The sequence below is a fragment of the Canis aureus genome, chromosome 21 (genome assembly GCF_053574225.1).
Source record: "Canis aureus isolate CA01 chromosome 21, VMU_Caureus_v.1.0, whole genome shotgun sequence".
Classification (NCBI taxonomy): domain Eukaryota; kingdom Metazoa; phylum Chordata; class Mammalia; order Carnivora; family Canidae; genus Canis; species Canis aureus.
In genome coordinates, this window is record NC_135631.1 from 15,789,622 (window position 1) to 15,861,710 (window position 72,089).

At 34.4% G+C, this 72,089-nt stretch overlaps 6 protein-coding genes across 6 annotated transcripts; 4 read left to right on the top strand and 2 right to left on the bottom strand.

Moving 5' to 3' along the window:
• Positions 1 to 6,822: 6,822 nt before the first annotated feature.
• On the top strand, positions 6,823 to 7,752 carry LOC144293305 (olfactory receptor 4P4). Its single transcript, XM_077864388.1, has one exon. It carries the CDS (start codon positions 6,823 to 6,825, stop codon positions 7,750 to 7,752), a length of 930 nt encoding a protein of 309 aa, XP_077720514.1.
• A 10,677-nt stretch (positions 7,753 to 18,429) lies between these two features.
• Positions 18,430 to 19,365, top strand: LOC144293306 (olfactory receptor 4P4-like). The gene has a single exon (XM_077864389.1). It carries the CDS (start codon positions 18,430 to 18,432, stop codon positions 19,363 to 19,365), a length of 936 nt encoding a protein of 311 aa, XP_077720515.1.
• Positions 19,366 to 30,096: 10,731 nt separating this feature from the next.
• Positions 30,097 to 31,080, top strand: LOC144293162 (olfactory receptor 4P4-like). The gene has a single exon (XM_077864284.1). It carries the CDS (start codon positions 30,097 to 30,099, stop codon positions 31,078 to 31,080), a length of 984 nt encoding a protein of 327 aa, XP_077720410.1.
• A 12,322-nt stretch (positions 31,081 to 43,402) lies between these two features.
• Positions 43,403 to 44,344, top strand: LOC144293307 (olfactory receptor 4P4-like). The gene has a single exon (XM_077864390.1). The coding sequence runs from the start codon at positions 43,403 to 43,405 to the stop codon at positions 44,342 to 44,344; it is 942 nt and encodes a 313-aa protein (XP_077720516.1).
• A 3,467-nt stretch (positions 44,345 to 47,811) lies between these two features.
• LOC144293163 (olfactory receptor 4P4-like) lies at positions 47,812 to 48,750 on the bottom strand. Its single transcript, XM_077864285.1, has one exon. It carries the CDS (start codon positions 48,748 to 48,750, stop codon positions 47,812 to 47,814), a length of 939 nt encoding a protein of 312 aa, XP_077720411.1.
• Positions 48,751 to 63,254: 14,504 nt separating this feature from the next.
• LOC144293308 (olfactory receptor 4P4-like) lies at positions 63,255 to 64,187 on the bottom strand. The gene has a single exon (XM_077864391.1). The coding sequence runs from the start codon at positions 64,185 to 64,187 to the stop codon at positions 63,255 to 63,257; it is 933 nt and encodes a 310-aa protein (XP_077720517.1).
• Between the last annotated feature and the right edge of the window lie 7,902 nt (positions 64,188 to 72,089).

The window sequence follows — 72,089 nt, forward strand, 5'->3', positions numbered from 1 at the left end:
CGAGTCACCCACAAGGTAAACTCTTTAAAGAGGAGTAACAAAGTAACAAAGTAGGGGCCCTTCCTTGCAAGAATATTAATTCCTCCATATTCTTTCCATCTGGCCCAGCTTTCCTGTGAATTAATTTATATCACTTATCAAAATGTGTTTGAGTTGGATGCTAATCCAGGCCAAATGCTGATTTGATGCAAAGAGATGTTTCTAAATTGTTCTTATTTCAGCATTTATGTTACATTGGGATTCTCAGTGGGGAGGACCAGGTTCTTCCAGCTTCACTTACAGGGCAAACTGCAGACCTACCCAGTGTGGAAAACCACTTTCTCAGACATGGCTGTGCACTGTGTTGAAGCTTGATGTCTTTAGATTCTCAGCATGACTTAGAGAGCACATATAACCTAAATGAATGCTTATTCTTGCCACAGTTATAATTATCATCCAAATCACAGGCAGGCCTCATTTGCTTGGCTGGAAAGTTTAGGGGCAAGAGGCAGAAAGCAAGTGTCTTCAGGTGTTTCTATCATAATTGTTGCTTTTGTATTACCTGATGGAGATTCAGCAGATTTATACCTAAAAGAATTCAATAAAAAAAGATAAGTGACAACAATAATTGCTTATATATTTGAAATACCTTGTTAAGGAATATACATGAATTTCTTATCTCTAAAGGTAGGAGACTGAATTTGGGAGGTTGGAAATTCCGTACAGATCTACTCACCTGCATGCAGTAGAGCTAAGATTCAAACTCAAGTTTGAACATCACTGGTTTGCCAGAACTCTCTATCTTTTTTTTTTTTTTTAAGATCTTAGTTATTTATTCACAAGAGACACAGAAAGGCAGAGACATAGACAAAGGGAGAATCAGGCTCCTCACAGGGAGTCCAATGCGGGGCTTGATCCCAGGACTCTAGGATCACGCCCTGACTGAAGGCAGAACTCTTATGTGTGATGCTATACTACCTCTAACTGTTGAATAATAAAAGAGATAATTAAGTTTGCTGTAATAGAATGCTTAGTGAAGTGTCATTTCTCTTGTAAATGAAGACAATAATATTGGTTAGTGTTTACTATAGGTAGCTTAATAGTGATTGGAAGCTTGCTCTAGTGGTATATGCTGTGTAATGCATGAGATTCTTATTTTCTTTTGCATCCTAATGGTAACTTTAAAAAGTAGATGTAATCTCCATTTTACAGAATTGAAAGCTGAGGTCTGAAGAAGTGACTTCCTCAATATCACTTACAGTTTGCTGCAGAGCAGGGCTTTGAATCCCGACCTACCTAATATCATAAATTCTCGTCCTTTTGGCTAAGATCAAGTGTGAACCCAGACGTATTTGCCTATCTGGCTCATCTCTGCTCTTTTCACTGTGCCATGCTGCCATGAGGTAGTAGATTAATATGAAAGCACGTGGTGTTACATTTTTTCATTAAAAAATACAAATGTATTTATATACATTTACATTACATTACATATACATTAAATACAAATATAAATAATATTTTTGATAATAATAGAGCTCTATTTATAAAAAATACCATAAGAAGTGAAAATGAAAAACCATTATTTCTCATGAACACAGACATAACAATTTTTAACAAAACATTATTAGATCAATAACAGCAATAAATCACAACCAAGTGGAGTTCATCCAAACCACGTAAGTCTTGTTCAACAATGGAAAAACAATCAACATAATTCACTATATTAATAGACTGAAGAAAGAGAACCATAAGATCATATCAATAGATGCAGAAAAAGTTTTCAACAGAATTCAACATCTTTTTATGATCAAAAACTTCAGCAACCTATGAACTTCATTAGCCTAATAAAAATATCTATGAATAACTTCATTAGCCTAATAAAAATATCTATGAATAACCAATAGCTAATATAAAACTTAATGGTAGGAGACTAACTTATTTTCCTGTATAATCTAGAACAAGGCAAAGATGTCTTTTTCTACTACTAATTATCCAAAATTGTTTTAAAAGCCCTAGCTAATGTAATAGACTCCCAAAAAAGTCATAGAAAGTAGAACAAGTGAAACTGCCCTTATTTCTATGCAACACAACTACCTATGTTAAAATCCCAAATAATCTACAAATACCTCTTGAAACTAATAAGTGAGTTTAGCAAGTTCATAGGATACACTGTCCACATGTATAATAGAGCCAGCAATCAAAAACTGAAATCTAAAATTTTAAAAAATTATAATAAAATCTATTTGTATATAAATTTAGTGAAGTATAAGCAAGAGCTATATGCAGAAAATTACAAAACAACAATGAAATAAATCAAAGACTAAGCAAATAGTATATACTATTAATTAAAAGACTCAATGATGTTAAGGTGTCAATTTCTCCAATTCAGCAAATTTTTTTGTTTTTTGTTGTTTTTTTTTTTTTTTAGATATAAGCAAGATGATTCTCAAACTCATTTGAATAGGCAAAGCAACTAGAATAGCCAAAATAATTTTTAAAAAATGCTACAATGTTGTAGGACTCATATTATAAAATTAGACTTACTGTAGAGTAATCAAGATTGTGTGCTATTACTGGTCAGTGTGGTATTGGTAAAAAGCATACACATAAAGATCAATGGAACGAAAAGAAAAAGGTAATTTGATGGAGAAAAGATGGTGTTTTTAACAAACAGTGCTAGAGCAACTGGATGTCCATATACAGAAAATGAACTTAGACTATGACACAGTTTACACAAAATAGCTTAAAATGAATCATAGATATAAAGTACTTAAAGGATCTCAGAAGATACACTTCAATCCTTTTACTAAGGAGGAGGAGAATCCATTGAGTAGATGAGCTTTTTGGATAAACAAGTATAGCTAGAAGGAATGGGACAGTGAAGAAACAGATAAGAGAAGAGGAACATAGGGGATCCCATGGAGAAAAGTCTAAGATCTGAAGGAGATGCAAAAACACCTACTAAATCAAGATTGAGGGAGACACGTAACAGCAAGAGAAAAAAGTTGGGGGGAAAAAGTTTATTTGGATTGTAGGGAATAGACTGATCATAAGATCTCCCAGAATCCCTGGGTAATTTGTATTTTAGAAGCAAAGAAAACTAACAAGTTGCGCACATTTTCAAAGGCTATGATGCTTGGCTATTTTTATAATTTTTAACCATTAAATAAGACACCCAAATAATCATTAATATACAGAATAATGAATGATTATAAACCCATTAACTCTCACTCAGGACAAAAAAAAAAATCGCATCTCTATCCTTCCACAGACTCATGCTCTTTCACCCCAGAAGTGTCACCTCCATTTCATAAGAATCACTGTCACTTTACAATGCCACAGTTCTTTCATTTGTGAAATAAGATTGGTGATATTATCTATTGTATAGAGTTGTTGTAAAGAGAAATGAGCTAAACTCCATCAGTGGTTCAGGTCTGACATAGAGCACAGTTTACTAAATATTTGCTATTAGTGGAACTCAGAGGGCAAAGCAGAATCAGGTATTAGTTTTGAATAGAAATGTAAAAAGAGGAACAGTTATTGAAAATGACCTAAGACTAGAGCAAAATTACAAAACCTTCAAATCTCCTCTTGATAAAGTATTTTAATGAGCATTTTGTAAACCTAAAAATATACAAAAGAAAGATCTATATGTCTGTAAATTTCCTTAGAATTTACCTTAATAACAATTAATTTACCTCAAGTGGAGATTTACCTTAATGGAGATACACCATTACAAATTTTATTGTAAATGGAAATTAGAAGATTTACCTTAAGTGAAATACATTAAAGAACATGTACATCCTTTCCCCCAGAGAATGATAAAAACACTATGTGGGAATGGATAGATATTGTTTCTTTTTTTTAAGATTTTATTTATTTATTCACGAGAGACAGAGAGAGAGAGAAGCAGAGACATAGAGAAGCAGGCTCCCTGCAAGGAGCCTGATGTGGGACTTGATCCCAAGACCCCAGGATCAAGCCCTGAGCCTAAGGCAGAAGGTCAACTGCTGAGACACCCAGGTGCCCTGGGATATCATTTCTTAACATAAGGACCAGGACTATAGTTTGATCCGCAGATTAATAGCAAAGGGAAAAAGCAATTCAAATTGCATAAACAGAGATCTCAGTCACCAAGGACTTTTTAATGAGTGAGATTCTAACAACACACTGAAGAATTACCTTTTGTGTAGGGCATTTGTAATCCAGCTGTAGAGCTGTTGTGGGTACTTGGATCTGAGAGGATACTAACTGGTCAATTGATTATTTGGGGACAGAAAATAATTAACTCGAACTAAATAAGCAACACCTTGGGAGAAAACAAATATACTTTTAGGATATAAACTTTACCTAAAATTTTACTTAGCATTTGAGCTTTGAAAACCTCAGGAATAATGTGGTGGCACAAATAGAGTATAAAATAATGATTTGATTAATTTTCGAAAAAAAGGCCTCTTCTTGCCTTAAGACTTTTTTTTTTTTCCGCTATGGGGTAAACTCCTATCGTTTATTTGAACTGAAATTGTGACAAGTGACAGTAGTTACAAAAAATGTATGAATTTTGTAATTTTTAAAGTATACCTTGGGGGAAGTTAGAAAGTGAAACTCATCAGTAGCATTCGCTAAGCTGAGAACAATTTTCAAGTCAGAAAGTTAAAGAAAATCATTCAAATAGTTAAAGAATGCCTGTGATTTCAATGAAGAATGGGATAAAAGATTATAAAAGAAGAAATCATTCAAAATAAGCGCAGAGGAAAATATGTGAGTAATTTTTTACCATTATTTTGCATAAATCTCTAATAATACCTTTTGAAAAAAAATAGTACCTGCTATGTTAGGAAAATATATTAATTAGCAGCTAATTTTAAAGTAGATTTTACTGTGAATTCTGCAGTCTAAGACTTTTTGGTTTAAGAGAAGACTAAATTCAAATACGTGTTAGTTATCTACTGAGGGTAGGATGACATATTCTAGAAAAATAAGATCAAGGTTGTGTTTTAATTCTACCTACTTTATTAGATGTCTGTACATAAAAAAGGATCAATAATTACAACTTTAGAGAGATGGTCAGCAAAACATTGACCAAGAATAAAGTATTTTTAATTATGTGAAAGACATCATGATTTTATCCGGATAGTTGAAGCTAGTGCCTTTATTCTACAGATAGGAAATTTATATGCCAAGAGTATACCAGGTTCCTAATGTAAGGTGTGGTAGTATTAGGGCTTCCACCCAAATTGTCTTCTCCTACCCATTTTTTTCACTTGGCCAATAGCTGAGGTTGTAATATCACTACTCATACTTGAGAAGTGAGAAATATATTGCTTTCTAGAAGCACATGAGCTGCACGTTTGTTTCTTTCTAGAACTGGCTTGCTTATTTGTAGCTTTTCATGGAGACTTGAGTCTGTCTTATAATCCTGTGTTTCCTTTTACACATTTTCCATTTCAATTTGAGAAGCTAACATGGGACAATGATCCATTCAGGGAGGATCCTGGTTTTGTCTGGAAGATTCAGAAAGGTATATAAATTTCAGATTTGGGACAGCCAGGGTTTATGTTAAATTTATATTTTTGCTTCAATATTTCCCTTTTTAGAGGGTATATAGAGATCTATGATCTATAATCATGATCAAAGTTGATCTATGATCAAGGTTGAGTCTCAGAGATAGTCTGAATTATATAGAACAGGATATATTTTTCTAGGTTTCAAATGAAGAAAAAACTTAAAGAAATTAACTGACATGCAAAAAGTTATATATGAAGTTAGCAGCTGACTTAAGACATATAACCAGGGATTCCCCCCAAATTATTATGAATGATCAGATTATACACATGATTTTTTTAAAGACATTAAAATATGTGGCAATTAATCATAGTAGCCCTATATCTGCAAGGATTTGAACTCAGGACTGCCAGACAGGACATTAAATATACCTGGAGCCTTCTAAGCCAAGATAACTAGAAATTCAAGTAATATTTTTAGCATACTGCTAATAAGTGCAGACAGATGGATGAAATGGTTTTGACTGGGAACATTCCAAGACTTACTTTACTTAGAGACTTAAAATTATACAGAAAGCCTTTATACTTGTGCAGGGATAAGGAACATATTTCAGGTATGTTTAATCAATAATTCAAGCCAGTAGTATATCCACTTTTATAATTTTATTCAAATTAAAATAGCCTCTTTAACTTCTTGGCTAATATCACTATAATCTAATTTGGGGAATCATCAAAAGTTATTTTTCAATAACTTGTCCTTAAACTAATTCAAGTTCTTAAAACTCCACTGTGGAAATGAGTATTTTTGCTTTAAAATTCCATTTCTATTACAGTGGGATTATTCATTGTATGGGTGACCATGTTAGCTTAGTAATAGAGAGAGTTGAAGAGGAAATTTAAATAGAAATTGAGAAGTCATGTATAAGGTTAGTGCTGAAAAAAATATGGAAGTGCAAACATCATGAAAATACAAGACAGGATTGAGCCTAAAATTATAAAACTATTGGATTACATATATTATTATGCAATCAGTGCCATGTTTTTAGCGGCATCCAAGACTCATTTGTGGATGATCAAAGGCCTTTAGGTTGACTAAAGCAGACATTGATCACAATTTGCTGGCAGATTTAATGAAAATCTTATGGTCCCCCGGAGTTTTCTTAGAGGGTCACTTTAACTGAATATTTGATTTTTATCCTCTGAGACATTTGAATGAAGCATATTCAACCCAGTAAATTCATCGAATAGGATCTGATCATCACTCTATTCCAGAAACTTTTAAATAGACCTCATGGATTCTGTATTTCAGGTGATTCATGTATTCTATCTATGCTGGACCATGGATCAAAGCAATAACGTCACTGTATTCATTCTCTTGGGACTTTCCAAAAACAAGAACATTGAAATCCTTTGTTTTGTATTATTTTTATTCTGCTACCTTGCTATTTGGATAGGAAACCTGCTTATAATGATTTCTATCATGTGCAGTCAGCTAATTGAGCAACCCATGTATTTCTTCCTTAATTACCTCTCCGTCTCCGACCTTTGTTACACATCCACTGTGACACCCAAGCTAATGACTGACTTATTGGCAGAAAGGAAGACCATTTCCTACAGTAACTGCATGACACAACTCTTTACCACACATTTATTTGGAGGCATCGAGATCTTCATTCTCACAGGGATGGCCTATGACCGCTATGTGGCCATCTGCAAACCCCTGCACTACACCATCATCATGAGCAGACAGAGATGTAATGCAATCATCGCAGCCTGCTGTACGGGGGCGTTTATACATTCCACCAGTCAGTTCCTTCTCACCATCTTCCTGCCGTTCTGTGGCCCCAATGAGATAGATCACTACTTCTGTGATGTGTATCCTTTACTGAAGCTGGCCTGTTCTAATACACACGCCATAGGTCTCTTAGTCATTGCTAATTCAGGCCTAATTGCTTTGGTGACCTTTGCTGTGCTGACGCTGTCTTATTGTTTTATACTGTGCAGCATCAGGGCATATTCTGCACAGAGTCGCAGCAAAGCTCTTGCCACCTGCACTTCTCACCTCACAGTCGTGGTTCTATTTTTTGCACCTGCACTGTTCATTTACCTTCGCCCAGCCACAACTTTCCCAGAAGACAAAGTGTTGGCTCTTTTCTACACCATCATTGCCCCCATGTTCAATCCTCTGATCTACACGCTGAGAAACACGGAGATGAAGAATGCCTTGAGGAAAGTGTGGTGTCATCATGCACTCCTAGAAGGAAAGTAATTTTGCAGAAGCTTGTCTGATTCTCATGCTGTGGTTCTGAAGCCCATGACTGTGAATAAGATCCGCTCTTATCATCTGACCTCACTGCTGGAAGAGATAAGTGGGCAAGCAGAAAGCACATCCCCTCTGTTTTAGGCTTCAACCTTAAACCTCATTAATAAATTGAGTATAATTATTATTCACATGTTCCTCCTCAGGATGTAGCCATTAAGAATTGTGCTTACATGCTATGAGATGACCAGATGATATCTTAAAAATAAAATATTATATTACCTATTGGCTCTTGTGTTGAAAAAAAAGTTAAAACAGGCTGGGCATTTTTTTCACACCTTAAAATGCAAAAAGAGTGAATAAAATAATTCCTTTAATTTTCAACTTGATACTCAGCTATAAATACAGAAAATTGCACATATTGTTTACGTACAGTTCATTCATTACCACACATGGAGCAATATCCTGTAATTAGCAACCAGATTAAGAGTTAGAGATTATCAGTGCACCTAAAGTCCTCCCCATTTTTCTTTAATCATTAACCTTTTAAAGGTGATTGCAATATAATTTGTGGTTTGTATGATACAGATCATACTCTTAGTGTCTGCCCATTATGATTGTGAGATTCATTCATGTTTTGTGAATTTTCTATTTTCATTGATCTATAGTATTTTATTGTTAGAGTATGTAACAACTGATTTATCTCTTCTGTTGCTAGACATTTGAGTAGTTTCCCATTTAGGCCATTATGAGTAGCACTGCTTTCAACATTCTTGAACATTTATTTTGGTGAATTTAAATCTTCTATTGTTTCTTTAACATACTCTATATTGTAATTAAGATAAATTTTAAGATAGTGGTTGTATGCCTGTTAATATTCTTTCCTAATCCATTACTGACATAAAATAAAAAATTATATTAAATAAAAATTATTATCAATAGAAAAACACTAGGGTGAGTGCAATAAATGGTTTAGAAATGTGAAACTTCTAGCACATCTAGGATCCATGCAATGTGGTATTTAATATGTTAATTAATGCAAATAAACCTGTCTGTTATAGATATACAGTTCTTAGAAAGAAGAGAGCTCTTGGAAAGATAGTCCATATAACATAACTCAGAAAAAATTCTGAGAATAGAGCATTAAGTTATGTTTGTAAGATTAGCACAAGTGATCACAATTGAGAAATTGTAATACATAGGATATTTACTAGAGCATATGAAGTATATGAAATTGTCATAATGTCATAAGCAAAACTAGGAAAATTCTTTGTATAAATATATTTTGATAGGTTTCTTTTTTTTTTTAATTTTTATTTATTTATGATAGTCACACACAGAGAGAGAGAGAGGCAGAGACATAGGCAGAAGGAGAAGCAGGCTCCATGCACCGGGAGCCCGACGTGGGATTCGATCCCGGGTCTCCAGGATCGCGCCCTGGGCCAAAGGCAGGCGCCAAACCGCTGCGCCACCCAGGGATCCCTATTTTGATAGGTTTCAAATAGGGCAGTGGTTCTAGGGGAAGAAGGTATGCTCTACATACATGCTAACATTGGATTGCCATACATCAACATACATGTGCAGAAATACATAGGATAGAAAATACATCTTCCAGGGGTGTCTATCTCTGTCATAATTGGAATAAACAGGCTTGAGAAGAAAACAAAATATGAGACAGAAATATTTATTTTTTGTGCAAAGCATAAGATCACAAAGCAAAAAAATACTGATAAAGGAGGAAGTTATGTTGAAAATAGCTGTAGTAGAACATGTCATACAATGATAGCTTTTATTGCAGTTCTCATATACAACTAAAATACGTTATTATATAAAAATAAAAAATAATATTAAAATCATGATATAGGGGTGTCTAGGTGGCTCAGTCAGTTAAGTATCTGTCTTCAGCTCAAGTCATGATCCTGGAGTCCTGGGATCAAGGCCCATATCATTCCCCCCACATCCCCTGCCTGTCTTGCACTTTCTCTCACTATCTCTTTCTCTAAAACATATAAATAAAATCTTTAAAGGAATAAATAAAAGCATGATATAGGAACAAGAATCTCAAAACTGTCCAGAGTGTTATAAGAAATAAAAAATAAATATTTGAATTAGAAACTTGATGGATAAAACAGAGTAGCTATATCTTAAGAAAGACTCAGAGAATGGAATTTTAGATATTAACAAAATACCAGAATACAGAATTAGAGAGAAGAGGTGATAGGAAAAATAGATATATTAAGAGACATTATGAGTGAAATAAGAGAAAGCAACATGTATCTATCAGACTCCAGGGTTTGGATAATAGGGGAAAAAACATTTAAAAACATAATTATTGCTAATTTTTAAGAACTAATGCAAATAATCTTTACAAAATATTCACAGGAAAGAAAAATACTCACTCTTAAGAAGAATCATAGAAAACACTATTCCCAGTCAATAATAATTTAAATCATAGTAAGAGTAGAAAACAGAAAAAAAAATGGAATTGCATAATGACAGCACTAAAAGAAGAATGTTACCCTTGACTTATGCATTTTTTTCAAGAAAAGTAAAATGAAGATTTTTCAGTACCATAAAACAACAGTGAAAAATAATCAAGAGTTGACTACAAACCTAGGCTTACTAAAAGAAGTTGTGAAGAATGTTTTCATTAAAAAGGGAGGAAGTCTGAGAAGGAAGATAGATTCGAGGAGGAATGGAAAATGAGGGAAGTTATAGACTTATTTGGAAAACTGGAAATTGTATTAAAAATGGCAATCTTGTCTAATATGTAAGAAAGCATAGAAGAGACCAAAGATCCTGCCCCACAAATCATGTGAGTTGGGAGAAAACTATCAGAAAGAAAGGGTTGTAAGTACCATGTATGGTTCAGCAAGAGGGTAAATGCTGTCAGATTCAGACACTTGTGAACATCAATGTACAGACAATGGTATCTTATGGCTAAAGTAATAGGAAATAGATAAACAGGTAGAAAGGCAGGTAGGGAGCTTCATAAACACCCAGATAACAAAAATGCAGAGAGGGAAGAAAAGGAGCCCAATCCAATTAAAAAGCAAGAAAAGAGGGAGAAAATAGAAAAATTGGGAAAAGTAGAAAAAAAAGAAAGAAAAAAAAGAAGAAAATGGAAAGTCATAGAAAGAAGTTCAAAAATTTTAGTAAAACAAAATCAATGCAATGAACTAAACTCTCCAGTAGGAAAACAAAGATTATCATAATGAATTTAAATATAGTATGGTGATTTACAAGAGATTATTGGGCATGAATATTGAAACTAAACTGAAAAGATGAAAAGGATACAGCAGGCAAATGCTTAGCACTTGACCCTCCTGACCCTCCAGAGACAGACATGTGCACCCTGTGCCTTGAACCTCCCAGTTCACAAGGCCGGACTATATCTGAGCACTCCTCACTTAGCATCTGCCAGGCTACATCCAAGAAAGTATGTTTGCTAGGCTCTTCTGTAAGAGGCTAACACACACCCCAAGCCTCGCGCAGTCCAGCATTTAGCTGATTCTTTGCACTCAACCTATGCATAGCTTCCCGCGAGCCTGCACTGCCCTGCTTTCCGGGGTACTTCCCACCTGCTGGGTGGTATTGGGTACTTCCCACAATGGCCATTCTTTACCATGCCTATAACCTCACCTTTTCCACTGACATCTGAATCCCAACTTTGAGGAGGGTTCTCTTCTTCCAAGTTCATTCTTTGGGTATTCTTCCTCAGTCCTAGTTTACTTTTAATCCCTTATTGAAGTATAATTGACATACAATAAACTGCACATATTTAAAATGTACAATCTAATTAAGTTGTGACTGTGAATCCATCACCACAATCAAGATAATGAGAGTATTCATCTCTCTGAAAAGTTTTCCCTGGAAAATAGTGATTTGTTTTGTGTCTTTATAGATTAGATTAGTTTGTAGTCTCCAGATTTTATATACAGTAAAATCACACATTGTATATTCTATGTTCTAATTATTTTGAGACTAATCCATATTGTTGCACACATCAATTGTACATTCCCTTTTTTAAAGATTTTATTTATTTTTTTATTTATTTTTAAGATTTATTTATTTATTCATGAGAGACACAGAGAGAGAGAGGCAGAGACACAGTCAGAGGGAGAAGCCCGCTCCTCCCAGGGAGCCCAATGTGGGACTTGATCCTGGATCCTGGGATCACGCCTTGAGCTGAAGGCTGACACCCAACCGCTGAGGCACCCAGGTATCCTGTGCATTCCCTTTTTATTGTCAAGTGGTATTCCACTCTTCAAATTCTACACTTCTGCTCTTCAGCATTTAGGTTGTTTCCACTTTTTGGCTATTACAAATACAGCTGCTGTAGGCATTCATGCACAAGTTTATGTGTGAACCATATGCTTTCAGTTCTGCTAGGTAAATCCTTAGGTGTGGAATGGTTAGTCATATCTAGATGTAAGTTTCACATTTTAAGAAACCACCAAACCATCTTTTCAAAGTTACATACCCATGGGAAGTTTATGAGTTTTCCAATTTTTCTTCCACTCTTTACATACCATTTTTCTTAATTTCAGCCCTTCTACAAGATGTGAACTGGTGTTTCATTGCAGCTTTAATTTGCATTTCATAAATAACTAAAGACATCGAGCAGATTTTCATGCACTTACTTGACATGGTGACAATAGTGTGATGTCTTTTGGTGAAATGTCTTTTTAAAGTCTTTTGCCCATCTTAAAGATTTTCATCTAAGTTGTTGAATTTTTAGACATAGATTTGTTTATATTAGTCTTTTCAATATTTTCAAAATTTGTAGTGATGTCAATCCTCTCATTCTTGAAACTGATAATTTGTGTCTACTTTCCTTTGCTCCTGATCAATCTGGCCAGAGGTTTATCAACTTTATTGAATTTCTCAAATAGATTTTTTGCTTTCAACTTTCCCTATTGCTTTTCTGTTTTGTTTTTCATGGATTTTAACTTTGATTTTTATTATTTCCTTCTTCTGACTTTATTGAATTTCTCAAATAGATTTTTTGCTTTCAACTTTCCCTATTGCTTTTCTGTTTTGTTTTTCATGGATTTTAACTTTGATTTTTATTATTTCCTTCTTCTGACTGGCTTAACTTGCTCTTCTTTTTCTAATTTTAAGCTGGACACTGAGGACTTTAAGTTGAAACCTTTCTTCTTTTCCAGTATAGATGTTTAGTGCAATTAATTTCCCTCCAAGTCCTGCATTTGGCAGGATCCCATAAACTCTGATATGTTTTGTTTTTGTTTTCACTCAAATAAAGCTATTTTAATTTCCCTTTTTATTTCTTCTTGACCCATGAGGTTACTTAGAAGTACATTATATAATTTTCAGATGTCTGGAGATTTCCTAGATTTCTTTCTAATATTTCTAATTTGACTCTTCTACAAAGAATATACTTTGAAAGACTGGAGTCCTTTTATTGAGACTTACTTGATGGCGCAGAAAATTATGTATCATTATAAATATTCTGAGCATACCTGACAAGAATATGTATCCTGCTAGAATCAGATGAAGTATTTCAGAGATAATGACGTCAAGCCAGTCAATAGTTTTACTCAAGTTTACTATTTCTTTGTTGATTTTTTTGTCTACTTGTTCCATTAATTATTGACAAATGTGTTGTGAAATATTCAACTATATTGTGCATTTGCCTACTTTTCCTTAAGATTCTGTAAATTCTGTTTTATGAATTTTAGAGCCCTGTTATTAGGGTCATAAACATTTAGGGAGTTATGTCTTCTTGATTAGTTGACCCCTTTATCATATAACATGATTTTTTTTTTTTTTTTACCTATGGTGATATTTTTTACTCTTAAATGGTCTTTGATAATTGAAAAGCCTTTCCATCTTTCTTTGGTGTTAGCATTATTTATCTTTCCCATCCTTTTACCTCTAATCTATTATTTGTATCTTCATATATAAAGTATATTATTTTCTGTTTCCAGAGTATAGTTTGTGAGATTTGTTTATTTGTTTGTTTTTGTTTTTGTTTTGCTTGGCCTTTTAATTTTATTGCTTGGATCATTTCCATGTAATGTTATTATTGATAAGGTTTAGTATAAGTCTATCATCTTGTAATACCATCTATTAGTTCTATTTGTAATCTTTTTGTCTTCCTGTGAATCAATTGAGCATTCTTTTTTAAAAAAATATTTTATTTATTTGAGAGAGAGAGAGAGCAAGAGACCAGCAGAGGGAGAGGAGGAAGCAGGCTCTCCACTGAGCAGGGAGCCTGATATGATGTGAGGCTCAATCCCAGGACTCCAGGATAATAACCCAAGATAAAGGCAGATGCTTAACTGACTGAGCCACCCAGGTGCCCCTCAAATGAGCATTCTTATGATATCACTTTATGTATAGTATAATAGCTTTACAATAATATCCTTCCATTTATCTCCTTCTAATCTTTATGGAATGTTGTTATACATTTCACTTCTACAAAAGTCTTGAAAACTTGTTATTACAACAAAATTATTGTTGCTATTATTATTATTTTGTTAATAATAACAATAACTATTGTTATTATTTTGGAAATCAGCACTGTTATCTTGAGCAAGCTATTTAATCTCTGGAAGATTCCTTTATCTTTCTTTTTTGCTTTAGGAAATAGGGGCAATAATTGGCACAAAAATGATGTTTTTAAAGAATTAAATCAGATAATGCACTTGAAATACTGTTTTTTTCACTTGAAATACTTAATACAGTGACTGACATGCGATAATTTAAAAATTCGTATAAATATTTTGATTAGTCTACTAAGTGAATTGCTCTGATCTAGATGGGATGCCATAAAACATTGATTTTCTGAAGTCACATGAATATGTATGTATATAGATTTTCTGTTCAAGAACATCTCCTGGACACCTGAATTTCAGTGCACGTGATTCTGAGTCTATATACCTTGCAGCACTGCAACCACACAAAGGTAAGTGTCTGGTAGTAATTAGAATAGAGCTGTATATATTTTCTTGGTTCCTAACTTCATTATCTGCTCCAATATTTTTCAACAAATCTAAGAATCCTTTTCCAACCTACCAGTAGGAGTGGAAAATTTGTTTTAATTTTTAATTTATTTTGCTAATTTTTTTTTCTTTTTCACAATCTAACCCTTCATTGCATCAAGGACAATTAATTATTATTGGGTGTGGTTTCTGGTCCAGGAGAATAGTGGGGTGACAGGTCAATGACTTGTTAACTAGCTGTTATGCATCTTACATTTCTTTGGTTAATGATTTTTGTTGGGACTCTGAATATCCCTCTCTCTGATTTCCTTGCACCTTATCCTCTCTAGAGATAGAGATTTCCTCCCAAACAAACCATTGTTCCCTCAGGGTTACCAAGTTTCCCTCTTGCTTTTCAGAGGAAGAAATTCTCTGGCAAAATTTCTTTAGCTACTCTGGATCTGAATAACAATAGTGGCCTCTAGAGGCAGAGTGCCCAGAGCTTGGCTAATGCAAAAGTGGAAAATAAATGTAAAGCCTGTTAATTCTTAGGAGGCTAGGGAATATCAACTTGGACAACTGATTAATGTTACTTGCTAAGGATATTTTGAGAAATACTTCTGGGAAAAACAATTTAACTTTTGAATTAAAAAATTCTTACGATCTCCTCTCACTTTATGTTTGGTTCATGGAGAGAGAGTTTCCTGCAGGCATAGACCTGAAAGACCTGACTTCTAGGGCATATACATGCAGGATACTTTAGCAGATAATTCAAAATGCTCTTGTTTACTTCTGAATATGAGGAGGTGTCAGGGAATTATATCGGCGATTAAAATCCTAGATCACTTTCTTGTGAGGTGAGCACATATTTCTCTGTGAATCAGAATAGTTTTCGGTGGTATTTATATCTTCACCAACTTTGGGAAACAGTAGGACTTCCATTCCTGGAAACTCAAGGAATACTAATAAGATATTTTTAAAGAAATTACTGAGATTTGTTTGAATCACTGCTTTCTAGTCTCACATTTTCAGATGTAAATACCAGTAAAAGGTTAGCTAGCTGCATAAGTAAAGGGGACATATGTATGACCAAAACACTTTCCTGGGTACCTGAAAACTAACTTGAAGACCATCCACACTTGATGTTCAGGTAATTGTCCTTAAAATCCTTGTTTTAGGCTCACTAGATCTATTTGACATTCCTTTATTTTAAGGATTATATATTTTGATGTGGTATATCAAAATTTAGTAAGAGCAAAAAATGTGCAATACTTAGTTTTGTTGTGTATTACAAAGAGAATTTTTGTTTCTGAAAACACACATAAATCATAAAATTTTTGGGTTGCCAGTGACCTTCCAGCCTCCATTCTTTGAAGAAATTCTCATCTTTCAAATCATCTTTTCTAGATTCATCAGAATCAGGTAAAGTAAGTTTGTAGTAAGGCAGATGCTGATTATATCAATTGAAATGTATATATTTAGTGTTTACAGACCCTAGTTGACCTATGGGAGAATGCAGTTTTGCATAGCTGGTGGTAACTCATTAGAGGGGACCATGACTGTTAAGCAATACTTTTCTTTTTTTCACTTGAAATACTTAATACGGTGATTGACATACAGTAATTTAAAAATTGACTTTTTATTTAATTTTGGTAACATGAAAAAAGATAACTTATTTAAAATTAAGTGTTTAGAAACTCCTCCAGGTAACCAACGATTTCACCAGATCAATTTTATTTTGCCACCAAAACATGATCTATTTGAAGTTTGTTCCAGTTGTCCTCCTAAGATCTCAGCTGCAGTTTTGCTTTCATTTCAAGAAATTTGATTCAGAAGGTATATCTCTGGAGGACAATTTATTTTCAAATCCTTTCATTCAAAGACAGAGGAACATAAGGAAAATATATATGATTGTTACATATACTAAATTTTCCCTGGCAAGTTTGTTTCATAAACTCATCCTTAGGTGATGTTTCTAGATCACAGTTATAGAGGTTGAAGCTCAAGATTAGGAAGGTTCAATGTTTTGTACCAGTAAGAACTACTTGTGTGAATGGAGAAATCCAAAATAGTCTTGTTTATTTTTGTTAAAATTTCATTATAAATGGTAACAGAATGTAAAATGTAAAAATCTTTGGGATTAAGGTGTGGCAATTAAAAAAAATAAGGTGTGGCAATTATTTAACTTCATGCTTGATGATGAGCTCCTCTAATCTGATTAGATTTGGATGTCAGCTTCTAAATTAACCATAAATATCAAGATTGAAACCAAAAAGTAGCCACATTTTAGTTCAGATTATTTCACTTGATATTAAACATCTGAATACTGAAAGCCTTTAGGCTTTAAGGAATGTAATATATTTTCATAAATTAGCTATTATTTGTAGCTACAATTGTAGATATATGTGAAAAACGTTAAATTTGGGCAGCCTGGGTGGCTCAGCGGTTTAGCGCCACCTTCAGCCCAGGGCGATCCTGGAGACTCAGGATCTAGTTCCATGTCAGGCTCCCTGCATGGAGGCTGCTTCTCCCTCTACCTGTGTCTCTGTCTCTCTTTCTCTCTCTCTTTCTGTGTCTCTCATGAATAAATAAATAAAATCTTAAAAAAAAAAACATTAAACTTTATGAAGGAGTTACAATTCGTACACAATTTTGAGGGTAAGACCTGATATTTTCATGGTAAAAAAGGAGACTAGAATGTCTTCCATTTCTATTAGTGTTTTTTCTTTTTAAATTTACATTATCGTTTAATGGTTATAGAGTTTATCTTAAAACATTTTTTTACACTAAAACTTAAATAAAAGATAAACATCTTTTCAAATTATTTTTCAAAATGTTACTGACAAAAAAATCTACTTTTTGCTGTAATTTCAGCTCTTTTTGTCTTATAACAAGATTGGCTTTTCAAGCTTTATATATAGTACCCATGTCACACCTACCTTTGTATTTCAAAGAATATTACTTGCAATCCTAATCACCCAACTCACAATGTAGACAAATGTGTCTTTGCTTTTTTTTTTTTTTTTTTTTAATGCAACTACATTCCTTGACTTATATCTACAGTCAACTTATGCAGATGTTCTATATCATACTGGGGAAATGGAGCATTACCTAGAATGAAAAACTTATTATGAATAAAGAACACAATGGAAATTATGAGTAAAATAAATTTCCTGCATTAAATTAATTCCACTAATATCTAAATGTTATAAATAACAGAAGGCCTTCTTTTTAAAAAATGTAATTTTAAATAATTATACTTTCAAAATTTAATCAGTGCATTTTTAGTATTACCAATATAACAGAATATTTGAAAAAAAAATTAAAATCATAGTAAAATCAGGGGTGCCTCAGTGGCTCAATTGGCTAAGCTTCTGCTTTCATTTCAGGTGTTGATCTCAGGATCCTGGGATGAAGCCCCACTTCAGGCTCCCTGCTCTGCTGAGGAGTCTGCATTTCCCTCCCACTCTGACTCTCCTCACCATTTGTGCTCTCTCTTGCTCTCACTTTCAAAAAAATAAATAAATAAATAAAGTCTTTAGAAAAAAAATCATAGCAAAATCAATTATGATTCTCAGGGGGAAAATATAATAATATTGATTTATGAGTTAGCTTCTGTGATTGTTGAATCAACTTTACGCTTTGTTAGTAATTTTTATATGATGGTAATATTATCAGTGTTTTCATCCAAATTGTTTTCTTTTCAGATACTCAATTATTTGTGCATAGCACACAACTTATGGAAAGTCAGAGGAACATCTCAGAATTCATTCTTTTGGGCCTTTCCTATAACCAGAACATACAAATATTTTGTTTCATTTTCTTCTTATTTTGTTATGTTTCCATCTTGGTGGGAAATCTTCTAATTCTTGTCTCCATTCTATGCAGTGGCCTTTTTTACCAACCAATGTACTATTTTCTCAACCACTTATCCTTTATGGACATTTGCTACACCTCCTGTGTGATACCCAAACTGATTGGTGACCTACTACTGGTTAGAAAAACCATTTTTTATGATAACTGTATGTTACAGGTCTTTTCCTTGCACTTCTTGGGAATGATTGAAATCTTCATCCTTACAGTCATGGCCTTTGATCGCTATGCTGCCATCTGCAAACCTCTGCACTACATGATTATTATGAACAGGACAAGATGCAATCTCCTAGTCTTGGCTGCTTGGGTTGGTGGAGCTGTCCATTCTTTTTCTCAGTTTTCTATGATAATCTGTTTGCCCTTCTGTGGCCCCAATGAAATCAATCACTACTATTGTGATATCTTCCCTTTGCTGAAAATTGCCTGTACTGCTACCTATGTCATTGGTGTCCTTGTGGTTGCCAATTCAGGAATGGTTGCTTTAGTAACCTTTGTTCTCTTGTTTGGGTCTTATGTTGTTATACTATTCACTTTAAGAAATTACTCAGCTGAGGGAAGACGCAAAGCTCTCTCTACCTGTGGGTCTCATATCACGGTGGTCATCTTATTTTTTGGGCCTTCAATCTTTGCCTACCTCAGACCTCCTACCACTTTCCCTGAGGACAAAATATTTGCACTATTTTATACCGTCATTGTTCCTATGTTCAATCCTTTAATCTATACTCTGAGAAATACAGAGATGAAAAAAGCCATGAGAAGGGTTTGGTGTCAAAGGATATTTTCAGAAGACAAACACAATTGATTTGTCCTACTCAATATGCTGAATAAAAACTTTATGCAAGAGCAAAATTGGACTTGGAATCAGAGAGGTCTCTATTAGCTTTCAGATCATTGAAATCAAATCACTTTATGAATGTCAGAGATGATGAACTGAGGAATTATGAGTAAAGTGACTATTTTACTAGTGGAACTGAGATTGGATAAGGGCATATGTATATTTAACATATGGCTAAAGGAATGGTGGTTATGTCATATACAGTAGGCAGTTTTGAAGCTGTGAGGCTGATTGTGAATTTTAACATTCATTTGCATGTAAAATTTAAACATAAAGATTTGACAACATTTTGGCATTCTGTAGAAATGAAGAAGATTAAAATGGTTTTCAGAAGTTAAAAAAGAATTTTTTTTTGTTATTGAACTTTATTTCCTGCAGAATGTTTATCTAAATCTTATGTGAAATAAATTATGTGATGAAAAAAATCCACACAGATAATTTAGTTTTAAACCAAAGAAAAAGGGATGGTTATACTTGTCCTCTGGGACTGTAGCACCCACTCCTACAGTCTCCCTTGAATTATCATAGGCAGGGACAATGGAACAAATGGCTATTTAACATTTCTGTTATAGTGTTTATTACATCACAGATACTCAGAATGTGAAAAGAAAAAATGAGAAAATTAATAGATCATATCCCTTTCCAGTACAGCTCACTTAGTTGAGGGAACTCAAGACTACATTTGGGAGAAACTGCACATATCAACTTGTCTTGATATGTAGACATGATAAATGAATTCCATTTCCATCAAGATGGACAAGGAATAAGGCCAACTGAACTCTTAAAAAATAAATTTTCCTTTAGCATAATTCTTGTATTCATTTTTTTCCTCTTAAGGCGAGGTATAGTCTGCTTGAGGACTCTCTTTCCCTCTCCCTCTGCCTCTCCCACTTGTGCTCTCTTTCTCCCTAAGTAAATAAAATTTTAAAAAACAATGAGGGGGAAGGAAAGGGAGAGAAAATATAAGAAACGAAAATCGTAGCAAGTTTATGTGAAGAAGAATTATATAAATTACAATTTAGGCAAATTATTAATAAAAAAATAATGTTGTGCTGGCTTACACCACATCACTAATATCAAGTAGTAAGAGAGTGTAGCAATGTCCAAGGTTTTGAGAGAAAAAGAATAAGAATGATAAGTTTTACTCTTAGTCTTATTGTCTTTAATTTATGCAAAAAATAAAAGACACCTTCATATCAGCCTAATATTTACTACCCACATGTGTTCAAATATTTTACTTTACTGAAAAATTTCATACCACCACAAGTGATGAATTGGTATAAAAAACTTAAGGGAAAGTCAGAATACAGATAATTGGTTTATTTTGTCTTCATCTTCAAGAGCCACCTTTAGTATCATTTAAGGAGAAGAATGAGCAACAAATCAGGAGTCCTTATACTTTTATTTGCATGGCAGTCTACCATTTTTTAATGACATGAGTTTGGTCAAATCAACAAACATCTATGCATCTTATACTCTTCATTTACAATATAAAACTGATAAGTAAAGTTATTAATGTCACTTAATTATAAAATGATAAATTGAAATGCATTTGAGATATTGATTATGGCTAAGATACATGGACTAGTTATTGCTTAAGATATCAGTCATCTTTAACAGAAGTCATATAACTATTTCCATATTTTTTTCTAATAAATAATAACACTTATTTAGGGATCATGACCTGAGCAGAAGGCAGGCGCCTAACTGCTGAGCCACCCAGGCGTCCCAAGAAACACAATTTTTAATAAATTCTCCCAAAATATTAAAATTGATGCTTAACTATACAAGATAGGAATTAGCAAATGCATATTTAATTAACCTTTGGAGTTGCCCAGATTCTATCCAAACTTAACCTATACAAAATATATTTTGTGAATAAAGCCAGCTAGACTTTTTTCTAATATATCACAGCAGTATTTATGAGGAGCATAGTCTTCTTTCAACAACTTTCCTCCTGCTGTGCTTTATGAGTTAATATTCACTTTTAAATCATAACCTATTTATGTTACGTTGACCTCTCAAATGCTACTCTAACTATTAAGACTTTTGTATTGAAATCAGTTCCAAAGATGCCTTTAATTCCCATTTTGACCAATAACATGAGCAAGAAAAAAGATGTTATTGATTAATTGTATTTCTCATCAATGTCAATATGCAGAATTTTTATGAAATGTTTGATTGTATCACCAAAGACCCTGAAATTTTCCACTAAGGTATTTTCCATTAAGAATTTAATGCAAAAAAAAAAAAAAAGAATTTAATGCACACACAAAAAATACTATAATAATAAAATTAAGGAATAAGAAATTCATGATAAGAAGTCATAAAACACATATGATGTCCAAAAATGTAAAAAAAAAAAAAAAGCAAGGACCAAAAATCATATTAAAATACTCCATGTACATTGAATGTAATTATTGCTGGAAGCAGAAGGAGAGAAATTGGTTTTATCTTGTCTTTATGCCTATTTCAACAGTTAGTGATACTATGATGACTGAAAAAGTGGTTTGAAAGAATGTATATGTATATATACATGATATATACTAATATATATATACTATCTAGCTACAGGGATACTATGTTTGATAAACTTTTTAAAATTGACATTTTCTAAAAAGCCAGTAAAGGAAGATGAATTTGGATGTTTGCACTTTGGAGGGTGATGAGTTCTTAGGAGCAAATGATCTTCAGTGGTGAGGAACTTTACTAGAAAGATTCAAAGGTAGGGGCTGTAGAGCAGAGCCTGGAGATGACCACATGTTTGGGAAATCAGAAGCTCAGAGGGGATCCCATGGACGTCCTGAGCTGAAAATAGGAATAACTGTGAAAACAGGACCTAGACTAGAGAAGGCATCTTTAAGCAAAATGTCAGAATGTCTTGAATAGGGTTTTAGTGGGGTGATCTAGGTCAAAGGGTAGAAACTTTCAGATATGAAAAGAATTCTGTTCTGAGGATGCAAACACAATATGGAGACTACAGCTAATAATACGATTTTGTATCCTTCAAAGCTGCTGAGGGTAGATCATAAGCCTTCTCACCCCACACACAAATAGTGGTTAATTATGTGAAGTGATGGTAATAATGTATTATTAATAATTCCACAATGTATATGTACATAAAATCATCACATTGTACACTTTAAATATATATGATATATTTGTGAATGATTCCTCAATAAAGTTAAAAAAAAAACAACAACAGATTTTCTTAGGAGGGTGGGGAAAAGACCAAACCAAATTCAATACCTAGACTTGCTTCCAAGTTAATTCTTTGAAGGCAAATCCAATATCACATTCTACCCTGGGCAGCTACAGTGCCTTGGATATGTCTTGCCATGTATTTTCCTCATATTTAATTAATGAAATAGAACACACAAAGGAGGGCAGCCTGGGTGGCTCAGTGGTTTAGCGTCAATTTCAGTCCAGGGCAAGATGCTGGAGACCCGGGATCGAGTCCCACTTTAGGCTCCCTGTGTGGAGCCTGCTTCTCCCTCTGCCTGTGTCTCTGCCTCTCTCTCTCTCTCTCTCTCTCTTGCGCGCACGCGCCTCTATGAATAAATAAATAAAATCTAAGAAAAAAAAGAACACACAAAGAAACTTGTGTGTGTGTGTGTGAGACAGAGAGAGAGAGAGAGAGAAAGAGAGAGAGAGATGGGGGCTAGGGTGGGGGAGTGAACTGAGAAGGAAATATCACTGTAATCTCCATATGAATAAAAAATTAGAATACTGCTATCATCTCGAGTCAACCACCCTGTCCTCACTCCTCCCCTTCCCCAGAACTAGCTATTCTTTTAAAATTTATCTGGAATCTCCTCCTTGCCTAGTGATCTTAGACCAAGCATTTATCTTAGCTGTTACAGAGTTTTCTCCTAAGTAAAATAAGAACTCAATGGGTTCTTGTGGAGATTAAGCAGGAGTACTTAGTGTATGACACACAACAAACTCTCAGTATCCATTTGCATGATTTATTCTGCTCACACAACAAGCACATTGGAAGTCAGCTCAAACTTTACATGCAGGTATAAAAATTTTGGGAAAAATTAAAATTTTTCAAATGCAAATTTTGTTCAAACACAAGTTTTCTTTTTTAAATTACTTTTTAAAAATCTTCTAAACCAGGGATGCCTGGGTGGTCTAGCCAGCTAACCATCCAACTCTAGATTTCAAACAGCTCATGATCTCAGGTTCATGGGATGGAACCCTTCATCAGGCTCTACACTCAGTGGGGAGTCTGCTTGAGGATTCTCTCCTTCTCCCTCTGCTCTTCCTCCTGCTCATGCTCTCTCTTCTCTCTCTAAAAATAAATAAATTAATTTTTTTTCTAAACTAAAAGTAATATGAAATAATACTAAGCTTTATTCATTTATAATTTTTCTAGAAATTATAACTGGAAAATTAAAAAAAGAGAAAATAATTCTCTTAGAAAATACAATAAAGACACTTTCTGAGGAGAGATGAAGACCTTTGGCCACCAAGAGGGCCACGGTTGTCCTACACTCCTGTCAGTTTATAGAGATTACAGAAAGGACAAGGCCCTTAAAGAAAAAAGTTCCTCAAATTTGTTTTCACTACAAGATTCCTTAAGTGCAGGGGAATTCAGTCATTGGGGCCCAGAAGGAATTTCTAATGACAAATTCCTAAATCACATGCAATGTTAATTGTGGCTTGCACACTGTTTATAATCCAGATCCTATTTTAGGGGCATTTGGTCTGATAACTTAGATCTAAAGGAAATCTGCCTGGTGAACTTATATTTGGAAAGGTAAATCCAAACTTCTTGGAAAGAACAGTCCATGCTGTAGAATAAAAGAAATGTAGTTTTAGAATGTATTCTCTATTAAGTATTAATTAACCCCATGAGCTTGGACATCTCTAGAAATAATTTTAATGATAAAAATACAGATTGTGATTTGATCTCTTTGGATATAAAATTATTCCACTGCTGTCACCCTAAAGGTATGGCTTCTCATTGTTTGTGCGAACATTGGTTAAGTGGAGTTAGTTGTCTCTAAAAAATACAAGCTTTCTTTCTGTGATTGGCTAACGAGTTATGCTCAGTGAAATGTGAATTCAAGAAGCTGAAATGAAATGCTCTGAACAGTAGGTGAGTGACCAGAATTTCAGTGAAGAGAGAGGACACTGGAAGGAAGAAGTAGGAATGAATCCACAACGAAGTAGAAGAATAATATATGGTAAATTATTTCTCCTCCCTTCCCATTATCCTGCTTGACTCTGTGATATCCACTAAATGTATTTTTGCCTCCATTGTATAGCTAACAGACTGACTCCAGTTCAAGTTACATACAGGCATCTTCTCTGATTTTTATAGATTAGTTTGTTTTGAGGTCGGGGCAGTGATAAATTCAGAGAGCTGACCATTTGCCTGGTGGCTCAGTTGGTTAAGCATCTCCCTTTGACTCGGGTCATGATCCCAGGGTCCTGGGATTGAATCCTATGTCTGGCTCCCTGCTCAGCTTCTCCCTCTCCCTCTGCCTGCCACTCTCCTTGCTTGTGTACTCTATCAAATAAATTAATAAATCTTAAAAATAAAACAAAGCAGATGCCCATTGAGAGTGTCATATGACATTCTAAAGAGATGGGCACACAGTCAACAGGAAATGATGCTTAGGTGGATAGCAAATCTCAAACAAACAAACAAACAAACAAACAAACAAAAAAAAACACTTTTAGGACTTTTGGGGTAAAGGTAACAAAGTATTGATTAAGCAAAAAGTGATTCAGGTTACCAAGAAAATGATAAAGCCAAAATTCAAAGGACAAATAAACTCCCTGCAGTAACCACTATCATGATTACTGATCCCTCCCTCCTCCTTCAGAAAAAAAGAAAAAAATGCCCCAAGAATTAATTTAACTGAATACCCTACTCACATTACCAAAAAATTCAAATGAAAGTATCTCAAAACTTGAATCTCTGTTTACCTTATCTCTGTTTATTTTGTTGCCTTCCCTGGTTTCTGGGAATCAATTTCAAGACAATAATTTCCATTATGGAGTATTTTATTTATAGACCATTTGAAATCATTGAAGTTATTTTTTTTAATCATTTACATTTACTATTAGTTAAATAAACGGTGGCCTATATTTAACAAGAGATAGAACAAAGATAAAGTAATTAGAAATAGTTATCAAGTCCTTACCATGTACTGGGTGATTTACACATTTTATCCAATTAATTTTCACAGCATTGTCAGCAGGTAGATGTACTCACCAGCGATATATTTATCCACTGCCAATATGGTGATCTGAGAAAAAAACAGTACATGCCAAAGATCATACAGATCAGAGAGACATGGCTAGAATTTAAATTTGTGCAACCATTTCTTAGTATTTCAAGGCAGAACATAAGACAGTCTCTCTGTCCTTCAGGAATTTAGGATCACAAAAATTAAGAATGTATAGGGTTTATTTTGGCATAAATTAAAAATGGTCAGTTGGGCACTCTTAAGTAATGATAGTATCAAATATCTATTGAGTACACACTAAGTGTCAGTAACTATGGTCAGTACATAAATTTTGCTAAGTGTGTTGCTAAGTGAGACATGTTGTTTCAGATCTTGACTCTACTAATTAGGTCAATGGTCTTGAACTAATTACTTAATTTCTCCATGGCTTGGTTTCCTTTTTTATAAAATGAGCTTATTAGTAATATTTACTTCTTAGAATTATTGTGAAGATTTAAGTTTTTGCTAGGCATGTGGGAACATTCAAATTGTAAGCTAACATAAAAATTATTAGACCTACTAATAGTGTAGTAAAGTAATGGAATGAGGCCATATATTCACTTACAGCAAAGCCATAATATAAACCCAACCAGGTTCACCCCATTATGTTCAAGGTTTTTCAGAACTTTAACAATAGCAGAGAGCCCAAAGGTTGTGCAAGATCTTAACTGAAACAAAAAAAAAAAAAAAAAAAAGATCTTAACTGAAACATATAAATTATCAAGACTAGATTTATCCTTTTTTTTTTTTTTTTTAATATAGGGACCCTAGAACAAGTGAATGCAAGTTCCTAAGCTGAATGAAGAGCTATAGCAGAGAAGAAATTATAATCTCTTTTTTCTAACCACTGTTCTTACAAAGGGACAATTTGCGGCTGTAATAGCACTGTTCATGTCTGAGAACATGACAAGCTTCAGTGCTTTTTATTCATTTATGTGAGCATAACTTTCTCACTCTTTATAAGTGTGCTACATATGCAGGAAAGAGGAACCGATTGAGTTTGTAGTTTTGTTTGAGTATTTTTGTATTTTTTAGACTAAGAGAGTTTGGCTTAATTCGTTATCTCATTTTGTCATCTGCATATCAAAATTAGAACTGCTGAAATGGTTTAAGGACCATGATTTTGGAGGTTATCTGGTTTTGCATGAAATAATTAGGTAATGAGAGAAAAGGAGTTTTTAACATTAAATTTATTTTGTCACTTTGATACCACGTCTTTTATGTACGAACTCAGGCTCTAGATTCAGAAAACTCTGGTTTCAAATTATATTTTGCTAAATACTAGTTAGGTATTCTATGTATATTTTATCAGGAAAGCTTCAACTAATTTTCATTTCCATAAGGTATTATTACTCTTGCATGTGCATCAAACTGGGCTTAATACCATATTAATTTAGAGAGTATTTTTTCAGAAGTTCTCACAACTATTTTTAAATTTGAAACTCATAACTCTGATTTATTTAGGCAACAAATAACTTGTCTATATTTTAGACAAAAGTGTTGAGGGAAATGAAGTTCAGAGTTCACACTTAAAATTGATGACTGAGTCAAAGGTAGAAATTAGAAATCCTCTTGCACTCTGAAATTGTGAAGCTAGAGGAGTGCCTGGTGGCTCAGTAGGTAAGCATCCAACTCTTGATTTTGACTCAGATCATGATCTCAGGGTCCTGGGATTGAGACCCAGGAGCCCACTTGAGGATTCTCTCCTTCTCTCTTTGCCCCTCCACCTTATTGTGCTCTCTCTCTCTCTCTAAAATAAGTAAATAAATCTTTTAAAAATAAAACAAGGTGAAGTTTAGAAGCTAGAAATATAGACAGTAGTCTATACGTGGTGAACCACACAAGTTTGGAGACACTGAAATGAAAAAAAAAAATAGGGAAATGAAACATATCTGTGGACTTCAGAATGGAGAAAATTGGAAATTAACCCCCATATTTAGCAGTATTGTTTTGTTAGGAGGTTAGACCATACATTTATTTAGTTGGAAAATTAATTTGGTATCAAACGAAGACAGAATGACTGGCTCTAACTGCATACTCTAACAAACTAGTTTCTAGAGAGGATTAATTTCATGTATGAAGCAAAATTTTCCTGTTTAATTTTGGGGGAGAGAAAGAAGAAAAACAATTCAGGTGGTTGTTTATTTCTATGCACATGATTAGAAATGGTTTCATTTATGTCCATCCAAATGAACAATTACTTTAAGAATTGACCAAACCAGTATTTTAAGTATTATTTCTAAAAGAGTGTGTATTTACTTATAGGTAAGAAGAAATTTACATAGCATCATTGGAAGCATGAAACCTAACTTTTTAATCATCCTTTCTAAGATTTCTAAATCTTAAAATTGTATCGAAGAAATACATTCATTTGTTTTAAGGCCCCATTGCAAAGGAATTTTATATTTGGTGGGTGATGACTAATTTGATCCCTAGAAGAGAGTGATGAGGGGAGGATTTAATAATTAATTGATGAGAAATTGTAACTACAAGATTAAGTCAAAAGACATATCATAAATTTTTTAATAATAAATTTATTTTTTATTGGTGTTCAATTTGCCAACATACAGAATAACACCCAGTGCTCATCCCCTCAAGTGCCCCCCTCAGTGCCCGCCACCCAGTCACCCCCACACCCATCGTCCTCCCCTTCCACCACCCCTAGTTCGTTTCCCAGAGTTAGGAGTCTTCATGTTTTTTCTCCCTTTCTGATATTTCCTACATATCACAAATTTTAAAGAAAGATGGTAAGTATTAGTGATGCATTTTGAGGTCAAAATTTATAGAAAAAATAATTTGGTCATGTGGTTATCAGTTCCATTATTTTTTTCATTAGCCCTGAGGCTCAAACTAAGTTAACAGAAGCTATAGGTCAACCACAACTAAACTACCTGTCCTATCACATATCAAATCCTGTAGATTTAATATAATTGCTAAATGATGAAGAGATTGAAATTATCCTTATTCATTCTATCTTCTATATACTTTTTTTAGCTTTTTAAACAATTTTACATTTTTTTCAGTAGCCTGTATGCCCAACATGAGGCTCAAATTCACAATCCCCAAACCAAGATTTACATGCACTAACTAAGGCATCCAGGTGCCCCTGGATTATCTGTATACATTTAATTAAAATCCCTTCTATTTGGAACTAGGATATTTGGTTAGTGCAGATCTCAAAGTTACCTTCCTGCTCAAAATAATTTTATGATATTAAAATTTAATTTTCTACATGGGAGTCATTCTTACTGGGCTTCAATATTGGCAACTTTACTGATTTGGTAACACTAGCACTAAGATTAAAAATCAGCAATTAATACGCCAATGTTAATAAAGCAAGGGTCATTTCTTGATTTGCTTGAGTTTCTCAACCACTCTGTGGCAAAGTTCCGTCAGATTTTCTTATTTTACAAATGAGCTAATTTACATTTTTAAAAGTTGATTTGTATCCAAGTTCACACACTGGTATAATTAGTATTGGAACCTGGGTCCCACTGTTTGTCTTCATATAAACCTTTTCCCATATGTTTTTTCTTTGAATTATGCAGCGTTCAAGAGTCTTTAAGAGTTTGGCAAAAGGCATGCATTGAACAAATACTGAAAAGAAAGCCATACTATTATTCAAAGCACTGTGAAGAAATTGACTTACAAATTATTATACACTGAGTTAAGAGCAAAACCACAAAGGTAAAATTGCCTTCTGCTCTTCTTCCTTTTAGATATAACTACTGCTTTATTCTGTGGTTTGTTTAAATATATGATTTGTATTGATGTGCCTATAAAAATAAACTTTTCATATAAAACATCATCATTTTACTGTCACAAATCACTAAGAAAAAGATAAACAAGCAATCGAAAAATTATTCAAACTAACTCTGGGGCTTCCTATAGAGATTTTTTTTTATCTTCTACTTTGTAAATATATATGTTTCATATAAATCTTTAGTTTTATTTTCTATCTCAGTATGTAACTATTTTGGAGAAGAATAGATTCCACTAGTGAGCACTGTCAAGCTTTCCATTTGCTTCTATATCATTTAACAACTTTAATAACTTAGACTTGCATCTTTAACAAATTTGAGTTTGTAAAACCCAGAGAAATGTCCTTTTCAAGGACTTTGTTATATATTCCTTTAGAATTAGAAAACGTTTGGCAGTGAATAGTAATTTTTAGACTTTTAAAAAATTTACTGATTGAATTCACTCATTTTTATTAATGTTAAAATCAAACAAAATGTCCTGAAAGACTGACTTATAGAACTTTTCATGAGACTAATCAGAACAAAAATCATTAAATATCAGATTTTATTTTCTTAAATGCTGTGATCATATCCATTAAATTTGGCTTCACGATACCAGCTTCATCATCCATATTCTCCATGTGCATGTCTGATATTGACTTGTACATTATGTCTTTTCAGGGGACTGTTATGCATTTTTATTGCAGTGGATCATGGAAAACAGGAATAACGTCACTGTGTTTATTCTCTTGGGACTGTCTCAAAACAAGAACATTGAAATCTTCTGCTTTGTATTATTTTTATTTTGCTACCTTGCTATTTGGGTGGGAAATTTGCTCATAATGATTTCTATCATGTGCAGTCAGCTAATTGAGCAACCCATGTATTTCTTCCTTAATTACCTCTCACTCTCTGACCTTTGCTACACATCAACAGTGACACCTAAACTACTAACTGATTTACTGGCAGAAAGGAAGATCATTTCCTACAGTAACTGCATGACACAGCTTTTTATTCTGCACTTTCTTGGAGGTGTTGAGATCTTCGTCCTCACAGGGATGGCCTATGACCGCTACGTGGCCATCTGCAAGCCCCTACACTACACCATCATCATGAGCAGACAGAGATGCAATGCAATCATCACAGCCTGTTGTACGGGGGCGTTTATACACTCCGCCAGTCAGTTCCTTCTCACCATCTTCCTCCCGTTCTGTGGCCCCAATGAGCTAGATCACTACTTCTGTGATGTGTATCCTTTACTGAAGCTGGCCTGCACTGACACACGTAGAATTGGTCTCTTGGTAATTGTTAATTCAGGTCTGATCGCTCTGCTGACTTTTGTGATTTTGATGGTGTCCTATTTTCTGATATTATACACCATCATGGCCTACCCTGCAGAGAGCCGCACCAAAGCTCTTTCCACTTGCAGTTCCCATATCACAGTTGTGGTTCTGTTCTTTGTGCCAGTTCTCTTCATTTACATTCGCCCAGCAACAACTTTTCCAGAAGACAAAGTGTTTGCTCTTTTCTACACCATCATTGCTCCTATGTTCAATCCTCTGATCTACACCCTGAGAAACATGGAGATGAAGAATGCCTTGAGGAAAGTGTGGTGTCATCGTTTATTTTTGGAAGGGAGGGAACTCATATTAAAAGCATTCCAGAATTTCACTTTAGGATTCCACCCTGAGCCCTAAGTTAAAAAGAAATGATATATACAAGGAATGTACAGTGATTGCAAAAAGCTAGCTAGCCCCAGATCGGAGCTCAGAATCTTTAGCATTTTCTTAGACTCCCTTCGGATTGGACAATTGTATTATTTTAAAAAAATGTTTTTATTTCATTTTTAATTGAAATATTATTGACATACAATGTCCTATTCATTTCAGGTGTACATACAGTGATTCAATTTATTTATTTATTTATTTATTTATTTATTTATTTATTTATTTATTTATTTTTAAGATTTTATTTATTTATCCATGAGAGAGGCAGAGAGAGAGAGGCAGAGAAAGAGGCAGAGGGAAATGCAGACTCCATGCATGTGGGACTCCCATGTGGGACTCAATCCAGGCAATCTGGGATCATGCCCTGAGCCAAAGGCAGACACTCAACCGCTGAGCAATCCAGGCATCCCAATTCAATATTTTTATACATTTTGAAATGATCCCCACAATAAGTCTAATTATCATCTGCTACTATACAAAGTTGTTACATTATTATTGATAATTGGACAATTTTTATTTTTTTCGTGTCATTGTTACTCTATTCTCCTCACATACCTGTCCCAAGTTCTCCTTAAATTGATAGTTTATTTTGAACATGTAATGAAGTCTTTTCCCACCTCCTCTTGACTTCCATTATCACAAGAGTATGCTCCTATTGACAGAAACTAATAGGAAACCAATTGGTAGACAAGAAATATGGGTAGATTTTACTCCCAGCATCTCAAGGCAGAGCATATGAAGGTAGGTTTTTGAGCTGAGGGTACCAGTTACATGAGTATTTGGCACTCATAAACACTTTTCTGTATGATATTTAAACCTGATTAAGAAAGAAGATTATCTTCATCCTTTCACTGAACAAGATGCTTCTACTAACGTGGTCTCATTCTCTTCCTTCCAGAAGGAAAAGTATCATCCTCAACATTCTAGACAAAGTTAATTTCAATGTTAGTTTCTCTTCTAGTTCAGGTATAATCCTTCCCCAAAAATCTGTAACCCTAAGAACAGGGTGTAAAATTACTCAATACATTGCTACAAGTGTCCTTTTTTCTGTAATTGATATTGAGAATTAGTTAATATTTATACCTTTATTTCTTCCACTGCCTCATCATTCTTGCCTTTCATTTCGGGCTGACCTTTATTATTGGGGTTCACTATCTACTCATGCGAACCAAATCTTCATTCCTGAAATCCTGAATCTTTAATGGTCCTGCCATTTTTTTAAATTAACTTTTGCTATGTTATGGAAATTTTAAGAGATGTTCTGCATTCCAGATATTGATCATTCATGCTCTACTGTGTCAGACAAATAGATCTGATATTATCAATACCAATTGATCTAGCCCTCTTTTGTCTTTTGGTTTAGTAGAGGCATGATGAGCCCTCTGTATCCAGGTGATAACTTCAATTTCCAGTTCAACAAAACAATTTTTGTGCCCCTTAATGAAAGCAGAACCTCTATAACTGAAACCTAGATGCCAGCTGAGCTGAAAAATGCTGGCACAGGAAGAAAAATTCTATAAAGGACTTTAGTATAATAATAAAAGAGGTATTTGCATATACATCTTTCTATTCCATAGGATTATATAACTGTTTATCATGGCTATGGGAGGAATAAAATCTTGCTCAACCATCTTTGAAGTTAAAACTCCAGTTTTTCAAGGTGCTATTTCTCAGTTGGCAACTCTGTTCAGTAAGCCTTTCTTCATTGTATCTAATCAGTTACTGTAGAGAAATGGTGTATGGAAGAGTTTGCTAGGGCTACCATGACAAAATATCATGGACAGGGTGGCTTAAACACCAGAAATATATTTTCTGTCAGTTCTGGAGTCTAGAAGTCCAAGGTCAAAGTACTGGTGGGTTTAGTTTCCCCAAAGATCTGTCTCCTTGGCTTAATAGATGGCTGCCTTGTCCATGTGTCCTCACATGGCCTTCTTTCTGTACACACAGATTCTTGGTACTTACTCTGTATGTCCAGAATTTTTCTTTTGAAGATACCTGTCACACTGGATTAGGGCCCACCCTAAAGGCCTTATTTTAACTTAATTGCCTCTTTAAAGGCCCTATCTCTAAATATTCACCTGCTGACTTTCTTGGATTTAGGTATTCAATATATGAATTTTCAGGAACTCCATTTAGTCTATAGCAGAGTATATGGTAGGATCAATGAATTCCTGTGTGTATGTCCACTACCATGCTTCTTTTACTCTGATTACTTGATCAGAATCAGTCCTAAGTGAAATGTCATGATAGTTAATAAGACGTTCCATAAGTCTATGCATTGTGCTGCTCATACAAATATTATAAGCAGGAAAGACAAATCCATATCTGGAATAAGTGTCTATTTCTGTGAAGAAAAATTCTGTTTTCTCCATGATGGAAGGTTTTCACTATAATCAACTTGCCACCACAGGACTGAGTACTGTATCTCCCTGAAGAATGTACATATTGGGCACTCAATGTTGGTGTAAGAGACAGTAGCCTCCAAAGATGGTCACAGAAATATTTCCTAACTAGTCCATATGGAGAGACCATATATAGAGACTAGATGTAGAATTTATGGCCAACAGCTCATCTGATGTCTGGGTCCACAGCCAATATCAACTGCCAGAGTTATAAGTCAAGATAGTCCCAGATAATTTCAGCTGCTAGCTAGTGAACACTCCCAGCCTTTGAATTTTCTAGGAGACTCCAGACATCATGGAACATAGACCAGCCATCCTATGTCTAAATTTCTGATCCATAGAACCCAAATACATGTTAAATTAGTTGTTTTACACACTAAATTTGGTCATAATAACTACAAACATTTGGTACTCAGTGTTAACAGAAGCCAAATGAACCTTCATGAGGTAAATTTCACATTGTCCACCCCTAATAACAGCCTTCATAGGGTGCTTCCTAAGCCATCTTGACTACTTGATTTTTAAGATTTTTAAAAAGATTATTTATTTATTTATTTATTTTAGAAAGGGAGAGTGGGGGAGGGGCAGAGAGAGACAGAGAGAGAGTTTCAAGCAGACTCCATGCTGAGAGTGGAGCCCCATGTTAGGGTTGATCTCATGACTCTGAGATCATACAACCTGAGCTAAAACCAAGAGTCAGATGCTTAACTGACTGAGCCACCCAGGTGCCCCACACTATGGCTGCTTTAGACCTTGACCAAAGTTAGACCTTGGGTAGCTGGGAAAGGAGGATGGCTGATATCCATGAAACATATAATCTTGTTTACCACCATTGAGAATTTCCTCAGCAGTATACACCATGTAGTGAGCATTTGTATAATTCCATGAGGTCTATCCATATATTTTGTCCGTGAGGTTTGTTCATATATTCACACCTAGTACCCATACATTCGAAATTCCTAAACACAAGTGAAACAATTAGCAACTGCCATGAATTGGAATAGATCTATGCCTCTAGTTATCTCTTGGTATGTACAAAGTAGACAGCCAAATCCATTGGTTGAAGATTTGCTGAGAAGATTTTCCTTAATCCCTATCTTTTTTTGAGACTTTTGTATTTGGGGCTTTAATGCCACAATATTCCATTTCAGTTAGTGCCAAAAGGAACTAAATATAAACAGATACAATCATGTATTTCTGCTTTGGCCAACTCCCCATAAAGCTACGGTTATTGACTAAGAGAAAGGAGATGAAATTTTATCAAAATTTCTTGAGCCTATCAGACCTTAAGAAAATAAGCATCATTTTGCAAGGAAACAACTCAGGTGAAGTTATTAATTCATCTCCAGGCTATGAAAATCTGTTCCTTTCTAGAAAGGTGAAGGAAGTTAATTCTGTCTGTGCAGAGGTTTCAGGGCATTTGGGTGCTCAAAATTCTGATTCAACCCCAAACACCACTATCTTAGATTTCAGTTTCGTTTTTCTTTTTAGGTTTCTGTTGTTTGACATAAGAGACCACAGGGGCTGTGCTTTCTGTTACCTTTATAGCCTTGCCATATCTATGTTCAATCCCATGGCTTCAGTTTCATCAGAATCTGTGTTTTGGCTTCTGGAGAATGAGCTGCAAGAGAAGACCTCTCATCCTGATGGTGTACCTTAAATTGTGTAGATCAAGTGATAACTACCCTATAGTTTATATTAGGCTTCTGATGCCACCAACAGAAGGCAGACCACTTCATAATCCTTGTAATTTTGTATTGCCTGCACACCATTCAAGCTCCACAATCGTTGTAAATCCCAACACATCAATGTTGTTTGTGGAAAATCAGTACCTTTTTTTTGTGTGTGTAGAAAATAAGAAAAATTTCTTTCCAACAAAAGGTCAAATTTGCTATCATAAAAGCATTGTAAGAGTTTTCTCTCAAATTACTAACTTACATATTCTTCCACTTACAAATAATATTTTTTTTCTACAGGAAAGAATAACCAGTTCTATGGTTTTCAATGTTTAGACTATGATTGCCCTGATACAACCAAATTCCTCACTTCTCTCCTAAGTGGGTCAGCATCCTCATCATAACCTATGCATCATTTTCAGACATGCATTTCAGAGTTTGCCTCAAGTCTTTGCTCAAATAATTCATCCAGACCAGGAAGTCCTTCAGTTATACTTTTCATAATCTACAGTTCACCCTTGAACAATGTGGGGATCAGAGGCACATATAGCTTTTGACCTCTACCTCCCTGTCCAAACTTAACTATTAATAGCCTATTATTGACCAAAAGCCTTACCAATAACATTAACAGTCGATTAACACATATTTTGCATGTTATACATGTTTTATGTATCAGATGCTATATTCTTACAATAAAATATGCTAGTTGTTTGGAAAATCATAAGGAAGAGAAAATACCTTTATAATACTGTACTATATTTATTGAAAAAACTCTACATATAAATTAACTCACACGGTTCAAGCTCATATTCTTCTAGGGTCAATGGTGCTATTATGTGCAACTCAAGCTTCACTCATTATGCATCCCTTTGTATCTATTTTAACCATGTTTTCCTTTGTATATCTCTTTGTACTTGATTGTGTGGGTTGCAAAAACATCTTATTTATTTTAGATATTTAGATGATATATGAAAATAAAATTATTTCTTAAAATAATAAAAAATAAGAAATAACTTTATTTCTTATTTTCAAAGTTTTATTTAACACAAATCTCATTGCAGTATTTGTGAGAGGAAGTGTTATAAACTTACACCTACTCCCAGAGTTAAGTCTATGGAAACTGTTTGCCAAGCGGGGGCCAGAGGAGGAAGTAGGGCCATTGGATGTAAAGTGGCACAGAAGAAGTTTGCCACCCACTGTTCAACTAATTTATTCTGCACTAAAGCAGACTTTAAACCTGACAGTAGGCTTCAATGAAATTTTCAAGTTTAACCTCTGTTTAGACATTATTTCCTGCTGTTCCTCAGAATTTGTTTCAAAATAAAAAGCACATGATTTATGGCCTCTCAATACTGAATAGAAGTGAACTCTTGGTTTGTGCTCAAACTCCTCAGAGTATAAAAAGTTATGAACCACGGCATAACTTTATTTTTAAGGATTAGAAAGGAACTAAGCCATTTTCAGCTGATATTGGCCAACTTTTCTTTTGGGAAATATCTCATCCCATAGACAAAGTGAGGGAGGGTTTGGGGTTATAATCTCCCAGGTAATCTACTTTAAATGACACTTGGAAATTAAACAGAAAAAAAAAAAAATATATATATATATATATACACACACACACATTTCCAATGCTGAAACCAATGAATTTACAACTTTGGGTAGAAAAGAAACAAAAGCATTTTTCAACATAAATGCCAATGATGATTTTATTTCCTTTTAGTTTCAAAGATCATGAGAGAATGCTTTGCTTATGAGGGAAATAGGAAAGTCTTAGAATCAAGACTCACTAACATGGGCTGCTTGGTGTGGTGAAATTCATTATCTTCAACAGCAAAATTAAGCATTTATTTTGACTGTATTGAAAACACCAAACACCACCTTTTACTCAGAGATAATGAAGTTTATCTAATGAGATAATCACCTGGTAAGTAAACATCCAACCAAACTATAGTAAATAAACATGACTTTCAAATTATTAAAACATATATATAATAAATTTATTTTTTATCTATAAATATACTTATTTCCCTCTTCAAGTTTTGCAAATATTTTATAACATAACTTTCCATTACATTAGTACAATTCAATGAATGATTGATCTTATGTCCCTCAGCAGATGTCAAAATAAAGCAGACCTTTTTTTTGTTTTTTGTTTTTGTTTTTTTTTTTTAAAGATTCATTTATTTATTTATTTGTGATAGACATAGAGAGAGAGAGGCAGAGACACAGGCGGAGGGAGAAGCAGGCTCCATGCCGGGAGCCCGACGTGGGACTTGATCCCGGGACTCTAGGATCGGGCCCTGGGCTAAAGGCAGGCGCCAAACCCCTGAGCCACCCAGGGATCCCTGAAACAGACCTTTTTTTTTTTTTTTGGAATGATTTTGGGAAATTCATGAAGGAAATAATAATAGCATTCATGTTGTCTGTAGGATATATCTGAAAAAGAATTGGTAGATAAATCAAGAGAGCAACTTGAATTTTAAGCAGAAGAAAGAAAAGTAAAGAGAAAAGAGGTACAACTTAAATATAACAAAAGGAATACACTAGAGTGGAAATATGTTACTATTCCATGCCCTTTGCTACTCTGTATGTACAGTGAGTGATTAAAAGTATGATTTGTTGTGATTTGGAAAACCTAAATATCAGAAGATCCTACACATCAATGTGGAGCAAATCTAATGAGAAGGAATTGGAAAAGAGTAAACAATAAGACAGAAAGGAAATAGAATTAGTTCAGTCAAGACTGGGGGTACTTGGCACTACGAGAAAACTTTGAAGCTGTTGGCAAAAATGTAGCTCAACCTTGACTATTTTGGGTGAGACAACTTGGGTACAGAAAGAAATAACAAAAATGGTAATATGCCCCTGGAATAATTCTAAGAATAATTTGAACTTGACAACCAAATTTTTCAGTAGGCAGATAATAAAAAAGAATTAAAATATGCCTAAAATTAGTCTTTAGAACCTATCAGTATTTTTTCCAAATTGTAAAGAGACTTGGTTTCTTTTTTGCAAAATAGAAATAATAGAAGAATCATTAGGACCTTTAGGATTCACAGCTGAATACATGTAGAAGGTTTAGAACCGCCTGTAGAGTATGGTAAGGCACTAAATAATATTAAATATTATCATTATTTCTCTTGTGTCTGTGCATGACTGCTGATAATAGCAATCTATTTGATATAAATTGTAATAGCCTGCATTTTTATTCATTAACATTTCAGTGTTATTATTTCTATATGGGGTAGCTAATACATAATGATATGAGGAAAAGCAGTGTGAAAGAGAAAATAATTAGTGCCTATTGCATGCTTTGTATCTGATTATTCAAACTGCACAACTATGGAATATTGATATTAGAACTGCCCATGTTGAAAAGGGAGAAAAATTATCAGACAAGTTAATTACCTTACTCCAGACCATATGGCCAGATCACTATCCTGGTCTTATGTATGAATCCAAAGTTAATCCACTGACCATAATATCAAAGCATCAACAGCATGCAGAATACAAGGCACAGCCACTGCCTGATGAGTTACCTTGAACCAATTAAATGAAAATTAATTACCCGGATGTTCAAATTTAATTGTAGTAATGAGATACATAGAATATTTCAGGGAGGGTTAACGAGATAAAGATTTCCATAGATTGGAAGAGCTAAAAGGTAGACAAGAAGGAGTGGCTTTTTAAATTTTTTATTCAAGTAAAGTTAATCTACAATGTTTTATTAGTTTCTGGTGTACAATATAATGATACAAAAATGGTATACATTTTTCAGTGCTCATCAAGATAAGTGTACGCTCTAATCCCCTTCCCCTATATCACTCATCCCCCAACTCACTACCCCTCTGGCAATACTCCTTTGTTCACTGTATTCAAGTCTGCTTTTGTTTGTTAGTTCTTTATCCTTTCTTTGTTTGTATGGTTTCTTAAATTCCATATAGGAGTAATATCATATAGTATTTGCCTTTCTCTAAGTGACTTATTTCACTTAACATTATACCCTCTAGGTCCTTCCATGGTGTTGTAAATAACAAGATTATTCTCTTTTATGTCTAAGACTATTCCATTGTGTATACATGTATGTATGTTTGTATGTATATATACACATCTTCTTTATCCATTCATCTATTGATTGAGTCTCTTATGTATCTTGGTTATTGAGAATAATGGGTCAATAAACATAGGGGTGCAGATATTTGCAAAAGAGTAGCTTTTAAGCATGGGGTGACATAGGAAACCAAAATTTTAACTTTTTTTTTTTTTTAAGATTTTATTTATTTATTCATGATAGTTACACAGAGAGAGACAGAGAGGCAGAGACATAGGCAGAGGGAGAAGCAGGCTCCATGCAGGGAGCCCGACGTGGGATTCGATCCCAGGTCTCCAGGATCGCGCCCCGGGCCAAAGGCAGGCGCCAAACCGCTGCGCCACCCAGGGATCCCGGAAACCAAAATTTTAGATGTTAATTTAGCATAGTATATTGCATGAACTACAAAAAGACAAGAGTTACTAAAACAGAGGTGGAATATCGCTGTCCAACACAAGGGAAGCCTGGGTGCTGTTGTATGCCCCTTTTCAAACGGAAAGTAGAGAGGACTCAGAGCAGGAAGGAGCCTGAAATTTAACTCCAACAGTGCCTTGAAGTATCTATTAGTTGCAAATAAGGATGGGGAAAAGAGTCTATTATCCTATTATCCTTCAAAAGAGGGATACATTCTTTTTTTTTTAAGATTTTATTTATTTATTTATTTATTTATTTATTTATTTATTTATTTATTATTTTTTTATGAGAGATGCACAGAGAGAGAGAGACGCAGAGACACAGGGAGAGGGAGAAGCAGGCTCCATGCAGGGAGCCTGACATGGGACTCAATCCCGGGTCTCCAGGATCATGTCCTGGGCTGAAGGTGGTGCTACCGCTGAGCCACCTGGGCTGCCTGATACATTCTTTTTTTTTTTTTTTTTCAAAATCAAAGAATCAATTAGTATAAGAACTTCAAGTTCTTTTAAAAAATTGGTTAAGTTCTCACATTCTAAGGAAAAGGAAAGGTAAAGAGTCCAGGCAAGGGCTGGATCCCATGGCATATGAATTAAGATAGTAAAGTAAATTCAAATTAAAAATAATGATAATAATAAAAAAGCTTAGCGCCTAAACTAGCTCTTTGACTATATATAAAATTGTGATTGAAATATCACTGCTCCAGGGGCACCTGGGTGGCTCAACTGGTTAAGTGTCCAACCCTTGGTTTCACTCACGTCATGATCTCAGGGCTGTGGGCTTGAGCTCCGCATTGGGCTCCTTGCTCACTGGTGAGTCTGCTAGAGATTATTCCTCTCCCAGTGTGCTTCGCCTATGCTCGCTCTTGTTTCCTCTCTCTGTCTTTCAAATAAATAAATAAATAAATAAATAAATAAATAAATAAATCTTAAAAAAATTATCATTGCTCCTATTTAAGAAAGCCTATTACAGTTAATGCTTCCTACAAAAGCATATGGGCTGTACTAGCTAGAATTTTGATAGACTTTGTTGTAAAAATTAACTGAATAAATTAGGAAGTGCCAGTTTTGATTTTTCTATTTGTATTTCATATATTTATTGTGTGGGTATTTGTAAAAATAGAGAGCATTTATAGAATACTTCCATATTTAAAACTGTATTTAGATAACAGGATTCCATTTTGTTTCTGAAATTTATTTTGCTTTTCTCATGTCATCACCAAGGGGGTCAGTGCCTTTCATATTTAGTTTTATTTATTTTTAACTTTTTTCTTAAGATTTTATTTATTCATTCGTGAGAGACACACAGAGAGGCAGAGACATAGTCAGAGGGAGAAGCAGGCTCCATACAGGGAGCCTGATGTGGGACTTGATCCCGGGACTCCAGGATCAATCCCTGAGCCATAGGCAGATGCTCAACCACTGAGCCACCCAGGCGTCCCTGTATCTAGTTTTAGAGAGTCCGTTACACTACATGGAATGGTGCATGTTACATGGTAGGAACTCAAAAAATGTTTGTTAAATAAAGAAATAAATTATTCATTTCTCTTTCTGCCCTCAAAATCTTTAAAGCCTTATTTCATGCAATTGATTTGAAATTTTGAAAAGCTCCACGAAGTGTAGAGAAGGAAAGCATTATTTTAGTTCACAGATTAGAGAAAGGAAGGCCCGAGAGAAAGAAAACTGACTATGGTTATATAGCTCATGAATTTGCCTTTGTGCCAGAATTAGTCCTTGTAGCTTCTGATACTAAGTTGTCTCTTTAAATCGCATAAACATGAAATAAGATCTTGTAAATCTAAAATTCAGGGACTTTGGGATGCCTGGGTGGCTCAGTGGTTGAGCCTCTGTCTGCCTTTGGCTCAGGGTATGATCCCGAGTCTGGGAATGGAGTCCTGGGAGAAACCTGCTTCTCCCTTTGCCTGTGTCTCTGCCTCTCTCTCTCTCTCTCTCTCTCATGAATGAATAAATAAAATCTTAAAAAAATAAAATGAAATAAAATTCAGTAACTTTAATATTAACAAAGAAGACATTGTAAATAGTATGACGATGTTAGAAATGTAAGTTCTAATAAATAGCATGATTATGAATTCTTTGGGTATCTGATGACACTTTGGAGAATTGTCAGAAGAAACATTCAACTGAGGGAAACAAGGGAACTGGGAAGTCACCAGATTATTTGCCCATCATTCCAGTGTGAGATCTAGTTAAGACAGAAGGAGCAATAGAGACAGAAGGAGTTTCAAGCTATCCTGTTCATTAATTAATGAAATGTTTCTACTTGTATTTTTTTTTCCTGTGAGAATCATTTTTTCTTTAAGAGCTATATGAAAAAAGTATTACAAATTAGCTTAGGTTCTTGGAAAAGATTAAAGATATGCTATTCCTATAGAAACATATTGGCACATTAATTGAAAATGAACATACAGTTTAAAGTAAAGCTCTTTTTGAAAAAGAACTGTATATTTTTTTCTGATTATAGAAATACTGAGAATATTGTGATAGCTTGAAAAATAGTCCTTGGGATTTTTTTGAAATTGTCATTATTTCTACAGGAAATAATTCAGTCACCCTTAAAAAATAACAAGGGAGGGATGCCTGGGTGGCTCAGCATTTGAGCATCTGCCTTCTGCTCAGGGCGTAATCCCAGGGTCAGAGATCGAGTCCCACATTGGGCTCCTTTTGGGGAGCCTGCTTCCCCCAATGCCTATGTCTCTGCCTCTCTCTCTCTCTCTCTCTCTCTCTCTCTATCATTAATAAATAAAATCTTTAAAAAAGAGAGAGAAAATGGTGAAATTATAATTTCTTAATGTAATCCTTTATTAGAAAAAACAATAATTGAAGTCCAATGTATGTCAGGTGAGTGCCACTCATGTCTATGCATTGTTCTAGTTTAGTTTTGTAGAAAATCTTTCTCTCTCAATATTAAGTATCTAATTATTATTATTGTTTCATACATCTATTTTAGGTCAAAAGAAATATCACAGCCTCTTAGACTTCAGCTGGTATTATATTTTCATTATTGCTTTCTATAATGTTGGTAAATATTAAGAGATTTCAACTAGGTCAGGATTAGGGTGAGGCAAGTGAGTTACCTCATGAGCAAACAACTCAATAATGAAAATAATAAGATTTTTATGCAATATTTAAAATTTAAATTGCAAATTCCATCATAATAATGGAATTTTATTTATTTTTCTAAGTTTTTTTTAATATCAGTTAGTTAATATTCAGTGTATTATTAGGCTTATGTGGAGAATTTAGTGATTCAACAGAAAAATGGAATTTTAAATAAAGACAGGATTGTACTTTGTAATTGCACAATTCATCTCACTTACTTGGATATAAGTCTGGCTATTTCAACCTATCAAGCAGGTGAGCTAGTCCAGGAAAATAAATGCTCCCTCCCTAAGCCTACTTTTGCAACCCCTACATAAGATGATTGCACATCTTTGTTTATGACTTGAACAAGTGTGACTATTAGTAATATTTCTTTTCACTCTACAAAAAAAAACCTAATCTATTATATGGTAAGCCTATTTATACAGAGCTTATAATTACTTGAAAATGTGCTGTAGGAAACTGATTAAACAAATTTATTTTTACAACACTTCCTCTAATTCATACCATGTTTAGTTCAATATTTCTTATGCTGACTTATCTTTTTTTTTTTTCTTCAGGCAAACCTTTGAGACTTAACTGCATTAAGCCATGGAAAATATTAATAATGTCACTGAATTTGTTCTGTTGGGACTTTCCCAGAATAAGAAAGTTAAAAACTTATGCTTTCTATTATTCTTATTTTGTTACATAGCTATTTGGATGGGAAACTTGCTCATAATGATTTCTATCACATGCAGTCAGCTAATTGACCAACCCATGTATTTCTTCCTTAATAATCTTGCCCTCTCAGATCTGTGTTATACCTCAACAGTGACACCCAAGCTAGTCACTGACTTGCTGGTAGAAAGTAACATGATTTCTTATACTAACTGTATGGCACAGCTTTTTGTCATGCATTTCTTTGGGGGGATTGAAGTCTTTATCCTCACGGGGATGGCCTATGACCGCTACGTGGCCATCTGCAAGCCCTTGCACTACACCGTCATCATGAACAGAAAGAGATGTTATGGCATAGTCATTGCTAGCTGTACTGGGGCATTTCTGCATTCTTTTGTCCAATGTCTCCTTACCATCACTTTACCTTTCTGTGGCCCCAATGAGATAGATCACTACTTTTGTGATGTGTATCCTTTGCTGAAACTGGCCTGCACAGATACCTACAGAGTTGGGATCTTAGTGGTTGCCAATTCCGGCATGATGGGCTTGGTGACCTTTGTAGTCTTGGTTCTATCCTACTTATTGATATTATACACCATCAAGTCTTACCCTGCAGAGAGCCGCACCAAAGCTCTTTCCACCTGCAGCTCCCATATCACAGTTGTGGTTCTGTTCTTTGTGCCTGTTCTCTTCATTTACATTCGCCCAGCCACAACTTTTCCAGAAGACAAAGTGTTTGCTCTTTTCTACACCATCATTGCTCCCATGTTCAACCCTCTGATTTACACATTAAGAAACATGGAGATGAAAAATACCTTGAGGAAAGTGTGGTGCCAGAAACCATGTTTGATTGGAAAGCAAATCATTATATAACCTACTTACGTGATAGTTACTGTACTTGAAAAACCATGAACTTTTTTTGTAAGAAAAATAAGCATAGACATTGGTGTCACGGCATTAATAGGATAATTTATTTTGAAGTACTTTCTTCTTTCTTTATTGGTTTCTTATTTAAAATTTCCCCTAGTAATCTGAGCCATCATTTTCTCGTTGAAGTTCTATTACACTGTTCTTTGAAATATTTTTCCTTTGAACTTTATCCACAAGTTGCTAACTGGAGGTGTCCTTTCTAATCTCCTTTTATTTTGGATTCATGAATGAATCTATGAGTACATAAGCTGCATTTACATTAATCATCCCAGACATAAAGGGTCATCTCTGCGTTCTCATAAAAAAGGAACATCAGAAACTTAGAATCCTGTTTTTCACTCAGCTCATGAGTTTCCATATTCACTACAACAATTTAAAAAGCAAAAATTATTCAAATAGGGTCTAAGCAATAAAAATACTATGTATGAAATAATGGTTCTATAAAAATTGGAAAAGTTTTTCTAAAATGACTTACTTAGATCATTTCAAAATCACAGCATTTTATTATAGAAATATTTGCTGTAAAATAGTAATGAAAAAGTCGTATTGATGATAAATAGTGTAGCCATATAATTCATTCTCCAAACTGAGCCTTGAGTGTAAAAAGAGGGTCTACAGATAATTGTGCTGACATAACAGACGTAAAATTAGATTGTGTCAGGAGAGTAGGATGTTTGACTAATTTTAAATGTCTGAGAAGTGTGGATGCCCCAGTAGAAAGATTAGTGGCAGACTGTAGGATCTCCACTATTACTGGGAACCAATGTGATTGTAAAAACAAATATAGATGCCAGTATTGAAACCACTTGGTCTAGAATATGCTTAAATTTATTTTTTCCTTTGCCATCAAAATGAAAACTATAAATTTCCAATTTCTATGAAACTTCTATACATCTGGATATCTATAGATGTCTGTATTACTGAAAAAGCTTTTCAAATAATTGACATAAATAACAGTTTTGTCTTAATTATTTAGTAAAATTGAACTCACTGGACATCGTGAAACTAAAATGATGGAATGGAGAGCGGAATTATATTGCACAGGTTAGGGATAGAAATGAACATAAACCAAATATGTAACTGAATATATAAGTGAAGCAACAAATGAAAGTTTATAGCACAGTGTGCAATGAAAAATTTTAGAGAAGTTCAAATAGAAAAATATGATTGGATAATTATCATTATAAGGGGTATGTTTGTAAAGGTATTAAAATTTCAAAAACTATTACTAGATCAGTTGATACCCTAACTGAATATTTAGCAAAATTAGTGTGTAGCCTACATCATGATACATGTCAGTTTGTACTGGTTCATTAAAGGTAACTCTTGAAACAGTGAGAAAATTATGAACCATTGTTTATTTTTCACACTTGATTTTGGGTTAAACTCTTAAGTTTATTGTCTAATAAAATGATTTTTTATTCTATATAACTGATATTGCAAAGTAAACTAATAACAGAGATGACAATTAGGATTCGAATGATTTCTCCTAATGCTCAAAATAAAAAATTTGAAGTTGGTAACAGCTGATAATCAAGCACGGAGATGAAAAATATCTTTCTACTTGAGAGATCCTGGAAAGGCAACTATGCTTTCCTCCTCTCTTTCTTCCTCTGTAAAATGGAAGACATATTAACTATCTCAAAAGGTAATTGTAAAACTGAAAGGAAATGAGTATTTGTTCTAAGAATGGAAACTGCTTACCATATTTTTTTATTGTTTCTATTATCCCTCATATCTGTACATTAATTTCTGTGAAACATTCAAATTAAAATTGTCAACATGAATATTTTATTTTATACTTTGAAATTTTTATTTTATAAAGATATACATAAGATTCTTGTAGCTTATGACTGTATATGTTAAAATAATATTATAATAAACAAGATTTCAATCGATGCAAGATAATTGTATTTTTTCTTTAAAAGCTCTAAAACTCTAACTTTGAATTAATGATCTAATTATCTGATTTGTTTTTAGATGACTAAACTGACATTCAGAGGTTTAGCATTTTTCTAAGCATCAAACAAGTAGCTTGGTAAAGAAAAATATTTTTTATATAAACTGATGGCAAGTGTCAAAGTTTTATTTTAAGCTTGTCAGCAAGAAAGAAAGCTTCATAAAATACAGATCAAATATTTCACTCTTGATAGTAACATGTATAAAAGAAAGAGTAGAAGATGGAGTCAGGTGAGATTTTCAAACTAGATGCAACAGAGAATGTCTTCTTTAAAAAAAAAAAAAAAAAACCTCCGAATTCACATAGTTGGATGAGTGAATCCAACCTCTCAAAGATGCACTTCTTTCCATTAAATTCCATTAAACAATGACTTAAATGTGCCATTCAATCCCCCCTCCTCTCATTTACTCTCTTATCTATCTATCTATCATCTATCTATCTATCTATCTATCTATCATCTATTATCTATCTTTATCTATCATCTATCTATCATCATCATCATCATCTATCTACCCCATCACTAAATCTACTCTATAGTCAATGTCACATAGCATTTTCAGGTTATCTTAAACTTGAATTTAGGGGATCCCTGGGTGGGTCAGTGGTTTAGCGCATGCCTTCGGCCCAAGGCATGATCATGGAGACCCAGGATCGAGTCCTACGTCGGGCTCCCTGCATGGAGCCTGCTTCTCCTCTGCCTGTGTCTCTGCCTCTCTCTCTCTCTCAATCTCTCTCTCTCCGTGTCTCATGAATAAATAAATAAAATCTTTAAAAAAACTATGAATTTAGATAGTAAATGAAAATTTTTTACTTTGAAAAAATCCTTAATTTTGAAGAATTTATATTTTCTTCCTTTCCACAGGACTGCTAGTTATGGTTTACTCCTTGATCATATATATTGAATTTCAAACTAGTTAAAATAGCATGAGTTCAGCCATACTAATCTCTGCTACCCATAAACTTTTTGGAGTCTTGTTTGATTGAATCCAGGGTGGAATTTCTTCTTGGCTGTATGAATCCAAAGTATATGGAAGTGGAGAAATACCTATCAGCATAATGGTGGTGTCTAATGTCCAAGTGGGTCATTAAACCATGAAGGTGATTCCTAAGAGGGATGAAAAACAGAACTATTTGACAAGATGTTTATATATTCATTTAATAAATATTTATTGAGCACCTAAATGCATTATACCCTTTGATGGCTGCTGGGAAATTAGTAGTGAAAAACCTACAGCATGGTCAACTACTTTCATGGACCTTAAAACTTAGTGAAGGATGAAAAAAGTGAAGAATATCAGCAAAGGAATATGAAAGAGAAACCCACCAATGGCAAGCTGATGTTTAAGGTTTAGCCTTTACATATTCTGACTGGTTTTTCCATCAGTAAGGAATCAAAGAAAGGGGATGTGTGATGAGAAGATATCCATTCACATCCAAAGATGAATAGCCTTCAAATCATTGGTTTCCCTTTCCAAAACCTTTCAGTGCACCAAACTTTCCTTATGGCATTTTTCATCTCTGTGTTTCTAAGTGTATAGATAAGAGGATTGAGCATGGGGACGATAATTGTGTAGAAGAGTGTAAATACTTTATCCTCTGGTAAAGTTGTGGCAGGCCTAATGTAAACAAAGATGACAGGTGCAAAAAACAGGATCACAACTGTGATGTGGGAGCTGCAAGTGGAAAGCACCTTGTGGCGGTTCTCTGCAGAATATGCTCTCACATTATATAATATCATAAAGTAGGAGGCCATCAAAACCACAAAGATCACCAGTCCCATCAGGCCAGAATTGGCAATGACTAAGAAACCAATTTTGTGTGTATCAATGCATGCCAGTTTCAACAAAGGATACACATCACAGAAATAGTGATCTATTTCATTGGGTCCACAAAAAGGTAAAAAAATTGTAAGAAGAAACAGGCCAAGGGAATGCAGAAACCCCCCTGCACATGATGCTCTGAGAATTGAGTTACATCTTTGCCTATTCATGAGGATGGCATAGTGGAGTGGTTTGCAGATGGCCACATAGCGATCATAGGCCATTCCTGTGATGATGAAGACCTCAACCCCTCCAAAGAAATGTGTAGTAAATAGCTGTGTCATGCAGTTTTTATAGGAAATGACCTTATTCTCTGTCAGTAAGTCTGTCATTAGTTTGGGTGTCACAGTGGAGGTATAGAGGAGGTCTGAGAGGGCAAGGTAATTAAGGAAGAAATACATGGGCTGATTAATTAGCTGACTGCATGTGATGGAAGCCATAATAATCAAATTCCCCAACCAGATAGCTAGATAACAGAGTAAGAAAAATAAAAAGCAGAGGATTTGGACTTTCTTATTCTTAGAAAGTCCCAAGAGAATAAATTCAGTAACATTGTTCCTATTTTCCATGATCTGATGCTCCAGAAAGGTATCTGAAATGACAAAAACAATGAAGCAAATCATTGATGAGAAAAAGGAAATCTAATATTCAATTAAAATGACCTAATGCATGTTTTAAGACATTAGCCATTTTAATCCATTGAAATCATTCATTCATTTAATAAAATCCTTTCAAATATCTAGTGCCAATATTCTTCCAGGAACTTTGGATATAGTGATGAATTAAACAAAGTCCTAGCTTTTGTGAAATTAAATTCTTTTGGGAGAAAGCAGTAAATTCTACTCATAAAAAGTAAAAAAAAGAGAGCTATCAAATAGTGTTAAGTATTTGTTCAAATACTAAGTTCAAAGTATGCTTATTAATGCAAATAGTGTTAAGTATTAATTCAATTAATATTAAGGAAACATAATGTAGCATCTTAGGATGTAAACTGGAGGTAACCATAGAATTTACCTGAACAGATGGTTTCTAATGAGACCACAAAAATGGTGGAGGGGCATGTGAGTGCTTGGCATATAGTCAATGTTAAATAAGGATTAACTAAAGAAAAAGCTTGAGAGCAAACAGTGTGCTATAGGCTTGAAGAAATAATACAATATTAGAAATAACCATTTGACCATTAATCAGGTAATTCATGATAGAACTAAAGAGGAAATTGTTTTTCTAAGTGGACTTGTAACATTTTTAGATTTAAAAAAGAAAATAGTTGGGATGCTTGGGTGGCTCAGTGGTTGAGCATCTGCCTTCAGCTCAGGTGGTGATCCCAGGATCCTGGGATCAAGTCCTACATTGGGCTCTTTGAGGGAAGCCTGCTTCTCCCTTTGCCTATGTCTCTGCCTCTCTCTTTCTGTGTCTATCATGAATAAATAGGTAAAATCTTTAAGAAATAAAAGAAGAAATAACTACAGAAATTACTCCATTAAACTTTTATATTACTTAAGAGTTATTTCTAGCTTAATGTATCTATAGTTCTGCTTTTCCTATTTCTGTCCATTGAGGGATTATAGGAAAACCAACCTTAGTTTTAAATTTTTATTCTTGGGCAGCCCGGGGGGCTCAGCGGTTTAGCGCCGCATTCAGCCAGGGTGTGATCCTGGGGACCCGGAATCGAGTCCCATATCGAGCTCCCTGCATGGAGCCCGCTTCTCCCTCTGCCTGTCTCTCTCTCTCTCTCTCTCTCTGTCTCTCATGAATAAATAAAATAAAATCTTTTTAAATAATAAATAAAATAAAATTTTATTCTTGGTTCAGTAATTTTTAAATGAATTAAAACGTGTATACATCATTGGTGTCTTCTGCTTTTATATAGAATTGGATTTATTCTACTACAAGTAAAATTAAACTTATGTTAATTAAGATGCATGTAGTTGAAAAAATATATATATTCATATTTTACTTTTCTTAACTTTAGAATTTTTAGTTAGGAGTGCAAGACTGCTTCTTTATAAGATATATATATCCAAAGTGCAAAAGTTCTTCAATTTATATTTAGTTATGCTATATCCAAGAGAAATTAATTAAATATTTAAGTAAATTAACAATGGCTATGTCATGATAATTACATTATGAAGATTTAAATTTTCTAATTTATACTCTTTTTATTGTCCAAAACTTTTACCGTGAACTATTTATTTTTAGAAAAAGGTATATTTTGTAAATAAAAGTGTATTTTACATTAGTAATGCTTATGATTAAAATTAATTTGAAGGTATCTTTGTAAATATAACTATTCATTTATCCTTTAGATCAACCCTAGTTCTGAACATAGCTCTGATACTTAAATGCAAGATTCTCTACTTCCTTATTTTCTTGGTTTTCATAGTTTAAAATATTGAAGAATTATGCCCACTAGAGTCTGGAAGCCCACTTAAATTTTTACAGGAAACTAAGACCAGGAGGTCACACTGAAAATTATTTAGTCTTAAGTGAGAATTTATTGAGAAACAAAAGTACATTGATTTTCAACAGGTTTCTTTTAGTTGAATGGTTGATAAACCTGCAAATTCTGTTCAAGTTTGCTAAATTAAAAGGAATATTTCAATTCTTTGTGTCAATAATACCAAAGATCTTGCATTGTCAGACAAAACAAATAAGGACTCAGAGAATTAAAAAAAAAAAAAAAAAGGACTCAGAGCCCAAAGCATTACAGGACTTTGAATTTTGTTGTCACAAGACTGTGACTCAGCATGGAATGATGAAATGATATGAAGATCAACATACATTTCTTTTTAATAATTCCCTACTTTTTTTAATTACCTACTCTTTCAAATAGTAACTTTTCCAAAAAGTTATTTGAAGGACATTTTATCAAGTGATCAATTATGGTTGCCTAGGTTGGGGACATACAAAAAACTGGACTCAGGGATCCCTGGGTGGCACAGCAGTTTGGCGCCTGCCTTTGGCCCAGGGCGCGATCCTGGAGACCCGGGATCGAATCCCACATCGGGCTCCCGGTGCATGGAGCCTGCTTCTCCCTCTGCCTGTGTCTCTGCCTCTCTCTCTCTCTCTCTCTGTGACTATCATAAACAAATAAAAATTAAAAAAAAAAAACTGGACTCCTTTAATTTCAAAACAGAGCCCCCAAACACAATACAATATAATAACGGAGCTTGCTTTGCTCCATCATTTTCTCCCATACCTTCTTCGAGAATCTGCCCGTACAAATGATATGATCCTAGAAAATAATTTAATTTCTTTGTGTTCTGTCAAACAGAAGCAGTTATACTGCATTCCAGGTAATTGTCTGGTAAATGCATTATAACAGTAGATCTTAATTGCTGATTCCCTAGGATTTGGGGCTCCCATCCATACAATAAAGGAATTGGAAAGATCTCTCCCCAGATTTTGACTATGTGACTCTTGATTCCCCATTAGTTTGGGGAAAACACCTGTCTGCCTCCATTATGTCTTCCATGCTCCATTGGTTAAATTGAAACTGTAGAAAATATAGTATTGACAAGTTTATTACCATGTCTGTGCTTCAGTTTCCTTCTCTGTTAAATTGAAGTAGCAATAATACTTCCATGTCGGGTGGTGTTTGAAATAATAAAGTTCATAAATGAGAAATTTCTTATAAAAGTGCCTGAAAAGTATTATATATTCAATAAATGTTAGCCCCTTTCTACAATTACTAAATGTAAGATCAAAGACCTAGAGAAATTGTAAGTAGATCAGATGAGAAATTGTACCTTGTACTATCCCTCTCTTCACAATATTGAAAATAACAGAAACTTTGGCGATCGATCCTAGTTCTGAACATACCTCTGATACTTAAATGCAAGATTCTCCACTTCCTTAAACATTTTCTTGGTTTTCATAAAATGAGCATCACAGTGCCTAACTTACGGAATTATTGTGAAACTCAAATAAAATAATGCATATGAAGCTCAATGTTCAAAAATCTACTACTTGCTCTTGTTTCCTCATTGGAACTTCTTATAATGTTATAAATGCAGGAGGTACTCAAGATAGAAAAATGGTAGGAGACTTAGAAATTAAGAAGTTAAGTTCTGGAGCTACATAAAATTATATAGGATCTTGGCTCCAAAATTCATGGAAAAATCTTGGGAAAAGATATGTAACCTCATTTTCATCATTTATAAAATGAATAATACTATAACTCTGAGGTCTAATATAAGGATTCAATGAGCTCATTTATGTAAAAGCTTAGTACAGAACGTAGTATATAAAAATTAGATACTCAAATATTTTTAGCATTAATATTATACATTTTTGCCATACCAGTGGACATAAATATAAATTAAGGATGTCATATTATTTTTATTACAAATTTTGAATAGCTTATTAAAAACACATAATATTTCAACAGGGGTAAATGAAGGTAGGTAGATAAGACATAGCATAGATTCCCTACCATGAACAATCTGCTCTTTCTTACCTGAGGGCTGGGTTTCTCACATGGGGGATCCCATTCTCTCATTTAAGCAAAATCTTTCCCTCCTTGTCAGCTGATCTTTAGCCCACAGACCTGAAGATCAATATCTTGCTTAGGACAGTCCTTTAATGCTTTTGGTTTCTTTCCTTTGAATTCATTCACTCTCTCTACATTACTAGAATGTTCACATTCCCCTTTCACCTAGAAAAAAAATTATCTATATTAAACCTAGAAAAAATAAACATATCACACAGATATTAAAAATTTTAGTAGGTTGATCAAAAATTTTGCCATACAATTTGCTTCTTCACAGTCTTAGAATCATATCAGTATTTTACTGCTTAATCGTTTTATATTCAGACCCCCCTCACGGAAACACAGTCCAGTGACCTGCTTAGCCAGTAGATCCTTCTTCATATTCAACTGTTCTTGACCACGGAATATCAAAGGCTCATGATATGATTACATTTATGAATTTCTAAACAAGACAAAACAAATAAATCTACTAATACTTTGATGGCTCTTGAGAAAATGACACTGATAACATCTACACACAAATCTCAAGCCCACTACAACCATGGTTTGCTATAGACAGAAGACAAGGCAGACAGAAGCTTTCCCCAAATTTTAAAAGTCATATTTTAATGATTATGGATTTTCCCCATCTAACAGTTTATTAGAAACATTAGATATAAATTATAATCAGAATGACTCAAGTACTCTTTTGAAGTAAAATGACTAATCTATTTATGAACTAGACTTAACTTACCAGCTACTTAACTCAGCAGAAAGATGTGTTGTAAGCTGAGGCTTCACATCTAAGATAAAGTCAAAATAAAAAAAAAATTAACATTCCTCTGCAATAATGTCTCAAATTGCATAAAGTCTTATGAAATAACTCTTGTAATATATCATTAATAGAGATACATTTGGCAAACTGAGCCAAATTTGAGATTTTTAGCATATTGTTTTTCCATTTCTAAAAAAGAAATGTGTCTCTCTGATATTCACCTTTGCCTCTCTATATATATAGATATACATATCTATATATATAAATACACACACTTTTAGATATTTATATTTCTATATTTTGATGTATTTTGATATATATTATATATATGCTTTTTGATATCAAATTGGTATTTAAAGCAAATTCTGAGAAAACATATTTATAGAATAGCTAACATCTCTGAGGGTTTAAAAATTTCCCATCAGTATACTTTTGCCAAAGATATGAATCATTGCTTAATATTCTCCCTAACAGTGATGCCAAAGTCCATAATTATATTTCCCTAATGCATCAGTATCCAAAGCACTGAGATTACTAGATGTGGGACACAGGACTATAAGGAAACATTGTGCATAATGTTCAAACAGAAAAATATTACAATAAATAAAATGGTATCAATTCTTTCATTTAAAAAATATTTACTTTCACCTACCTACCTCTAAGAAGTGTCAGTTGGGGCACCTGGGTGTTGGAATCAATTGAGCCTCAGGCTCTCAGTTTCTACTTGGGTTGTGGTTTAAGGGTTGTGAGATGGAGCCCCGTGTAGAGTTCCCTGATCAGTATAGAGTCTGTTTGGGACTCTCTCTTCCTCTTCCTCCCCAACTCCCAAAATAAATAAGAAAATCTTAAAAAAAAATCAAAATTAAAAGAGTCAGTTGGATAAAATACAGTGTAGAGAATGCCTTAGGTGGACAAAACATCTCTGCTTCAATGAGGCTGGAGACTGAAGGAAGAGAAAGATAATAAACAAAACAAACAAATATATTACAAGCAGCATATTCAAAAGCAAAGAACAGGGGTACTGTTAGTCCTTTTTTCTTTTAATTTATGGAAACTTTATTAAATAGTAAGCCTTTGACTTTTTTATGTTGTACAGGTATTGCTACTTGACGGTCTCTTGAATTAGCATTTTGTCTTTTTTATACCTAAAAAGTCTTGCCTTCATATTTAATCTAAAACTGCCGCTATTTGATTTAACTTTAAAAAAAAAATTTACTTTTTCCTTATTGTGTACCTAAAAGCTTGTTAGACCTTTTCATCTATTATTGAAATTGTCTTAAACAGCAGATGTCTATGAATGCATCTATTTTAATAGTTTCTTGGTAAATTTCCACAATATTTTAAGACATCTGCATGCTTAGATTTTTAATTTTCATGTTTTATTCCTCATTTCAAGAAAGTTACCTTTAATTTCCTTTATTATACAGAGAACTTATAAAGGGAATTTGCTTTAATCTATTTGTTTTCTGAATGTAATAACAGGAAGACTTAGAATTCTTATAGTATATCTCAACTTCTTTGATAGAAATATTAATTGTAATCTATGTAGGCAACAGGTGTGTGTAGGCCGATGGGGAGGGAGCTCTAAATCCAGACTTTCTGGTTTCAAACAACAACTGTACTACTGTTTCAATAGACTTTAGTCTTAATGTTATAAAGGGATTTTACATCATAGTAAAATATTTTAAAACTCTTCAGTATTGAGGTGTTTCCTGCAAGTATCTTACCTTTACCATTTTGCTCTGTTTTCTTCAATTTACTTCCTTCAATGAACTACCCTCTACTCTCTTCTGTGTCTACTTTTGCTCACTAAATTAAGTTTCATCAATTCCAGCCATCTGTATTCTGAATACAAAGCAATTCGGAAAGCTTTGAATCTCAATCTCCTGTCCTTTGTGGAAAGGAGAAGTGAGTATGATTTGTTCATTTTTAAACTAACATTTGTTTTTGGTTTTCATATTTTTCTGTTTTTGAAATCGTGTTCAAGAGACCTGATAAAAAGGATGGTAAACACAGACTACATTTATATTATTCCAGACCCCATTTCCTCAGTTCCTTGGCCAAAGCATTAAAATCTATGTTTCCTTAAGTTTATCTCAATGCTCTAACTTTACCAGGTGTTGCATTGTTAAAACTCCTTCCTTGTTTCCCAATTCAGCATGCGGTCTCTTCCTTTCAAGCTAAAATTTTCCTGGTGAGCTTTTTAATGTTTACATGCTCCTTAAATAAATAATGCATAAAGTTACAATATTATGCTTTTAGCCTATAAACAGTTTGCCTCATATTAACTTTATTTAAATCAGCCAATGGCTGCAATGATTTGGTGAAGCATGCCTTGACCTGGGAATTAGAGATAAATTTTTGGATATTCATTTAGTCAGAAAGACACTAAAATTCTGTGAAACAGCTTTATTCTTATATAAAATAGGGTATATAGGGTATATTGTAATTCCATAAAGTGGAAAAGGTGGTAAACTATCTAAAATTATTAAGAAAATTGCTAATGGAGCTGGATCTAATATATATATATATATATCAAATAAATAGACTGTATTAAACCTAGGAATAAAAAGTAGAATAGGCAATATGAGGTTCAATTTATAATAATAAGAAAACAATAAGTTATTTACAAATATATTTTACTAAGAGAAACTCTAGATCAATAGGAAATTGTATGACCTTAATTAAAACAATAAAATAAACACTGACAGAATCATATCTCAAAGATTTAGATCAAAAATAGTATCATAAAAACTGTAATTTCCTGAATTAATATATAATTGTAATTTTATTTTCAATTCAGATCCAAAGACATTTTTGTTTTCCTTTTTAATAACATAATCCTAAGGTTTATAAAGAATTGGTGCTCAAGAAGAGGCAAAACAAAAACAGAAACAAAACCCAAATCTATATTAATTGAGATTGTCTTCAATCATATTTAATGAGAAAGAGTTTAGGAACTTAAGCAAATCTATTCTGATGTAACAATAAGTCCATAAAAATAGAGTTATGTATACAATGATAGTATTTATTTATTTATTTATTTATTTATTTTATTTTATTTTTTTTAATTTTTATTTATTTACTTATGATAGTCACAGAGAGAGAGAGAGGCAGAGACACAGGCAGAGGGAGAAGCAGGCTCCATGCACCGGGAGCCTGATATGGGATTCGATTCCGGGTCTCCAGGATCGCTCCCTGGGCCAAAGGCAGGCGCCAAACCGCTGCGCCACCCAGGGATCCCCCAATGATAGTATTTAAAACCATGATACAGTTGATTGAATGATGTAGTTGCTGATATAGCTGGGACTCAATCTTTCCAGGTTTTTGCTCTACCATGTTTTTCACAAACACTTGCCATTATTATTGCAAAGTGGCTACTCTACCTCTAGCCTTTTTCATTTTCTTTTTAAGTAGGCTCCAAACACACTGTGGAGCCCAAGGTGGGGTTTGAACTTAGGTGCTTGAGATCAAGACTTGAGCTGAGATCAAAAGTCAGACACTTAACCAACGGAACCACCCAGGTGCCCCAGTCGTTTTTTTTTTTTTTAATGTAGTTGATGCCATCTTTATTTACAGACTAATAAAAAATATTAAATTCAACTAGATATATTACATTTGTCATACATCCCATAGTTGTGAGGCCAGCCCTACGTGGAAGACTGAATAGGTGAAGAGTGGGTTACATAATAAGGATGTCAAATAACATGCAACTTATACATCAATCTCTATATTTTGTTTCTGAACATGAAAACAAAATAAGGCACTGTGTAGGGAATAAAACCAGGACCAAGGACAAGCTGTGTTAACTTTTGACAACTGTTCAGTTATAATTACCAAGACTCACAACATTTTCATCTCTCTTAAACTTGTTTTACCAGCCTCATAACCAAATGTTATGAACACTCTCTGTTCATCACATCACAAACCCTCCTTAATGTCCATTTCCCAGTTACCCCACCCCACCATCCACCACCCCTCCAGTAACAGTCAGTTTGTTTCCCAGAGTTAAGAGACTCTCATGGTTTGTCTCTCTCTCTGATTCCTTCCCATTCAATTTTCCCTCCCTTCCTCTATGATCTTTTGCAGTGTTTCTTATATTCCACTTGAGTGAAACCATGAAAATTGTCTTTCTCTGATTGACTTATTTCACCCAGCATAATACTTCCAGTTTCTGCGAAGTATTCATCCTTTCTGATGGCTAATATTCCATTGTACATATAGACCACATCTTCTTATCCATTCATCTGTTGTGTACTTCTAAACACCTTCCAGGAAGCTCACAGTAGCATCTGAGCAAGAGTGCTCTTGTGTAGACTTTGCAGACCAAGGTTAAGCAGGAATGAGGAGCAAAGTGATTTGTACAATTTTAAACTACCCAGAAAATTTTTCCTTCTGCTTTTCAGTCATTGAAAGCTACTAACATCATAACCACCTCATACAATCCATATTATACAGCATCTTCATAGAAATGCCAATTCAAGGCTGTTCAAAGACACTTTGTGGATTTATTAGATTGTTCTTGAAAATCAAAAGGTTTTAGCAATTATTTCCAAAGGCTTCTGTCTAATAAAGGATATTCTCTGAAAAAAATGCCATGGTCATCCCATCTGCTGGCTGTGTTTTTTAAAAAAAATAAGAGGCAGCCGGGTAACTCAGCAGTTTAGCACCACCTTCGACCCAGGGCCTGATCTTGGAGAACCGAGATCGAGTCCCATGTTGGGCTCCCTGCATGGAGCTTGCTTCTCCCTCTGCCTGTGTGTGTGTCTCTTTCTCTCCTCTCTGTGTCTCTCATGAATAAATAAATAAAATCTAAAAAAAAATAATAAGAATAACATGGTGTTAAGTCACAGAAAAACAACAACAACAACGCTTTCAGATACGCTATGATGGAATTATTTTTGCTAAATGAATACAGTGGCTAAAATTTAGCTTGCAGGGGATCCCTGGGTGGTTCAGCGGTTTAGCACCTGCCTTCGGCCCAGGGCATGATCCTGGAGACCCAGGATCGAGTCCCACATCGGGTCCCCTGCATAGGGCCTGCTTCTCCCTCTGCCTGTGTTTCTACCTCTCTCTCTGTGTCTCTCATGAATAAATAAATAAAATCTTTAAAAATAAATAAATAAAATAAAATTCAACTTGCAGATATCATGTCATGTCTGGGATATATATTTGGTGCAGGTGGAATGCATAGGGGAAAAACATTTTTCTTTTAAGAGGCTTAGCCTGTCAGAAGCAACCAATAACATGCAGCTTGCTTATTCAGTTGTACAATTAAATACTAGCTTTTGCTTGGGGATAACATTATGCTACAAAGTATTTTAATATCAGTAACAATATACACTGCAGAAGTACGTTTCCACTACAAATTAACACAGTGATATACGTATTAAAACCACTCAAAATAACCCATAATTGAACAATAGCTAAAATAAAACATTTATAAAGAGCAAAACCAAATGAAATATATACATTGTACAGATTTACCAATGAACAAATGTATAATGCATCTAGGGAAGAGAAGTTAATGTGTTTCATATCACATGACATCTGAATATGAGACATGAAGATACTCATAATGCTCCAAAAGTGTTGTAGGCTTTCTCCCACTTAATAGTCCCTTAAAGTTATCTTCTTTAGAACAATGATCTTGGCAAACTATGGCCTCTTTAAAAGCAATGTTTACACTTTTTCCAGCAGGGTACAGTGGCCTGTCAGGACAGTAAATAAGAAATCTAGGTAGGCAACATCTGAAATAGTATGCAAAATAAGAACCATGAAAGTATATTTGCTTTCTCAGGCATTAATTCAATAAGGAATTTGTTTTGGAAAGGACAAATAATTTTTGGGGGAGAGAATTTGGAACCCAGAGATATTTCTGAATATATCTAAAGAATGTATTAGGTGATAAATATATAGTTTTATTAATATACTCCCTTTTTTAGGTATTCTCTGTCATTAGCAATTTTTCTCAATATACGTATTTAGTATTTATTCATTCCACACATATTTATTAGTTATTATACACTAGCTATTATTCCAGGAACATAGTGAAAAAACCCACAGATACCATGCCTTCCTTGAGCTTGCATTTAATTGATACAGTCACTGAATAAGGTTAATACATAAAAAATATAACAGGTTAAATACTTTTAAGTATAAGGATAAAATAAAACAATGAAGAGAGATCAAAAGAATCCAGGTATGGATGTGAATGTGTATGGACATTCTAAAGACATCGAGCAGCCTATTGACTGATGAATGGATAAAGAAGATGTGGTATATATCTATAATGGAATATTACTAAGCCATAAAAAAGAATGAAATCTTACCATTTGCAATGACATGGATAGAGCTAGAGAGTATAATACTAAGTAAAATTAGTCAGTCAGAGAAAGACAAATACCATGTGATTTTACTCATATGTAGAGTTTGAGTAACAAAACAAATAAGCAAAGGGAAAAGAAGAGAGAGAAGGAGGCAAACCAAGAAATAGACTCTTAACTGTAAAGAACAAACTGATGATTACCATAGGGGAAGAGGCAGGTGGGGGGAGGGATGAAATAGGTGATGGGGATTAAGTAGTGCACTTGTTGTGATGACTGGGTATTATATGGAAGTGTTAAATCACTATGTTGCACACCTGAAGCTAATACTACACTCTAAATTAACTAACTGGAATTTAAATAAAAACTTTAAAAAAGAAGTTGGCCAGGAAAGAATTCACAGAGAAGTTGACTTCTGAATAATGAGTCAGGAGAATAAGTTGACTAGCTGTACAAATACCTGAATAGGGATGCTTCCCAGGACCAGCCATGCGGGGGAAGTTCAAGATAACAGGTCAATGAAGGTGGATAGAACAAGCAGGAGATGTCATTAGAGAAGTAAGGGGTCCAAATTATGTGGAGTGCCTAGAACTTAGCTTTTTGACTTTGAATAATGTTGCCCAGTTGACAATAAAAAGTGAGAGCAAGTACAGAAGAAAGCAGACCAGATCGGGGTTTATTACAATAATTCACTGAGCATGGATGGGTACATGGAGAGAAGGAGGGGTTCAAGGGAGAGGTTAGTGTTGCAAGATTAAAATTTTGGGCTCATCCACACATAAAGACTATTTAAAACCACTAGATTGTGTGAAATGATGAAAAAAAAAAAAGAGTTTTAAGCCCCAAGCCCTATGACAGTCCAACATAGAGTTTAGTGAGACAACCAAGTGTAATGAAAAGATTTTTGGTAAGAGGAAAACCAGCAGAGTATGGTGACCCCAAAGACAAATCAAAATGTCTCAAGGTAAAAAGAGGGTTCAACTCTGTGAAATTCCAGATACATCAATGCAGAAACCATTGACAATCCTGAAAAGAGCAGCTTCAGTGAAGTGGGAGAGGAGATAATCTGATTTGAGAAATTAAGTAAATCTGGAGAAGGAAAATTATTACCTACAGTGTAAGATGAAAAAAATCAGAACGGGGGAATTGGATTGGAAAACAAGGAACAGAAGGGAATTTTTTGGTTTATTTTTATTTTTATTCTAATAGGCTTCATGCCCAGCATGGAGCTTGAACTCAGGACTCTGAGATTTTACCCACTCATCTAGCCAGGTGCCCCTGTTTGTTTTATTTTGGATGAAAGAAAGTTTATTTTGTTAAAGGATAAATTTTAAAAGAGGATATAATCATGATTTTTATGTAAATAATGAACCAACACATCAAAGGTTTTATTTAACTCAAGTTTGAATGCAGAAACCAATAAGATGTTACCATTGGTTCAGACCACCACAATATGTTCCACACATTTATGGTCTGGTAAGGAATGCTGAAATGAATTTGTAAGTAGATGCAAAACTAGCAAAATATCCACAAGGCTCCAATCAGTTGCATTTCATTGGACCTGTTTTGCATTTCTATGGACAGGCATTCTTGGCATTGCTAGTATTTTCTATGAGTTAACTTCCTTATCTATAGCATTGTAAAATATCCTAATCAAAGACAATGAAAGGAGAATAATCTGAATGGAAGTAAGGACATTCACTAAATTGCAAAGAATCTCATCATTTTTCCCTACAGTTTTATGTAGATATCAATGATTCCGTTGGAGAGAGGATAATTGCTCTTGCCGAGAAAGAAAGGGGAATCAGTGAAGAGATGACAAAGATGTTCTTGAGAAGGTGAGAAGTTTTAGTTTTCAATAATACAAATCTGACTGGACTGGAGGACAAAGCTTCTGAAGCAGTGTCAAAGTTCACAGTTTTGCTGGTCTTTCCCAGAGCCTCTGCTCATTGTACAGCAGAAAGTGATCTTTCACATTTCTGCTCTGCGGCTGTTCTCTGACTTGTACCTGTTTAAGCCTTTCTTGAGGCCTCTGATATAGCTGTTGAAAGACAAAGAACAAAGTATTTTTCAAGAATTTTTGCAGTCGATATTTTCACTTCCACTTGTTGGCTATTTTAAACTGAGTCACAAAAACAAAACAAAACAAAACAAAAAACTGAGTCATAACACTGCTATTTTTCTCTTCATGCTCTCCACCCATTTTAGGAAAGCCTCAGCAAAAGTAACCCATCTTTATTTAGTATGTCTCCTGTATCAACTTGAAACAAATTCTTCTGCAAGCATTTCATGTTCAATGAATTTACAAAGAATTTTCAAGTTTATCTTCTGTTCTAATCAATTATTCAATGGCCTGATTTTAATCCTAGATGTTTCTGATTTGGGGCAAATTTTAAATTTCTCCAAGGTGACTTTAAATTACCACTAAAAACAAAAACAAGGGATGCCTGCATGGCTCAGTAGTTGAGCATCAGCCTTTGGCTCAGGGCATGATCCCAGGCCCTGGGATCGAGTCCCACATCAGGCTTCTCTCGAGGAGCCTGCTTCTCCCTCTGCCTATATCTCTGCCTCTCTCTCTCTCTCTCTCTCTGTGTGTGTCTCTCATGAATGAATAAATAAATAAATAAATAAATAAATAAATAAATAAATAAATAAATAAATATAAATCTTTATTAAAAAATAAAAATAAAAACAAAACAAAACAAACCCCGAACAAAACAAAACCTTCCTTTCAATCCTACAGTGCTAAAAAATGCACCATTGAGTTTAAGTGATATTTTCCACTTGCTCATTCTAAGAAAAATGTAAGCTCACCAATAACAGAAATGTGAATGTCACATTAATTTTTTCCATCCTTATATCTCACTTTTCCAGGGAAAGGTGCTAGAATTAGCTGGAGAGGTACAATTTGTTTATATATGAACAGAGTTAGAAGAATAAGTGCCTTGGAGCAAAAGTAAAGGTTTTGTTGTGGGGCTTGGGATGATATGCTAGTGTTGGGCATATGAGATGTGTGCCCAGAATGCTACTGGCTATAAAAATGACCAGAGTAGAAGCTGAATTTGTTGAGAAATATCATGGCATATAAATTGGAACTGTTAGGATATTCTTTAATAGATGCAGGTAAAAGTTCAGAATTTTTTTAGCATTGTTTGGTGGCTAGAATTGGCTTCATTGAATGTAGCCAATACCCCAAAATGAGCTACATGGGCTTTCATTGTTAATCTGTGTGGCACGGTGCCTTGGGTTGTCTGCTGATAAATATTCTAAGTTAGTTGCACAGACAAGGGATCAATGGGGTAGAAGAGATATAAATAAGAAAACTAGAAAAAGTATAGCAGAGAGGAGTCTGGGTAAATATGGGGAATCTTAATCTTTTGCTCATATTTAGGGCTACCCATGTTACATAGAGACACAGAGGCAAGCATTATGCATTTTAAAGGTTTCAGAGTAGAGAAGTCATATATTCAACAAGCTCTGCGGGGAAAATAAGGATGCCTTTCAGTTTATGTCCTTACTTCCCATGACGTGGCACCAAAATTTCCTTATGGCATTCTTCATCTCCATGTTTCTTAGTGTGTATATGAGAGGGTTGAGCATAGGGGCAAAGACAGTGTAAAAAAGAGCAAACACTTTGTCTTCTGGTAATGTAGTTGCTGGTCGAATATAAATAAAGAGTAAAGGAGCAAAAAAGAGAACCACCACAGTGATGTGGGAACTGCATGTGGAAAGAGCTTTGTGACGATTCTCTGCAGAGTAGGACCTGATAGTATATAGGATCACAGCATAGGATACCAACAAGACGACAAAAGTCACCAGACCCATCAGTCCCGAATTGGCAACGACCAGAAGACCGATTCTGCTTGTATCCTTGCAAGCCAGCTTCAGCAAAGGGTACACATCGCAGAAGAAGTGATCTATTTCATTGGGGCCACAGTAGGGTAAAACGATGGCAAGGAGAAACTGACCGAAGGAATGAAGGAATCCACCAATACAGGAAGCTGCAAGAATGGCATCACATTTCCACCGGCTCATGATGAGGGTGTAGTGCAGGGGTTTGCAGATGGCCACATAACGGTCATAGGCCATCCCGGTGAGGATGAAGACCTCAATTCCTCCAAAGAAGTGCATGGTAAAGAGCTGTGTCATGCAGCCATTGTAGGAAATGACCTTCTTTTCAGACAGCAAGTCAATGATTAACTTGGGGGTCACAGTGGAGGTGTAACAAAGGTCTGCCAGGGATAGGAAACTCAAGAAGAAATACATTGGGTGGTTAATAAGTTGACTGCAGATGATAGAAATCATGACAAGTAGGTTTCCAATCAAAATTGCAATGTAACAGAGTAAGAACAGTAAAAAGCAGAGAACTTCTATTTCCTTTTTCTGAGAAAGTCCTAAAAGAATAAATTCTGTGATGTTATTCCTATTTTCCATGATCCAGAGCAGTTTGTGGCTACCTGAAATTAGATAAATTATGAATTCTTATGATATATACTTAAATATGGAGATACATATCATTTGTTGGTAAGGGGCAGATTATAATGAAAAGTGTCCAAAGGTCGAATAAAACAGAAATTTGTATTTAATTGATGAAGGCTTTTCTGCAGATCTTTTTATTCCTTTCCTGAAAATATTAATTAGTGATAAACATCTTGGGTGCCTGAAATGAAGACTAACACTGTAAAATACAGTATATTTATGTAATAATTCTATTAACATATACTATAAAACATGACCGAATATTATGCCCCAAAAGCATTACAAAAATGGTGTTTTTGGACAAGGAAAAATGTGTCTTTGCTGTTCTTATTCTTTAGTATTGAGAAAATACATTGAGAGAAAACACAAAAAACTGAAAATGTATGTAGTACAATAAGTGGATAAAGTTATATGTGAGAAATTTCCTGCTGTATGTCCCACGTGGAAAGGAAACAAATAGAAAAATCAACCAATGTATTTAGAACCATGAAATATTTATTTATTTATTTATTTATTTATTTATTTATTGTGTGTTTATTTATTTATTTTTAAAGATTTTATTTATTTATTCATGAGAGACAGAGAGAGAGAGAGAGAGAGAGACAGGCAGAGGGAGAAGCAGGCTCCATGCAGGTAGCCTGACATGGGACTCCATCCCAGTTTTCCAGGATCACAACCTGGGCTGAAGGTGCTGCTAAACTGCTGAGCCACCTGTGCTGCCCCAGAACCATGAAATATTTATGAAGCAGTATAATCAGTTATATTTGTCTTATGCTAATTTGTAAATATGCTTAATTTACAAATGAAGAATTGATTATATTTCATAGTCAATAAATGGATAGCAAGAGAAGTACAATTATCTCTATTTTTCAAAACATTATGATCTCAAATGTCTTTGACACTCATTAAGGCATTGAGGATAATGGTGGTAAGTATAGTTTGGATTTTAGAGTCTCCCATAAGGTCTTACTCACATAAATTGGCTTCTTTTTAATTGATGTACAAGAATTGTTCACCTTTTCCTAACTGTATCCTGGAAGTGTGTGCTCCCTTCACTTAGCACATTGCCTATCTTAACATCTCTTTCCTTCTTTTCTCTTTCATTCCCATTGAATTTAACTCCTGTCAGTATAATAATGTACAACCAGCTCTATTAATATGTCTTTAGTAATAACTATTAAACGTCAGCACAGAGAAATATTTTTGTGCTGGTAGACTTTCAAGTGTCATCGATAGACTAGGGAAGAATTTTTGAGAAAGAAGCTTTCAACTTTCCACTCTATTATACTGCCAATTCCTTGCTTCAGCTACATAGAACACTGAGCCTTAGTATTTAAAATATCTTATGTTAACTATTCATAATCCAATATATTTACAATGGATTTCCAAAACTATAACACTTTCCTTCTCCTTTTGCCTTTCAGTGGAGCTACCATTCATATTTATGTACATAACTCTTTAAAGTAGGGTTTTGAAAAGAAAATCATATAAATCTACCCAGGGTATGAGAGTTAACATCAAATGACATGAATTGATATTTTGTTATCCTTTATGCCAATAAAATGAAGAAAAGATATTGATAGTGGTCAAATAAGCCATCTCACTCAATTAATAATTGCCTTTTAGGCTTTTAAAATTATTCCCAATAACTTAAAAGAATTGAGTGCTCTAGTATAACTTCTCCCAAAAATTCTTTTCTGTGATTTAGGGAAAGGAAATGCAAGTTAAAGTTTTAATCAAAATTCTGTCTTTACTTCATGATTGACTTGCTGCATGAGCTGATCAATTAGCTTAAGTTTTCCTTGATTTTTTCCCTTAATGGCAGTAAAATTCTGCTAGATCTAATCTGCAGAAGACTTTTTGTCAGGGAACAGATTAAATCGCATTTGAAAAATACAGTGCAAGTTTAATTTGTGGAGTCTGTTTCAGACCTAAAGTGGAAACTACATGGAATGATTTGGGTTGATCAGAAAAATAAGCAACATTTAAAAAAAATACAGATTAGTTTGTTTTAGCAAATACTCAGATATTTCAGACAAAATTTACTATTCTTTTAAAAACTATGATCATGTGAATGCACCTAATCTACTTTGTTAGAAAGATGAGGGGGGAAAGATGTGAAAAAGACTTATTATTTAATTTACTTCTAGAAATACAAAATCTATGTAGCACATGACTCAAAAACTATAATCTCTGTTCCTGAATCACTATAAAGTATTATTTCCCATATTTTCAAGTATTTCTATAGAAAGCTAAGAAAGAATGACTCTTATATAAGACAAGATTCATTTCATATTTTTAAAGCATAAATAATAGTATCACTGTATCAGTAGCAATCCCTTAAAACACTGGGCTGAACAAAACATTATCTCCTTCATCCAACTTTATTACTTCTTAACTGGATGATTTTCATATGCTGCATTCCTTCCTTCTATGTATTCAGTTTAACTCTAAGTGAACTGTGTGTGTTTTTTTTTTTTTAAGACTTTATTTATTCATGAGAGACACACAGAGAGAGGCAGAGACAAAGACAGAAACAGGTTCCCTGCTGGGAGCCTGAATCTGGACTTGATCCCAGGACCCCAGGATTATAACCTGAGCCAAAGGTAGATGCTCAACCACTGAGCCACCCAGGTGCCCCTGGACTGTGGGCATTAAACTAGAGCTTTAAGGCAACTTCTGGGCCCTGTCTTATCCGGGATTCTGACCTAAATTTGAGTCAGCCTCTGGCTGTTGATGGCTGGTTGCCTTTCTTCCAAACACACCAGATTAATTTCACAGCTTCATGGTAATTATTTCTCTTAACTCTTTTAAGGTCACCTGAGTTAATTGCACAATCTCAAAAAAATGGTCTTTCTCCCCAAAAAAGCAGGATCCCTTTCCATGGATCCTTCATAGCCTGCTACTTTACACTCCCTAAACACTTTTACCTTTATGTACTGGGTAGGCAGAAATCTCTAGCAGTGCCTATAGGCTTAAATTTCAGTATCCTTTCCTAGAACTCCTGAGGGCTCTCTGCAGCACCAGGATGGGACCTTTACAATTCCCAATCAAGCTGTTCAATCCTGTCAGGGTCAGTTCAGCTCCTACAGACTCCTGTAGCGGGTAATGCAATGCAATGCACATTCCAATGTTTTAAATCCTTCCTACTTAGAACTACATTGTTTCATATTGTATTTTTTTGTCTGATTGTTAAATGCTTCGGCTTTTCTCTCTAAAGGAATCTTGGTAGGCGTTAGTACCAGTACATAAATGGACCCAGAGTAAAAACAACACAAAGAAAAAAAAATTATACCTTTCTGGACAAATTATGTGAACTCTCTGAACCTTATTTTTTGATCTATCAGGTAAGGAAAATAAATTTCATCTCCTGTCAACTTGGAAAAAGCCACATGAGTGAATGAATCATGCTTACTATGTGCTAGGCACTGTGCTTTATGGGCAAAAACCTAAAGTCACCTCTGCTTCCTTGAAGTTCTTATATAGTAAGATAACTATCTGGTTCTTCCATAGTAAGACTGTGATTGGATAATTAAATCATGAATTGTGAAGGATTTGATGAAAATGACAATACATCCATAATTTAATCAACTAGATGACAGCTGGCCCCAGCATGTATTAAAATATTAATTCCTGGGATCCCTGGGTGCCTCAGCGTTTTAGCGCCTGCCTTCGGCTCAGGGAGTGATCCTGGAGACCGGGGATCAAGTTCTGCGTCAGGCTCCCTGCATGGAGCCTGCTTCTCCCTCTGCCTGTGTCTCTGCCTCTCTCTCTCTCTCTGTGCCTCTCATGAATAAATAAATAAAATCTTTAAAATTTTTTAATTCCATTTCTTTCCTTATTATAGCCACACATTATATTTTGATCTTTTTAAGTAATTAGTATGTATTTACCAATTAATGAAAAAGTTTACTTTCAATGTTTAAAAAAATGGAATGGAAGTTCATTTTAATTATGTATTGATTATCATTATCATGTTTTGTCTTATATTGGAGAGATACAAAATACAGAATGTTAATAGTCAAATTTACTTCTGAATGATAAGAGATACAGAAGTAGCCATTTAGAAAGGTCTTTTTGATTTCCACCAGTATCATGTTAGTAAGAATTATTTGGTAGTCACATAAATCTCATCCCTGTAACATTCTCTCATTCCTTACTCAGTCCATTGGCTTACTGTGGAGATGACACTCTCGAGTGTAGTCTTACAGGTTAACATTCATGGCACTTTCCTTATAACCCGTGGTCCTCTGCACTAATGGTCCCCCAAACCAGTTACAAACCCAGCGTTGCTTTATTCTTCCCTCTTTCACCCACACTGGAGGCATATTAAGATCAACTTTATTCATTTCCTATTTTAACAGATAGCCCGGATTTAGCAGAATCAGAATACGTGGTGTTTAGATGCAAACTATGAATATGACACAGTCAGATAACTAACAAATAGGAATAGTCACTTGATACACTCTGTATTTCTTGAATTTTCCTCTTCAGATTTTCTCTGTATCATTCAACAAAATACAAATCATTAATTTTCTGTTTTATTTATTTCCCCTGAACTTGTAATGAAAAAAAAATTGAACACTATCATGTTTTGAATTTTTTTATGCAACTGACACAGAAAGGATAAATTATTATATATGGTTGTATAAAAATATGTAAACACAAGAGATGTTCTGTATTACCAAATAGATGAAGCAATAGTTTCAAAAGACCTTGTATGTAAATTACGGCTGAAGTTTTCCAATAAACATTAGCCAAGGCATAAATAATCATTAAATTAATATTTTAACAATAAATTCTAAAATAATATTTCTTTTTTTTTTAAAGGTATTATTTATTTATGATAGTCACAGAGAGAGAGAGGCAGAGACACAGGCAGAGGGAGAAGCAAGCTCCATGCACCGGGAGCCCAACGTGGGATTCGATCCTGGGTCTCCAGGATCGCTCCCTGGGCCAAAGGCAGGCGCTAAACCACTGCGCCACCCAGGGATCCCTAAAATAATATTTCTTATTGATCTAAGGACAGTGACTAATTGTGAGTTGGTTAAATAAAACTTAATGTGTGTCCAAGTCACCAAATATTTGTCTTATAAGTAGGGTACATGCCATGATTCAAAACTACCACACTTAGAATTAAGGAATAAAGTCAGTGAATATGTCTTAATAAATTTCACTTTGCAGATGGTTGGGAAGACTCCTAAAGCTAGAACTTACCTGTTCTCTGAGGTAAGGTATCCAGTTTTCTGCAAAAGCAAATTCAAGAGTCTTCCCGGTTGTGTTTTAATATTCAATAGAGGAATAAGCTGATATCTTCAGCATTTATGTTGGCAGCTATTTCTTATTGCTCCCCAAATAGCACATTTATGACATTCTCTAGGGGAAATGAAAACAAAGACAATCCATGGTTCTTTTCTGATTCCCAAACAACTTTACCTGGGAGATATTTAACTTGCAGAAATTTATTGCAGAATATCTGGGAGTTTAGAAATTCCCATTAGGATAATTTGACCTATGTTATGCTGAAATATTTTTTAATTTCAAAAAAAATTTTTAACTTTATCCCAAGTCCTAAAAGTAATTCTATCAAGTCAGATTTTTCCTATACATATATGGAAACTAAGATCGGATCAGATTCCATTTAATACGGGAATAGTTATAGGGGAACTGTGATGATCTCAAAGAAAGGTTATAAAACTGGCACTTCTGAAAAAAATAGTGGAGAAAACTGAGTTATAGATAAAAATAAAGCATTAATGTTGCCTTAATTTGCAGTTTGTGGTGATGCTGAATATTCCAACAGGCATCTCCTATTGTCTAGTAAAAACTTTTTACTAGTTATTTACCAAAGATACAAATGTAGTGATCCAAAGGGGCACTTGTACCCCAATGTTTATAGCAGCAATGTTCACAATAGCCAAACTGTGGAAAAAACCCAGATGTCCATCAACAGATGAATGGATAAAGAAGATATGTTATATATACACATAATGGAATATTACTCAGCCATGAGAAAGGATGAACACTTACCATTTCACATCAACATGGTTGGAGGAACTGGAGGGTATTAGACTGAGTGAAATAAGTCAATCAGAGAAAGACAATTCAGTGCAATGGATTATAGGGAAGGAAGGGAAAACTGAATGAGAAGAAATCAGAGAGAGACAAATCATGATATTCAACTCTAGTGAACAAACTGAGTGTTGCTGGAGGGGAGGTAGGCGGGGAATGGGGTAACGGTGATGGGCATTCAGGAGGTCATGTGATGTGATGAGCACTGGATGTTATATGCAATTGATGAATTACTGAACTCTATATCTCACACTAATGATGTACTATATCTTGACTAATTGAAAATTAATTTAGGAACTTCCATTTATTTTTATTATTTTTTAAAGATTTTATTTATTCACTTGAGAGAGAGAGAGAGAGCAAGCAAGCACAAGTGGTGTGATAGGCAGATGGAGAGGGAGAAGCAGAAACCCTGCTGAGTAGGAAGCCTAATGCAGGACTTGATCCTAGGACCTCAAGATTATAGCCTGAGCTAAAGTCAGACACAACCCACTGAGCCACCCAGGCACCCCTAATAAAAAGTTTTTAATAAACTACCACAATCTGTTGTCCTTTCCTTCTCAAGGTCCTTGGCTGTTGATTTTTCTGTCAAAAATTCATCTAAGCAATTCCTTTATACACCTCATCCCCAGAATGGAAGGTATTTCAAGTCTTTTTTGTGGTTTATTTTTTTAAGATTGTATGTTATTTATGTATGTATTTATTTATGTATGTATTCGTTTATTTATTTATTTATTTGAGAGAGAGAGAGAACACAAGCAGGGGGATCAGCAGGCAGAGGGAGAAGCAAACTCCTCCCTGAGCAGGGAGCCTCACTCAGGGCTCAACCCCAGGACCCTGAGATCATTATCTGAGCTGAAAGCAGGCACTTAACATAATGAGCCACCTGGTGCCTCTCTGTGATTTATTTTTGTCTTATAACTGATTTCTCAGTAACTGTATCTTCTCTGATGTAATTTTCCTCAGGAGCCATGGGCCATATTCCTCAAATTTATTTGCATATGAAATTTGGCAGTTCAACACATTTCAGTGCGTAATTCAGTGGCATTAATTTCACTTACGGTGTTGTGCAATGATCCCTACAGGTTATTTGCAAAACTTTTTCTTCATCTCAAACAGAAACTATGTGCTCATCACCCTTCCTTCTGCCCCTAGTATCCTCTGATCTATTTGTCTCAATGAAATTGCCTCATCTAGGTATTTCATGTAAGTGGAATCATAGAATATTTATCTTCTTGCAAATGGCTTATTTCACTTAACATAGTTTCAAGGTTTATCCATGTTGCAGCATGTGTCAGAACTTCATGCCTTTTAATGGAAGAATAGTAGTCCATTGTATGATTGTATGCATATAGCACATTTCATTATCCATTGTCCGTGGATGGACACTTGGATTGTCATCACCTTTTAGCTATTGTGAATAATGCTACCATGAACATTGATATACAAACATCTCTTTGAGCCCCTAATTTTAATCATTTTAGGTATGTAACTATTAGTGCTATATGGTAATTTCACTTACAGCATTTTGAGAAACCACCAACCCCAGTATGGTGGCTGCACCAGTTACATTCCCACCAGCACTGTACAAGGGTTCCAGCCAAATTCTAGACATCTTGGACCACACCTGTTCTTTTTCTTGCTCCTCCTCTTTCTGCTTTTTCTTGCCTTTTTAGTGAGTATGAAATGGTTTATTATTGTGGTTTTAATCTGTATCCCTCTAGTGAATAATGATGGTGAACACCATTTCATGTACTTATTTTCCATTTACAGATCTTCTCTGGA

Excerpts from the sequence above, each read along its gene's own strand:
- LOC144293305 (XM_077864388.1), top strand. The coding sequence starts at position 6,823 with ATGGATCAAAGCAATAACGTCACTGTATTCATTCTCTTGGGACTTTCC.
- LOC144293306 (XM_077864389.1), top strand. The coding sequence starts at position 18,430 with ATGGAAAGTCAGAGGAACATCTCAGAATTCATTCTTTTGGGCCTTTCC.
- LOC144293162 (XM_077864284.1), top strand. The coding sequence starts at position 30,097 with ATGGAAAACAGGAATAACGTCACTGTGTTTATTCTCTTGGGACTGTCT.
- LOC144293307 (XM_077864390.1), top strand. The coding sequence starts at position 43,403 with ATGGAAAATATTAATAATGTCACTGAATTTGTTCTGTTGGGACTTTCC.
- LOC144293163 (XM_077864285.1), bottom strand. The coding sequence starts at position 48,750 with ATGGAAAATAGGAACAATGTTACTGAATTTATTCTCTTGGGACTTTCT.
- LOC144293308 (XM_077864391.1), bottom strand. The coding sequence starts at position 64,187 with ATGGAAAATAGGAATAACATCACAGAATTTATTCTTTTAGGACTTTCT.